General features: G+C 46.1%; 1 protein-coding gene, 1 long non-coding RNA gene and 4 other non-coding genes across 6 annotated transcripts; 4 read left to right on the forward strand and 2 right to left on the reverse strand.

The window, feature by feature from the left end:
- The first annotated feature begins 4,941 nt into the window (after window positions 1–4,941).
- Window positions 4,942–5,035, forward strand: trnai-uau (transfer RNA isoleucine (anticodon UAU)). Its single transcript has 2 exons — window positions 4,942–4,979; window positions 5,000–5,035. It is a non-coding gene; the product is annotated as a tRNA-Ile (tRNA).
- Window positions 5,036–7,252: 2,217 nt separating this feature from the next.
- trnav-uac (transfer RNA valine (anticodon UAC)) lies at window positions 7,253–7,325 on the forward strand. Its single transcript has one exon. It is a non-coding gene; the product is annotated as a tRNA-Val (tRNA).
- Window positions 7,326–12,121: 4,796 nt separating this feature from the next.
- On the forward strand, window positions 12,122–12,194 carry trnav-uac (transfer RNA valine (anticodon UAC)). The gene has a single exon. It is a non-coding gene; the product is annotated as a tRNA-Val (tRNA).
- A 5,117-nt stretch (window positions 12,195–17,311) lies between these two features.
- Window positions 17,312–17,393, reverse strand: trnas-gcu (transfer RNA serine (anticodon GCU)). Its single transcript has one exon. It is a non-coding gene; the product is annotated as a tRNA-Ser (tRNA).
- Window positions 17,394–34,147: 16,754 nt separating this feature from the next.
- Window positions 34,148–35,290, forward strand: LOC140722782 (uncharacterized). The gene is made up of 2 exons (XR_012097745.1): window positions 34,148–34,775; window positions 35,154–35,290. It is a non-coding gene; the product is annotated as an uncharacterized lncRNA (long non-coding RNA).
- Window positions 35,291–38,270: 2,980 nt separating this feature from the next.
- Window positions 38,271–59,203, reverse strand: LOC140722794 (NACHT, LRR and PYD domains-containing protein 3-like). Its single transcript, XM_073037460.1, has 4 exons — window positions 58,626–59,203; window positions 44,366–44,452; window positions 39,417–39,587; window positions 38,271–38,376 (listed from the first exon to the last, which is right to left on the reverse strand). The coding sequence occupies exons 1-4, from the start codon at window positions 59,201–59,203 to the stop codon at window positions 38,271–38,273; spliced, it is 942 nt and encodes a 313-aa protein (XP_072893561.1).
- Window positions 59,204–72,089: the final 12,886 nt, after the last annotated feature.

The raw sequence follows: 72,089 nt of genomic DNA on the forward strand, positions 1-72,089 counted from the left end.
GGTCATTTATAAATATCACAAATAGCGGGGTCCCAGGAGGGATCCCAGCGGCACTCCACTAGTCACCGACCTCCAGGCAGAATACTTTCCTTTCACAACTACCCTCTGCTTTCTGCCTTTAAGCCAATTTTTTATCCAAACAGCCAAGGTTCCACATATCCCAATGCCACATGACTTTCTGAATGAGTCTCTAATGAGGGACCTTGTCAAATACTTTGCTAAAGTCCATGGAGACCACATCCACTACTCTACCCTCATCAATTTCTTTTGTTACCTCTTCAAAAAACTCAATCATGCTCGTGAGGCACGATCTTCCCTTCACAAAGCCATGTTGACTATCCATCAGTAGAATGTACTTCTCCAAATGCTCGTTGATCCTATTCTTAAGTATCCTTTCCAGTAGTTTGCATACCACCGACGTAATACTCACCGGACTATAGTTCCCATGTTTCTCGCTATTAACTTTTTTAAACAAGGGAACTACATTTGCCATTCTCCAGTCCTCCGGCACTTCCCCTGCAGCCAAAGAGGATTCAAAGGTCATAGCTAATGCTCCTGCAATCTCTTCTCTCAATTCCCACAACACCCTGGGGTGTATCATATCCGGCCCTGGGGATTTATCAATCTTAATATTTTTAGGAAGATCCAGCACTTTTTCTTCCTTAACCTCCACATTGTCCAGCACACATGCCCGCTCTAATTCGACCTCATCCTGACCAAGATCCTGACCAAGATCCTTTTCTCTTCTAAATGGTGAAGCAAAGTATTAATTTGGACTCCCCAACATCCTCCGATTCCAGGCACATGTTGCCCTCTTTATCCTTTAGCGGCCCCACCTTCGTTCTCGTCATCCTCCTATTCTTCACATACGCATAGAACGCCTTGGGGTTCTCCTTAATCCAACATGCCAAGGCCTTCTCATGCTCCTTTCGAGCTCTCCTGTCTTTTCTTTAGCTCCTTCCTGGCTACACTATATTTCTCATAAGCCCCTCCTAATTCCTGCTTCTTCTATCTAATATATGCACCTTTTTCCTCTTGAGGTGTTGCCTCACATGCTTTGTCAGCCACGGCTCCCTCTTCCTTTCATTTTTTCCTTGCCTCAGTGGGACAAACCAATCCTGAACCCGGCTCAAGTGATCCATAAGCTTTTCCCACATTACTTCTGTGCTTTCCCCTTTGAACATTTGTTTCCAATTTACTGTTGCTAGTTCCTGCCTCATCCCTTCAAAGTTAGCCTTTCCCCAGTTAAGCACTTTACCATTTAGTCTGATTTTATCCCTTTCCATAGCTAGGCTGAAGCTAAGGGAGTTGTGGTCACTCTCACCAAAATGCTCCTCCACCAAGAGGTCTGTCACCTGACCAGGTTCATTCCCCAGAACTAGATCCAGTATAGACTCTCCTCCCGTCGGCTGGTTCACATACTGTGTCACGAATCCTTCTTTAACACACTTGACAAATTCAGCCCCATCTATCCCCCTTGCACTCAGGAGGTACCAGTCAATATGAGGGACGTTGAAGTCACCCATAACTACTACCCTGTATTTCCAGCATCATTCTAAAATAAGCCTGCTTATCTGCTCCTCGGTGTCTCGAGGGCTACTTGGGGGCCTATAGACTACTCCCAGCACAGTGATTGAACCCTTCCTCTTTCTGACATCCACTCACGCTGACTCAGTGGACACTCCCTCTGCAGCGTTCTCCCTTTCTATAGCCGTGATATTATCCCTGACCTGCAATGCCACTCACCCAACCCCACTTTTCTATCCCCATCCTATTCCTTTTAAAAAAAAAACTGAACCCCGGGACCTGCATCATCCAATCCTGCCCTTCCTTCAACCAAATTTCGGTAACAACCACAACATCGTAGATCCACATCCTAATCCATGCTCTAAGTTCATCCCCCTTGTTACTAATACTCCTAACATTGAAATAGACACATTTCAACCCCTTTAACTGGCTACAATTATGTTCTGTCCCCTTCCTCATCAACCCAGAACTCGTAGCATCATGCTCTTGTCCTTCTACCATAATCCCTGCACTCACATTCTGATTCCCACCCCTCCCCCTGCCAAACTAGTTTCAAGCCTCCCCAACAGCTCTATCAAACTTGCCCGTCAGGATATTGGTCTCCCTGGGATTCAAGTGCAACCCGCCCGTTTTGTACAGGTCACACCCGCCCCAAAAGAGGTCCCAATGATCCAGAAATCTGACTCCCTGCCTCCTGCTCCAATCCCTCAGCCACGCATTTATCCTCCACCTCATTCTACTCCTATTCTCACTTTCGCGTGGAGCAGGCGGTAATCCCGAGATTACTACCTTTGAGGTCCTGCTTTTCAACTTCCTTCCGAACTCCCTGTAGTTTGTTTTCAGCACCCTTTCCCTTTTCCTACCTGTGTTATTGGTACCAATATGTTCCACGACCTCTGGGTGTTCTCCCTCCCACTGCAGGATATCTTGGACGCGATCAGAAACATCCCGGATCCTGGCACCTGGGAGGCAAACTACCTTCCGAGTTTCTTTCCTGTGTCCACAGAATCGCCTGTCTGAACTCCTGACTATAGGTTCCCCTATTACTACTGCCTTCCTGCCTTCCTCTTTCTTTCCCTATCCTTCTGAGCCACAGGGCCGGTCGGCATAACTGTCTGTGTGCTTTTATCTATCTATCTATCTATCTATCTATCTATCTATCTATCTATCTATCTATCTATCTATCTATCTATCTATCTATCTATCTATCTATCTATCTATCTATCTATCTATCTATCTATCTCTCTATCTATCTATCTATCTATCTATCTATCTATCTATCTATCTACTCGTCTCTCTTGCTGCCTAACGTCTGCTGTATGTTTTTGTCTGGTTGTGCTGTATCAGATATTGCGAATTTGATGGAGCGGAATTGACAAGGCGATTATCAATGAGAAGCACTGTGGAGTTTGAGAAATTATTACTTTCTCAGTATTACTGGACAGATTTACAAAGGCTGACTGAATGTCACGATCCAATAGTTAGCGGTTCGGTAACTAGCTGTCTCTCACTTGGTGCCCCAGATTTAGCGGCATTGATGATATATTATTGGAGGGATCTCAAGTGCGAAATGTAAGTGAACGTTCACATGATCTGGCTGAGAAAATGTAGCACTGCGAGCGGACAATCAACTGAAATGAAAGTTCAAATTTTCAGCCGTAATGTGGCGTCTGGACACCCAGAGTAACAACATACAAGGAAAGATTCAGGAGAAGATGAAGATTAATATCAAGTAATCTGTTCCCAACCAGGGAAGAGTTCCAGTGTTATTATTCCAACATATCAAAGGATGCCTGTCATTGACCCCTCTGGCACCAGGCTCAGAAATTGTGCCTTAATCATCTCGTTTAGTTCCCAATCATTCCCAGGTTCCACTACCTACAAGCATCTGCTTTCCATCAGCAAAAGCAGTGTAAAAATCCTGTGACCACAACTAGGAGCTGCCAGTTTGTTAGTCGACTCGTGTATGAGTAACCTCGTTCCATGGTTCTTAGGACTATGAGTTCTAAGTCTAGCATCGTTTCTGAATTCTATACTAAAACCAAGACTGCGGGTAAAGCCTCCTTTGGCACCCATTCCACGGTCGCTACGACGGTAACGTCTCCCGACTCAGCCTCCGCGCCCGTGTTCAGCACCTGGGTTCGTTCCACCGCCACGTCCTTGCGACACTGCCATCCAAGTCTCGACACTACGTTTCGCCGGGGAATGGTTAGATGCCGCTGTTCCTTTAAGAATCAGACTGCAATTGTTGTCTGCCACCTTCGCTCATGGAAAGTTCACCGGCTGAGTGCTGAGTGCTCACTTGTTCTCCACCATCCATAGCTCTCTGTTTACATCCGCATGATCATATAGTTCTCCATCTCCCCATCCGGTAGAGTAGCAACACCTCCCCCACCCGCCCCTCCTCATACCAGACAGTGATGCAGCCTGTCAGAATCCTCTCCAGAAGTTGTTTGAGTTTATTCATTAATCTCCTAATGAAGTACTGGATAGCCGCTGTTTTGCCTTCCTCATAACTGCATCGATATGTCGGGACCAGGTTAAGTCCTCAGAGATCTTAACACCCAGGAACCTGAAACTGCTCCCTCTCTCCACTTCTGATCCCTCTATGAGGATTGGTATCTCTCTCCTTCCTGAAGTCCACAATGAGCTTTTTCGTCTTACTGACGTTCAGTGCAAGGTTGTTGCTGCGACACCACTCAACTAGTTGACATACCTCGCCCCTGTTCGCCCTCTCGTCTCCATCTGAGATTCGACCAAGAATGTTTGCATTTTCAGCAAATTTATAGGTGGTATTTGATCTGCTGACTCGATATGCACATGGATGTAAGGAAGATTGAGGGATATGGACATGGTAGGGAGGAGGGATTAGGGTTTGAGTGCCTTTGATTTGATTTTTAGCTGGTATGACAATACATTGTGGGCCGAATGGCCTTCTCACGGGCTGTATATTTTTAGGTTCTATGCTCTATGACATATATGTCAAACTGAAGGCCCGCGGTGGAATTATCTTTGGCCCGCGAGATAATATCTAATTACTATTAAAGCTGGCCCCAGTACTCGACGCGCCTATGGCGTATGATATGGCTAATGCTGAGTTTATTCAGGTACCAGGTTTTCAGGGTTTTTAGTGTTTATTCGGCAGTCTTGCTCGGCAGTCTTCTTCATAAGAAACGGAATTTGTAAAGTGAAACACTTTGTAGTTATAGCAGAGACTGAGACACATGAGAGCAGGCTGAAAAAACGGAGGCAACGAAAGCTGCGTTCGCACGCGTCCGACTGATCCGGCCCGCATGACGCTGCATTTTGCTCAATCCGGCCCGTGACCTGAAATGAGTTTGACACCCCTGCTTATGATATCTGTAAATTTCTACATTTTCTTTCCATATGTAAAACACGTGTTCGCAGCACTGGGCTCTAGTGGCGCAATCGGTTAGTGCGCGGTACTTATATGACAGTACACGGCGGAGAAATGCCGAGGCTGTGAGTTCGAGCCTCACCTAGAGCACTCGTGATTTTTAATGCTTGCAACGCCCGGGTGACTAGGCGTCTCTCAAGCTGAGCATTCCACTGGAATGTTACATTTGATTTTGTGCCTCTGAGACACCCCGCTTATTTTTTGTAATTAACTTCGAATCGATGCACCTTTGATTTTGATCTGAGCAGGAGAGCGTTGCTGGAGAGCCTCCCTTATCCACTAAAAGGAACGAGCCCGCAGGGCTACAAACAATCTCCCTGCTTGATTCTTTAGTTCAACACGCGTAGCCTCACTTCCCGTTGTTGAAAGTGGCTGAGCAGATGGTTTCTTTGCTGAATCAAGGCATCACGTGTCCCCCACATTCCTGTCTTCTTAGTGCAATTAACCAAATTGTAAAGCAACGAACTCTACCTTTCCTGAAGCCCTGCTTCAGAAATCCTCTAATTACACCTCACCTTATTTCGTTGAGCTGTCGATTAAACTCAATATTTACTAGCTTCGGCGAATAGTTTTAGCCACACGCGAAGAAAAGAGATGTGAATCGTAGCCTCAGTGGCCGGAAATGGTATCGAGATACTGACATCTCTCTCAACATGAATCTGCATTCCTTCTGGACGAATTATGAAATAATTCTCACATATCCGGAGTTCACCAAACCTCTGTTAAGGAAACGACAGCTCCCTCGATTCTACTGACGTCCTTCCGGCTGGAGAGTGATCACTCCACTGCGACCTCAGAGCTGATCGACGCCGCTCCGTTCCTGAAGGCTGTTGTTACCAATATAATTTTCCTTCACAATAGGTCGTTTAATTGTCCGTTAATGTTTTGGTCTAGTTGCGATCCGACGGAACAGATTGGACCGTGATCATTAATGAAATATCAGTGTGACAGTGCGTCTGGTGTCAGTGCGGGCTCGGTGGGATGATTGGCCGTGATTCGATACTATACTGCTGGCATCATCTCACAAGTAAACCTGGCTTGTAACGCGCCCTGTTGTATATAAGTGTATCGGCACGTGGTTCACTCACTTGCTTCAATTAACTTGTAATCTGAGGTGAAGAGAACGGACGAGAGAGAGACAGACAGGGTGAGAAAGCTTAAAGGCATTGTTAAATTTAGCATGTGAGCCCGAGCGCCACCCTGTGGAGACTACTGGAAACTAGAGTACAGAAGGTGTTTTAATTCCTTGCCTATTAATACAACACAGTTTAGTTAACTGTCACATGTCGCGCCTTAACTAACACCCGACAGGAAATTGTTAATGCATATCTCTGTATATGGCGCATAACCATAGAACCATCGAACATTGCAGCACAGAAACAGGCTTTTGGCCTTTCTTGGCTGTGCCGGACCATTTTTCTGCCTTGTCCCAGTGACCTGCATCTGGCCCATATCCATCCATGCACCTCGCATCCATGTACCTGTCCAAGGTTTAATTAAATGTTAAAAGTGAGCCCGAGGAGATTGAGAGGGGATCTGATTGCAACATATAAGATTATTAAGGGATTGGACAAGATAGAGGCAGGAAATATATTCCAGATGCTGGGAGAGTCCAGTACCAGAGGGCATGGTTTGAGAATAAGGTGTAGGTCATTTAGGACAGAGTTAAGGAAAAACTTCTTCTCTCAGAGAGTTGTGGGGGTCTGGAATGCGCTGCCTCAGAAGGCAGTGGAGACCAATTCTCTGGATGCTTTCAAGAAGGAGCTAGATAGGTATCTTATGGACATGGGAATCAAGGGATATGGGGACAAGCAGGAACCGGGTATTGATAATAGATGATCAGCCATGATCTCAAAATGGCGGTGCAGGCTCGAAGGGCCGAATGGTCTACTTCTGCACCTTTTGTCTATTGTTTATTGTATATTGTATGTACCACTTCATCTGGAAGCTCATTCCACACTCCCACCACTCTTTGTGTGAAGAACCCCCACTCCCATGATCCCTTTAAACTGTTCCCCATTCACCCTTAACCGATGTCCTCTTATTTTTGTTTCTCCCCGGCGTCAGTGGAAAAAGCCTGCTTGCTTTCACTCTAACTATATCCATCATAATTTTATATACATCTATCAAGTCTCCCCTCATTCTTCTACGCTCAATAAAATAAAGTCCTATCCTATTTAATACTTGTTACTGCAAACGGAAAGGAACAGTGGGGAATGTTTTGTACTTATTGCTGTATTTCAGAGCGAGGGGGGGGGGTGCCTCGGGTCATTGTTCAAGAGCGCAAAGCATTGAGCGCTTTACACGGTTTCTGTGGTGCACTGGTTATCACATTCGCTTTACACGCGAAAGGTCCCCAGTTCAATCCCGGGCAGAAACATTGTTTGGGCTCCAGTGCTTCAAATGAACTTGAGGCTCGACATTTCAGTTTGTGTTCAAGTTTACTGTCGTGGGCATTCAGGTGTAAATATTGTTACGTACCCGTGACACGTGACAGTGGTACCCTTGTCACGTGACTGGGGTTGAAGTTATACTGGACTTGAGGTAATGGTTTTGTGATGGTGGAGTGATGTCATTTTCCCGCCAGTAGAGGTCATGTGACAGGTTTTTTCTACAGGGTATAAAAGGAAGACCCACCCTGTTAGGTGGGGCAGTTCGTGGCTAGATTTGCCAAGATAACTTCATGTCACTGCGTGATTTAATGTGATGACGTAGTTTAGTTAAAAATGAAGTTTTATATAATGCCTAAAGTTTAAAAGGTCACTGCCAGCTGTTTCTTTGCTGATGGAGAGTGAAGAAAAGTTTGGAAGATGGAGATCGAGGAGAATCGATTTTCGACGGTGGATTGATTTCGACCTTGTTTGATCCTCATTCGGAAGGATTTCGTTGACTATTCTCGTGTTAGTCTCCGCTGGAAATAGCCTCACGTGTTTTGTCAGCGACAGTTCCCTTTTCCTACCATTTCTTCCTTGCCTCAGTGGGACGAATCTATCCTGAACCCAGCTCAAGTGGTTCATAAACTTCTCCCACATTACTTGTGTGCCTTCCCCTTTGAACATCTGTTTCCAATTTACTGTTGCTAGTTTCTGCCTCATCCCTTCAAAGTTAGCCTTTCCCCAGTTAAGCACTTTACCTTTTCGTCTAATTTTATCTCTTTCCGTAGCTATGCTGAAGTTAAGGGAGTTGTGGTCACTCTCCCCAAAATGCTCCCCCACCAAGAGGTCTGTCACCTGACCAGGTTCATTACCCAGAACTAGATCCAGTATAGCCTCTCCTCTCGTCGGCCGGTCCACATACTGTGTCAGGAATCCTTCTTGAACACACCTGACAAATTCAGCCCCATCCATCCCCTTGCACTCAGGAGGTGCCAGTCAATATGAGGGAAGTTGAAATCACCCATAACTATTACCATGTATTTACAGCACCATTGGGGGCCTATAGACTACTCCCAGCACATTGATTGATCTCCTCCTATTTCTGACTTCCACCCACACCGACTCAGTGGACACTCCCTCTGCAGCGCCCTCACTTTCTATGGGCGTGATACTATTCCTGACCAGCAATGCCACTCACCCACCCCCACCACTTTTCTACCTCCCATCCTATTCCTTTTAAAAAACCTGAACCCCGGGACCTGCATCATCCAATCCTGCCCTTCCTTCAACCAAATTTCGGTACCAACCTCAACATCGTAGATCCACATCCTAATCCATGCTGTAAGTTCATCCTCCTTGTTCCTAATACTCCCAGCCTTGAAATAGACACATTTCAACCCCTTTAACTGGCTACAATTATGTTCTGTCCCTTTCCTGTCCTTCCTCATCAACTCAGAACTCTTAGCATCATGCCCTTGTCCTTCTACCTTAATCCCTGCACTCACATTCTGATTCCCACCCCTCCCCCTCCCAAACTAGTTTCAAGCCTCCCCAACAGCTCTACCAAACTTGCCCGTCAGGATATTGGTCCCCCTGGGATTCATGTGCAACCCGTCCTTTTTGTACAGGTCACACATGCCCCAAAAGAGGTCCCAATGATCCAGGAATATGAATACCCGCCCCCTGCTCCAATCCCTCAGCCACGCATTTATCCTCGACCTCATTCTATTCCTATTCTCACTGTCGCGTGGAAAAGGCTGTAATCCCGAGATTACTACCTTTGAGGTCCTGCTTTTCAACTTCCTTCCTAACTCCCTGTAGTCTTCTTTCAGGACCTCTTCCCTTTTCCTGCCTATGGCATTGGTGTCAATATGTACCACTACCTCTGGGTGTTCTCCCTCCCACCGCAGGATATCTTGGATGCGATCAGAAACATCCCGGACCCTGGCACCTGGGAGGAAACTACCTTCCGAGTTTCTTTCCTGTGTCCACAGAATCGCCTGTCAGATCCCCTGACTATGGAGTCCCCTATCACAACTGCCTTCCTCTTCCTTTCCCTACCCTTCTGAGCCACAGGGCCACACACACACACACACACACACACACACACACACACACACACACACACGCACACACACACACACACACACACACACACACACACACGCACACACACACACACACACACACACACACACACACATATATATATTTCTAGTTTTTGCCTCGCGTCTCGTTCTTCTTTGCTGAGTTGTAGATTATAGGTCTTTCCGGTCTGCATAACTGTCTGTGTGCTTCTATCTATCTATCTATCTATCTATCTATCTATCTATCTATCTATCTATCTATCTATCTATCTATCTATCTATCTATCTATCTGTCTGTCTATCTATCTATCTATCTATCTATCTATCTATCTATCTATCTATCTATCTATCTATCTATCTATTCGTCTGTCTGGCTGCCTGTCCTCTGCTGTCTGTTTTTGTCTGTTTGTCCCTCTAACTATATGCTGCTGTGTCAATATTGCGAATTTGATGGAGCGGAATTCACAAGGAGACTATCAATGAAAAGTTCTTGTGGAATTTGGGAAATGAATATTTGCTCAGTCTTACTGGAGCGATTTCCCATGGCAGACTGAATGTCATGATCCATTAGCCAGCGGGTCGGTGACTAGCAATCTCTCACTTGATGCCCCAGATTTAACGGCATTGATGATATATTATTGGATGGACCTAGAGTGCAAAAGGTAAGTGAACTGGCTGAGAAAATGAAGCACTGCGAGCGGATAATCAACTAAAATGAAAATTCAAATTTTCAGCCATAATGTGGTGTCTGGACATACAGAGTAACAGCGTACAAAGAAAGATTCAAGAGCAGATGAAGATTAACTTGAAGTACCCATCAGTTCCCAACCAGGGAAGAGTTCCAGCGTCATTTTTCCAACATAACAAAGGCTGCTTGTCATGGTCCCCTCTGGCACCGGGCTCAGGAATTGTGCCTTAATCACCTCGTTTAGTTCCCAATCATTCCCAGGTTCCACTAACTACAAACACCTGCTTTCCATCAGCAAATGCAGTGTAAAAATCATGTGACCACAACTAGGAGCTGCCAGTACATTGTGAGACCCGTGTACGAGTAACCTCACCCCATGGTTCTTTGGACTATCGGTTCTAAGACTAGCATTGTTCCTGAATTCTGTACTGAAACCAAGACTCCGGGTAAAGACTCCCTTGGCACCCATTCCACGCTCGCTACGACGGTAACGCCTCCCGACTCGGCCTCCGCGCCCGTGTTCAGCACCTGGGTTTGTTCCACCGCCATGTCCTTGCGACACTGCCATCCAAGTCTCGACACTGATTTCCGCCGGAGAATGGTTAGATGCTACTGTTCCTTTAAGAATCAGACTGTAATTGTCGCCTGCTACCTTCGCTCATGGAAAGTTCACCTACTGAGTACAGAGTGCTCACTTGTTCTCCACCATCCATAGTTCTCATGCGCATGATCATAAGGCTCCCCATCGCCCCATCTCTCCTTCCGGTAGAGTAACAACACTCCCGCCCTCCCCACTCCCCCACCAGACAGTAATGCAGCCTGTCAGAATGCTCTCCGGATGTTGTTTCAGTCTATTCGTTAATCTCCTAATGAAGTACTGGATAGCCGCTGTCTTGCCTTCTTTATAACTGCATCGATATGTCGGGACCAGGTTAAGTCCTCAGAGATCTTAACACACAGGAACCTGAAACTGCTCACTCTCTCCACTTCTGATCCCTCTATGAGGATTGGTTTCTCTCTCCTTCCTGAAGTCCACAATAAGCTTCAGGCACACGCGGAAAAAAAAGAGATATTAATCGTAACCTCAATGGCCGGAAATGGTATCGAGATGCTGATATCACTCTCCCGCTCTCTCAACATGAGCCTGCATTCTTTCTGGGCCGAATTATAAAATAATTCTCACATGTCCCGAGATCACCAAGCCTCTGTTCAAGAAACGACCCCTCCCTCGATTCTGCTGACGTTCTTCCGGCTGGAAAGTGATCACTCCATTGTGACCTCAGAGCTGATCGACTTGCCGCTCCGTTCCTGAAGGCTGTTGTTACCGATATAATGTTCCTTCAATAAGTCGTTTAATTGGCCGTTGATGTCTTGGTCTGGTTGCGATCCGACGGAACAGATTGGACGGTGACCATTAATGAAATATCAGTGTGACGGTGTGTGCATAACCATAGAACCATCGAACATTACAGTACAGAATCAGGCCTTTCGGCCCTTCTTGGCTGTGCCGAACCATTTTTCTGCCTTGTCCCATGGACCTGCACCTGGACCATATCCCTCCATACACCTCTCATCCATGTACATGTCCAAGGTTTAATTAAATGTTAAAAGTGAGCCCGTATTTACCACTTCATCTGGCAGCTCATTCCACCCTCCCACCACTCTTTGTGTGAAGACCCCCCCCCCAATGTTCCCTTTAAACTGTTCCCCCTTCACCCTTAACCGATGTCCTCTGATTTTTTTTTTCTCCCCTGGCCTCAGTGGAAAAAGCCTGCTTGCATTCACTCTATCTATACCCATCATAATTTTATATACCTCTATCAAGTCTCCCCTCATTCTTCTACGCTCCATGGAATAAAGTCCTAAACTATTGAATCTTTCTCTCTAACCTATGTAATACGTGTTACTGAAAACGGAAAGGAACAGTGGGGAATGTTTTGTTCTTATTGCTGTACTTCAGATCAGGGCGGGGAGGTGGTGCCTCGGGTCATTGCTCAAGAGCGCAAAGCATTGAGCGCTTTGCACGGTTTCTGTGGTGTAGTGGTTATCACATTCGCTTTACACGCGGAAAGTCCCCAGTTCAATCCCGGGCAGAAACATTGTTTGGGCGTCAGCGCTTCAAATGAACTTGAGGCTCGACTTTTCAGTTTGTGTTCAAGTGTATTGTCATGGGCATCCAGGTGCAATAATAATGAACATTCGCTTTTCTAGCAGTAACGCATTGTATTTCAAACCTGGCAAAGGTAAATTAAAGAAAGAAGAGTTAATAGAAATTATATATAATTTACAGGAGAACATAAACGGATTTAAACCTAAGGAGGTTCGTGGATAACGTACACTGCGTAACGGGAGAATTAGCCTTCAAACCTATTGTCATGTATTGTCGCATGAGGATGCATTGTGGTTTCAACGGAGCTCACATCTGAAATGTTCCCATCCAGACAAACATTGGGAAGAATAACCGTGTGCTGCAAAATTTCAAACCTACTTTAAAATGTGAAGTCGCTTTATTTTGCTTCCCTCCTGTATTCCACTCCTTCCTAGTCCCACCATACAGACTCTCTGTTCAAATTCTCCACCACAGTATTCCAGGTTCCACCTTTTCAGTTTGTCTTTCCCCATCTCTCTCTCTCTCTCTATCTATCTCTCCCTCTCTCACACACACGCACACTCAAATACACACACACACTCAAACACAAACACACACACACACACACACACACACACACACACACACACGCACGCACGCACGCACGCACGCACGCACGCACGCACGCACGCACACACACACACACACACACACACACACACATTCAATCTCTCTGCTTCTCTTTGTTTTCTCTGTCGCGAGCAGCACCACAGCCACCCCACGTCAACCGATCAAATATTTGTGCTTCGTACAGTTTAAGCCGCGGTGGAAACAGTCGGAAACATCAGCACCTAAAATTTTCAGGACTCGAATTTGCGATCTTTCGATGATATTGCAGCGCAGACAGAAGCCAAATATCTTACCACTGGTATCGCACATTCCATTCCTGTTAAAGGACCAGCGAGGAAGGACTGATCACAACGCTGACATCGTGGTTTTGCGGGAATGTGGAAAAGTATGGTTAAAACCTTCCTGTATAATGACGGTAATGTAGAACAGGAAAACTGGGTACTGTTTAGTTTTGAGACGAGGTGGCGGTGGGTGATCGCATATCGGTGCAGAGTTGGGATCACTGTACTTTTCAATATATCGAATTTGTTGTGATTCCCTGTAAAATTAAAACATGGGCGAAATGTCCCACTCCTGCATAAGGGTCAGTAACTGGCCATGGAGCTTCTTCCGCAATGTGAACATCAAGAATAAATACTTATCTCGGAATACGCTCCGCCCCGACTCAACGCGCAGCCTGTGTAGAGTTACTCTGAAATAACTCCCGATCTTTCTCCGGTTACACTCTTAACTCTATCACCTTATTAAAACCTTACGGCTGGTCATTATAATCAAACCGACCACAATTATATTGTTTAAGATTTCGGCAACGTAATGACCAGTGATGCTTTACTCCAGGATCCCCACAGTGATGTGAAATGTTTGAAATGTATGCCACTGAAAAGTGATCAGTGAAAATGTATCCTGGGATATCAGTGGAGTCCAGTTGAAAAATAACACCTCGCCATTGGACGTTAATGAACAGATGGATGGTGTATTGACAGTGGTAATTTGTCCTGATCAGCAGTCACGAGTTTGCGTGTAAAATTCCATGGCAACATTTGAGGTTTTGTGATTCTCCGGTCCGGATCTTGTGCCGCTTTTCCACCGCCTCATGTCCAGTGGCACGCAAATGTTCGGGCAGCCCTGGACAAAGTTTCTGTTACTGTGAATAGTTCAGTGAGTGGAAGATGAACTGATCTCCAAAGTCATAAAGTTAAAGATGAAACATTCTTTTTCTGCATTTTAAGCAAGATTAATGTATTATTTTCGTTTTGTACAATTTTAGAGTGAAGGAGAATAAAAGGAACACCAATCAAAAGCTTGGGCACCCCAAGAGATTTGAGATCTCAGATAACCTTTACCAGTGTCTCAGACCTTTATGAGCTTGTGAGGGCTCTGGCGTGTTTACTGTCGTCGTTAGGAAAGGCCAGGGGATGGAAATTTCAAAGCTTCATAAATACCCTGACTCCTCAAACCTTGTCCCAACAATCAGCAGCCATGGGCTCCTCTAAGCAGCTGCCTAGCACTCTGAAAGTTAAAATAATTGATGCCCCAAAACAAGAGAAGGCTATAAGAAGATAGCAAAGCGTTGTCAGGTAACTGTTTCCTCAGTTCGTAATGTCATTAAGAAATGGCAGTTAACAGGAACGGTGGAGGTCAAGTTGAGGTCTGGAAGACCAAGAAAACTTTCGGAGAAAACTGCTGGTAGGATTGCAGGAAAGGCAAAACAAAACCCCGTTTGACTGCAAGAGACCTTCAGGAAGATTTAGCAGACTCTGGAGTGGTGGTTCTCTGTTCTACTGTGATCGCTGCACAAATATGACCTTCATGGAAGAGTCATCAGAAGAAAACATTTCCTGTGCCCTCACCACAAAATTCAGCATCAGAAGTTTGCAAAGGAACTTCTAAACAAGCCTGATGCATTTTTGAAACAAGTCCGGTGGACTGATGAAGTTAAAATAGAAATTTTATTTTTGGCTGCAATGAAGAAAGGTGTGTTTGGAGAAAAAAGAGTGCAGAATGTCATGAACAGAACACTTTTCCAACTGTTAAACTTGGAGGTGGATCGATCATGCTTTGGGCTTGTGTTGCAGTCCGTGTTACAGTGTTACAGTGTTTCACTACAAGAGGGAAAAATGAATTCAATTAAATACAGCAAATTCCGGAAGCAAACCGGAATTTTACCGTCTGTAAAAAAGCTGAAGATGAAAAGAGGATGGCTTGTACAACAGGATAATGATCCTTAGAAGATGAAGATGAATAGCTCCTGGTGGAGTCATCGTGGCGCCGACATGACAAGGTTCTTGCACCGATCTTTTTAGGTGATTGCTCATTTTCCAGGCATTTTTTATTTCGACGCTCAACCCAGCACGGATGGAAAGCGTGCAAGTATGGGACACGGGACCATTCGCCCCGTAGTCCACTACGACAGCGTATAATGATCTTAAAAACACTTCAAAATCCACAATGGACTACCTCAAGAGGCGCAAACTGAAGGTTGTGCCATGGCCCTCATAGTCCCCCGAACTAAACATCATCGAAAATCTGCGGATAGACCTCAAAAGAGCAGTGCATGCAAGAGGGCCTAAGAATCGCAGAGAACTAGAAACCTTTTGCAAGGAAGAATGGGCAGAAATCCCCCATACAAGAATTGAAGGACTGTTAGCTGGCTACAGAAAGTGTTTACAAGCTGTGATACTTGCTAAACGGGGTGTTACAGAGTACTGACCATGCAGGAAGCCCAAACTTTTGCTTCGGGCTCTTTTCCTTTTTTGTTATTTTGAAACTGTGAAAGATGGAAATAAAAAAGTAATCTTGCTTAAAATATTAAAGAGAAGTGTCATTTTTAACTTTATGCCTTTTCTAATTCAGGTCATCTTGTACTCGCTTAGCTATTCACGGTAACAGAAATTTTGACCAGGGTGCCCAAACATTTATATGCCACTGTATCTCATGACGAGAACATACTCGGCAACGAATTTTCAGATGTAAAATGGTGTCGGGAATTGAATGGATATACACTTTGTTGAAGGCGTAGACTAGGTTATAAATGGGCAGTAAATTCAAATATCGAAGGTGCAAAGACAACTGGGAGACCCTGTGCAGGATTGTCGAAAGGGTAAATACAGGCTGAGTTGGTAGTACGGACGACAAATGCAATGCCAACATTCATTTGGAGAGAACCAGAGTACAACAGTGAGGCTGTAATGTTGAGTCTGTATAATGCATTGGTCAGACCGCGCCTGGAACAAGATGAACAGTCTGTGTCCCTTATCTAAGAACTGATGCCCTGGCATTGGAAAGAGTCCAGAGGACGGTGACGAGAATGATCCCGGAATGAAAGCTTTAATGTATGAGGATCGTTTTATGACTCTGCCCCTGTACTCGTTGGAGATTAGAAGAAGGAGTCAGGGTTTTCTTTGAAAACTATCAAATACTGAAAGGCCCAGGTAGACTGGACATGGAAAGGATGATTCCAATTGTCGGTGAGTTCAGAGTCAACAGAGCACAACCTCAGAATATTGGGACGCCCTTTAGAACAGGGATAAGGAGGAAGTTGTGTCACCAGAAGGTTATGGATATGTGGAGTTCATTGCGGGGATATCTGTGGAGCCAACACAATGGGTAATTTTTTAGAAACTTAGAAAACCTACAGCACAAAACAGGCCCTTTGGCTCACACACCTGTGCCGAACATGTGTATAATTTAGAAATTACCTAGAGCTATATATAGTCCTCTATTTTTCTAAGCTTCATGTACCTGTCCAGGAGGCTGTTAAAAGACCCTTTTATATCCACTTCCACCACAGTCGCCGGCAACCCATTCCACGCATTCACCACTCACTGCGAAAAAAAATCCCTAAACTTGACATCTCCTCTGTACCTACTCCCACGCACCTGGAAACTGTGCCCTCTCGTGCTAGCCATTTCAGCCCTGGAAAAGAGCCTCTGACAATCCACACGATCAATGCCTCTCATCCTCTTATACATCTCTATCAGGTCACCTGTCATGCTCCGTCGCTCTAAGGAGAAAATGCCGAGTTCACTCAACCAATTCTCATAAGGCATACACTCCCATTCAGGCAAATCCTTGTAAATCTCCTCTGCACCCTTTCAATAGTTTCAGCATCTTTCGTGTAGTGAGGTGACCAGAACTGTGTACAGTACTCCAAGTGTGATCAGACCAGGCTCTTATAAAGCTTTAACACTACCTCCCGAATCCTATTCTTAAGCGGAGATAGACAAGTATTTGATTATGAAGCGTGTCAAAGGTGACGGCGAGAAGGAAGGGGAATGGCATTGAGAGAGCTACTATATCACCCATGATGGAATGGACGGAATGGCTGAATTCTGCATTTATATCTTCTGGTATTATGGCCAAATTTATTAACAAACGTTAATAGAAAAACGTTCATTTTCATGATTTCCAGCCAAGCACTTTGTGTGACAAAAGGTGAAGGCTCGGAAATCTAATAAGTGATAACTTCAATATTTCATCCCCCAGATAAACCTGCCACGACGAGGATGGGATTCGAACCCACGCGTGCAGAGCACAATGGATTAGCAGTCCATCACCTTAACCTCTCGGCCACCTCGTCAGCCCTTCAACCGTCTGAGTTTTATAGTTATGAGTTTCTTTCTGATCTCTTGCAATCCCTGCTTATGTTTCACACGTTTGTTTTCATATTGCAGTTCTATTTTCCTTGGCTGCTATGGTTACCAGAATTCCTGGGCATGGACAAGGAAAACTTCGAGCGATGTGCCCCAAGCACAGGAGAATGGACCTATCTTTTGTAGGGACCTCGGGCGCTCCGATCGTGCTGAGTTAAAATTATCAATCTCGTGCAGTTTAAACCCGAGAACTTGTGAGTATTTTCAGTTGTGCAATGAGCAGTGGGCAAGAGTGCAAATGTCTGGGTCCATTTGTAACTGGTCTATATTAAAACACAACTACATTGTAAAATATGCCAAATTTTCCATGAATCAAGCATTTTACAATGGAGGTATAAAAAGGGATATTTAAAAATTCTTTATTAGATTGACTTAACTCTATTAGTTACACTCTTCACATACACAAGGAGCAAAAATCCTTAAATTATATCTCAGTCTAAATGTACAATGCGCAAATTTATAGTAATTTATAATAAATATATGTACAACGCTATAGTCAATATAACATAGACATACAGTTGTGCCAGCATGAATTATCCAGTCAGATATCCTGGTGGAAAAAGCTGACATGGAGCCCGTTAGTCCTGGCTTTAATGCTGCGGTACCGTTTCCCGGATAGTAGAAGCTTAAACAGTTTGTGATTGGGGTGACTCGGGTCTCGAATGATCTTTTGGACGCTTTATACACAGTTGTCTCTGTAAATGTTCTGAAAATGGAGAAATACACATCTGCTGATGTAATGGACTTTGATGTGAAATTCCCGAGAGGACCAAACCGCAAAGAAATTTGTTTTAACTCAACAGCCTATTTTACAAGGCCTTTGCGAATCGCACCCCACGCCTCTCTCTGCCGTGGGGCCTCTGAGCTTCCGGTAGCATAGCAGAATATAGTCCCCAGGAAAAGCGGGCATGGCAAAAGGCGCACTGACACTATAAAGATGGTTTTTGGTTCCACCCCGACGGGAGGGTGGTGTGTCCTCGAAGCTTGTTTCTGCCCCTCTGCCACCTGCCGCATGCACAGGCCCACATGGGTAAAGGAGGGATGCAGCATGCAATCTATCAGCAATGGTACGCACCCGGGATAACATCAACAATACAGGAAATTGCCCGTGCGTGAATAACTTGCCAGAGCCATGATTAGGGCAAATCTCCGGCGAAACTCGAACTTCTCCTGATGCCTAAAATGCCGATTGAAAATTTGCAAATTGATTTCGTGTATGTGCCGCCGTCGTCGGGGTATAAATACATGTTAGTGATAGTTGACATGTTCACTCGAGGGGTGGAGGCCGATCCCACACGAAAGGATGATGTTCGAACAGTGGTAAAGATATTATGGAGGGAAATAATATCCCCGGTACTGAATACCCATGGGAATAAACAGTGATAGGGGAACACACTTCACGGGTCGAATCGGGAATGACTTAGTGCGGGCCATGGAGTTCCAATGAAAATTACATATCTCTTGTCAGCCCCAATCCTCAGGGATAGTAGAAAGGACGAATGGGAAACTGAAAGTAACCCTGTTTAAAGTGTGCCAGGACAATCAGCTATCCCGGCCGGGGACTCTCTCTATAGTGTTATACTCTGTGTGGAATAGGAAAAATAGGGCCACTGGTCTGACCCCTCATGAAATCCTTATGGGGCGCCCCGTGACTACTGTCATTCGACCCCCTGTCACCACTGAGAGACTGGCCCTGATCTGGAACGATGAACAGACTCCAGCGCATGCGCAAGCATCGTGCAAAACGGCCGCGGAGCCGCATGAGACAGTGAGACAGGGGCAGACCCCTGTGGGAAGCAGGAACATGCATCCTTTCCAACCCGGTGATGGGGTATATGTAAAGGGACAACAAAAAGCTCTCTCTGTCTCCTAGGTGGAAGCGCCCTTACACAGTGCTGATAATAACCCGAACCGCGGTGAAGTTTGAAGGAAAAGGAGAATGGATTCACGCTACGAGATGCAAACGGCACCAGTAGTTGGAAGACAAGAAAGCATGGAGCTGACAAGCCAGATGCTTTTATGGGGACTGATACTGCGGGGAGTTAGTGTGGCCTTGTCCAGAAATAACTCTTTCTCTTTATGTCACACTCATGCCAGTCATTAAGATGAAGAGTTGGACTCTTGTTGGGTGTGTGTAAAGATACCTCAACATGCCGCCCATCCCTGGTAGGGGTCCCCATGAACGGAAGCGAAAAGCTTTCTGTGCAACTTATGAAGCTATTTGACACATCCTATTCCAGCTTCAGAACGAGAGATTGGCAGAAGGACTGTGATGTCAGCGAAGGGGATTTTGGATGTACCTGTTTCAATGTATGGTACCTCCCTACCGCGGCGGGGGGGAAAAGGATGCCCTCTTTCCAGTCAGTAAATACACAGAAAACTGTAAAGGGAATTTGTTATTGCAATACGGCAGGGGAAGATGGGACATTATTGGGTCATAGTTCTTGTAGTGAACGGAGTGTGGGTCCTCCTCCGCATACCCCTAATAGGCCTTACTGGGTATGTGGGGAAATAACTTACCCTTGGCTCCCAGGGCGGCCAGGCTAAAGTGGGAATGTGTCCACAGGAAATAGCACGGCTGCTGTAATCTGGCCTATAGATTGCCCTCCATGCATTATAAAAGATATATCGCAACATCCTTTTTGAAAGCGAAGTAAGCGAGGGACAAGTGAAAGTGAAATGTTTTGGATGATAGCATTTCCCTCATATGGTGTGGCCTGAAATTCGCGAGAAATTATGAATATGGCAACCTCTTAAGAAAAATTGGCCAATGACACTGCCGATGCCCTAACTGACGTGCAAGTGACGCAAATGAAAGACCTAACAACAGAGGCAGTTGCACTTAGTGTGGCAGCCTTCCAAAATAGAATGACCCTGGACATGCTCTGAGCCGAAAAAGGAGGGACAAGCGCCGTGGTAGGGCAGGAATGTTGTACTTACATTCTGATGCCTCAGAAAACATACTTGACCTTAGTCAACACATAAGGGGAAAGATGAAGGAGTTTACGAAGATAGGGAAACAGTTTAAGAATTTTGGTTCAGGGAAATGGTGGGAAATAGTAGAGGGATGGTTTTCAGGCTGGGGAAGCTGGATTATCCATGGGATAATTATAGTGGTAATAATATATGTTTTAGGGTGCTGTGTATGTGGAGCATTACGATTGTATTGTTACCAGTTAATGAAAAGAGCCTTACTTGGACCTGAAAATGACCCTATGTTACCCCACATGGTGAGAGAAATGCGCGGCAAGCGAAACTGGTAGGCAGAGGAGGTACATCATGGCAAAGAAATACCCTTTCCGGAGGAAAGGATCAACAACGAGGGAATTGTGGAAGTATTGTGGAAGTCTCTTTGGATATGTAGGGGTTAACCTAATCCTTTGTGAATGCTCTTAAAATTTAACTAATGACTTTGCAGGTCTTTGAAATCAGCTAAAGTCCTTACAAGAAAGATGCTGTGGCCCCGTATTTACGTTTGTTGCAATCTAGTTCTAAGATCAAACTCACGTTGTTTGTTGAAATTTAGTCCTAAGTTCAAAGTCAAGCAATGCTGTTGTTAAGTACTTTTAGTCACGTACTCTGTGTCTATATAATAAAGCGGGTCTGCAAGACAAACAGAACCCCCAAGCACCGCTCTTAGGTAAAGAGGTTCTCCGTGATATCACGTATAAATAAAGTCCTTTAGTCTGAAACAATTCTCTGAGTCGGCCTGATTTCTTCTGTCTGCTGCTCCTGAGATTTATCTGTAGTAAACTACATGTCGTATGTGCACTTTATGTCAGCTTGAATTTCTACAGCATATTCTACCTGTTAATATTATTGTATTGCTTCAATATTACATTATGTGCTGTATTATGTGATATATGTTCTGTGCTTTGCACCTTGGTCCCTGTTTCGTTTAGCTCCATATATGTGTACAGATCTATAAAAATATATCTGAACTTCAGCTTTTAATTGAACTTGAGTGTCGAGTAATTTCAATATTTCTCTCTGACGCGATCTTTAGACCATAAGACCATCAGCATAATTAGGCCCTTCAACCTATCGTGTCTGCTTCGCAATTTCATCATGGCTGAACCCCGATCCCACACAGCTCTATAAATCTTCCTTCTCGCCACATCCTTCGATGCCCTGGTCTATCAGGAAACGATCAGCTTCTGTCTTAAATATACACACGGACCTGGCCTCCACCTCAGTCTGTGGCAGGACATTCTAGCTGAAGAAAATCCTCTTTGCCTCTGTTCCAAAGTTGGTCCATCAATTTTGAGGATGTGCCCTCGTCTGGGTGCCCCCACTATAGGAAACATCCCCTCCACATCCACCCTATCTAGTCAATTCAAAATTAGTTAGTTTTCAGTGAGATTCCCGTGTATACTTCTAAATTCCAGTGAATACAGACCCAAAGCTGCCGAATGCTCTCCATATGCCAGCCCAGTCCTTCCCGGAATCCTTCACGTGAATGTCCTCTTAACTCTCTCCAATAACAATAGATTCTTTCTGAGATCTGGGGCTCTTAGTTGATGACGTCACTCCAAGTGCGACCTGCCTACTGACTCATAAAGGCTCAGCATTATCTCCTTGCTTTTATATCCTTTTCCACTTGAAGTAAATGCTGGCATTGAATTTCCCTTCTTTACCACAAACTCAGCCCGTAGCTTCACCTTCTTCACGTCTTGCACGACGACGCCTAAGTTCATCTGCATCCTGATGTTTGAATTTCTCCCCATTTTGATAACAGTCCGCATTATTGTTCCTTTTACCAAAATGATGATCATTCTTTTCTCCACACTGTATTCCAGCAGCCACATTTTTGCCCATTCTTGCAATTTGTTTAAGTTCTGCTATAATCTTAGCACTACCTACCCCTCCTGCTATCTTTGTATCATCTGAAAACCTTACCAAAAGCCATCAATTCCATTATCCTTATCATTGACAGAAATTTGAAAAGTAACGTTTCCAATACTGACCTCTGAGGAACACCACTAATCATTGGCTGTCAACCACTGCTGCCTCCTTCCTGTCAGCCAGTCCACAATGCATGCTAGTACCTTTCCTTTTACGCCGAAATATCCTGAACATTGAAATATTCGCAATTCTAACATAATTTGAATCTATTGGAACGATGAAGAACATTGAGAGTGGCTGATGCTCAAATTGGCGAACGTGCTGATTTACAAAACTAACTGATGTGTTTGTAGAGAATTGCTTAATGTAAATAACCCCGGCTCTGAGATGCACTTGACATTTGATTTACCTCAGCCCCGAAGGCAAACAGAATATCATACATCATCGACTTAATTCCGATGTACTCCGACATACGCATGTGTACATTGATGAACTGTAGACATTATCTCACGAACAGTGGCCGATCTGCATGTTTATTGGCGTACTCTCATTTCGTAGCACATACCTGCCAGCGCACATACACACTGTAGTTCATTACCACACTGCGCGAATTTATCTAATTTACAAAATGTACTTCTCAGGAGTGGGGATCACTGATAGTGTTCAGTATGCATCACCACTCAACCTTGTAGTCTGACACCTTCTGAGGCGCCGACGTCGCTCCGCTGAAGCACATTAATCCCCGGTCCCAGCACTTGAGCCGGTAACTTTGTATATAACATGTTAAGAGATCAGAACAAAAAAAAACATTCTGTGTCTCCCTACCTCCAACAATGCGTGATGTAGGAAGTTCCTTATCACCCATATACTTTATAGTTGAAAGGTGTAAGACAATCTTCCACATGGCTCTTTAAACCCTGAATATCGTAGCGAATACTCGGGTCATACTAATCTCTGCTCACGGAAAGAAAGCCTCAGTGACATCCTCTTCTATTTCATTGGTAATATCGATTGCCCAGTAAAGGTGCAACTCTGTAATCTCTCCGACGAAGTCTGAGAAGTTTCATCGGAACAAGCGGCTTCGGTCCCCAAACCGAAGTAATGTGGAGGCACAGGCGGCTCTAAACGCTTAAATATCAGCGTTTTCACTGCTGCTGGAGGTGATTTATATCTGCTTGTTTGGAGTAACCATATCATATATAACAGTGACACTCCACCAGCTATAACAGAATATATCATCAGTGACGTTAGAGTCCAGTCACTACCCCATTGCCGGGACGCTGCATCAATAGTTTGGTTTCAATGACGTCACATTCAGGAAGGAATCACAGCCTATAAGGTTAGACAAAGACTAACGGGTTGACATTAGACTGGACGCATAATGAGAAAGGTTATTGAAGAATTATTATGTGAAAAGTAAAGGCAAGCGCAGCATCAGTAATGTGATAGTCAGTGGGAATCAGCAGAACGCTGTGTAACAAATGCAGTTACGGAATGGAGCGGGACCTCTCCACTGAGTTACTGTGGGACAACGAAAGGACCCTCCTGGAGCGATGCTCTCCGCGGGCGAGGGGAGCGCTGACGTCACTCCCTCGGGGGTGGGGGTGTTCTGTTTTGGAATGTGAATTAAGGAGCTTCATGATCCAGCTGCTCAGTCCATCAGCTGGGGAACAGGTGGCACCGGAGCGGAACATCAACCCTTGTTTGTTCTTTGGCTGTAAGTAACGTCATTCATTGCACAACCCGCCTACCCGTGACGGAGAATTCGTGTTCCCTATAAATTAGCAGGGTATCGTGGTCCGAGTCACACGCTGATGTGAACTGCACAACGGGAGATAATTCAAGCAATCGAACATGAGTCGACCGGCGATCCTACAGGTGAAAAACGTTTGTTACCCTGTTCTAGCGGTGTTTGGTTTACCCGGTAAGTCGTATTAATACATAGTCTAACAGTTATTGGCCTTCTGCAGGAAATTGTTATTTTTAATGAAGTATGATCCGAAGATGCGCCGCAATGTGTCCATTATACAAGCTACTCAATTGGCGCTGTATCATCCCCTGTCCACACGGCCGGTGAGGAGACCTTCTTCTGGACACAGGAGGGCGTCTCCTCATGTCCGATGCAAAGTGAACGGAGGGATGCCATCGCTGAAATAGCAGTAGTGTTTCGCTCAGGAGGTGCCCGTCAGAGAGTAAAACAGTACAACACAAAAAGCGGCCATTAGGCCCGCCATGGCGACCTGAACCTCTGTTGTCCTATCTACCGGCACCTGAGTAATATTCCTCTACCTCCCTCCCACCTTGGCCCTTTACAAGCTTATCTTACGTGGTACAATAGATCCCGCACCGTCCGCTTCGCAGGGAGCTGTTTCCACTCTCGCAGCAACCTCTGAGTGAATAACCTCTCTCAGATTACCCCCGAAGCATTTCAACTTTCACGCGAATCCTATGATCGTTCAAAATACTTACACACAATCTGAGAGGAAATGGCTGAAATGCATTTACAAGAATTATACCCCTAATGTATACAAAAGTTTATCATTCCCGACAGTATCCTTGTAAATATTTTGAACTCTGCCACGAATTTTGATATAATTCCCGTACTAAGCTGAATAGAATTGTAAACAATACTACGAATTCGGCTTCAATTACGTATTGTACAACTCCAACTCAATAACTCCACCCCAGTGTTCAGAGTCCTGATTTGTGATGGCCGATGTGCAAAATGATCTCTGTGCCACCCGGTGTACCCGTTGTTCTACTTTAAATGAATGATGAATCTGTATTTACAGCTCCGTTTCTTTTGTGCGGAGCACATCACAACCTACCATTCACCATGCAATGGTAACCTGGTTTACCCTCCTGCAGGGCAGCACATTACCCAGGCTCCCAGTAAATTACACGTGCTGTTTCTCAGCCCGTTTTCAGCTGGTGAAGGTCACAGTGCGAAGTGCCTTTCCGTCCTGCCTATGCTCACTCTCAGACCATCGGACTAAACAGAAATACATCCGAACATATTTCATAAATAAGTTGTAAGATTCACCTGGCTTCCTCCCTTAGTGATGTCTTTATCTGTTGTGTTTTTTTTTCTGTTGCAGCTAATTTGTTAACAATTATGACTCTGTCCCGGGGAAAATGCGGTCTTTCCAAATGCATCTCTGCCTACATGACGATGATGGCTGTGTCAGATCTATCGGTCATTCTCATCAATGTCCTTGTCTATGAGATTTTAATATTCCACCTGTCAAATTCTTTTCTGCATTATACGGAAGTCCTTAAAGCCACGATCTACGTGCTGGCGGTCACTCTGGAACTATCACGGTGGTACACGGTGGCCTTCACCTGTGATCGATATGTTGCCATATGTTGTCAGAAGTTTAAAACAAAATACTGCAGAGTGAAGACAGCCAGAATCCTGGCAGCAGTAATACTGGCGGGGCTTTGTTTGGAGAATATACCCTTCTTGTTTGTATTTCAGCCTCAACGAATAATTGGAAATATTTCGTGGGGTATTCGCCCGAAGTTGGACATCTTCAACTCTCCAAACCTTGTTGCGCTCAGCAGATTCAATTCCTTTCAAAACCTGTGCGCATCTGGTTTAATACTTCTATGTAATGGGATGACAGCCAGGCATATCTTAGTGGCCAGCAAATCCCGGAGGGGCTTCCGAACCCATAAGAGTAAGATTGAACGGGACACGGAAATGGAGAACAGGAAAAAGGGCATCATATTACTGTTCTGTGTATCGGGCAGCTTCATGCTATTTTGGCTGCCGTCGGACGTGACCAATTCTATCGCCAGCCTAACCATGTATTTTGATAGCGACTATTACTCCGCTCGATATATCGCTGCTCAAACCGGGGCTCTGCTCACGAACATGAGTTCCTGTACAAACACGTGTATTTATGCAGCGACCCAAACTAAATTCAGGGCAGAGTTGAAAACGTTGATACTGTCTCCTTGGACGCTTATCCGGGCATTGATCAGGACAAATGTAAGATCATCCAAGGCTTTATCCCCTGAGTAGAACTCAGTTCGAGCTCGCACACGTCTTACAACAGGCAACATTTTGTAAAAGATCCGCGCTTTTAGTTTGATAATCAAATAAAAATTCTCATTTAAAACATCCCGATGCTTGTAACTGAAAGTGTCTCATTCGTATCTGATAAGAATTAGGTCAAGGTGGAAATACAATGTATGAATGCGTGGAATGGGCCGGATGGAACACAGTATTGAATTAGGACAAGCGTCATTTCAATGTTAAAGAAACCAGACTATTTGCACCCAGCATTGGATCTCTGTAAAGCAGCAGAGAGCTACGGTCAATAACATCCTTTTTCCATATTTCCCGATCTCCCAAACTGTATCATGTGAAGCAGCGAAAAAGAGGGGCAAAAACTTTTCGAATACTGCACAGCCGCGTCCAAAATCCTCAGCAGGAATTGAGGATAGAAAATATTCTTCCTCGATAATTAGTAGAAGAATACAAATTTGGAAACAAGTTACATCCCCTTTCAAAAGATCCTGTGTTAGTTTAGCTTACGTTGTGTCGTTCCATTTATTTCGTGATCGGCAGTGCCACACAGCTGCACCAGAACCTCCTCAGTTGACCAGCCACCCCTCAGCAATAGAAGGCGATCTTCTATTCCCGATCCTGTAGACATTATATTCGATGTTACCCCGCGGTATGCCTGGTTACGGAAATCAGCCCTTACAGAAGTCAGATATCAATGCCAAATTTGGGAACAGCTTCTTTCCAACTGTGATAAGACTGCTGAACAGATCCTGACCGGGATCTGGGCCGTACCTTCCAAATATCTGGACCTGACTTGCACTACCTTACTTTCCCTTTTCTGTTTTCTAATTATGATTTATAATTTATTTTAAAATTATATTTATTTCGATTTGTACTTCAGGGAGCGCGAAGCAAATATCACTGTGATGATTGTACGCACTAGTATCAATTGTCTGGAGACAATAAAGTAATAAAGTCAATAAACTACTTTCTGTGAAAAATAATAAATAAGCACAGGATGTATTGCTTTTCAAATTGATTTTATTAAATCATGTACAGATGACTCACATTCACTTTCTAATTAAATCTGAATATGGTTCATATTTTAGGGAGGCAATACTCTCACCAACGCTACACAGCACGCCCAGCAAACCCATCCCCAAAATGCCGGGATTCCGTGAAAACAGATTTATTCAGGTTATTAACAAGGAATACGAGAAGCTGATTCTCACCTGGTCTAAAGCCGACTGAGCCAAAGCAATCTTGCATTCCCCTTCCACAAGCTTCAACGTCACTCAAACCTGTCGAACTGTCTGCCTGATTTATTCACAGCTCATTGTCATGGAGGATTGAACGTGCCGAAGCGGGCGCCTTCTTGACCGACTCCCATTTGCCTGTGTTTAGACATCAATCCTTCCCAAGCTTTCATAACATGATCTTGTCCGAATGCCAAAGACACATTCCAATTATATCTACCTCAAATATTTTTACTGTCATCTCGGTCCGTGCCCACCACAATGAAAATTATGTTACTCAGGAGCCCCTTCAAAACTTCCCTTCTCGCATACAAATATAGCCACTAGTTCTAGAATCCACTCGGTTGGAGAAATGCTTACTATCCGTGCCATGTCGTTTATATAAATCTTTATATATTCGCCCTTCAGCTTCTACCCCAGAACAAAAAAAGTTCCAGACTATCCATACATCCCGCTTACCTCAAAGTCCAAGTTCCAATTATATCATTGTGAATCCTTTCCGCGTCCTTCAACAACACGTGAGCACTTCCCACTAAACTTCACTCTTTTGCGCATGTCAACGGATCGCGCTCTTTGTTTCCATACGCCACAGGGGCAGGTGTAAACGTACGAACTATTTTTCAGTATCTGTTCGGTTGATGTTATTGATAAAACGAGCTTGTTGCTGCGGATCTGAGTATTGAGAGAGAGCCGCAGAATGTCCTTCCGGGTCACGCTGCATCTTCAGATTAACCATATCGCTGCTCTTCCTGATATCTACACTTAAAAGGGGATTATCAGCAGGTGGGGTCCGGCCAGCTCATCGTCCAGTGACATCACTTATGATCCCAACAACAATCCCTGACGTTTGTATTAATAATGTTAATAAATGGCTTCACGGCACTGACGCTCTGTCTCTCGAATCTCACTTTCCTACGGGGTCACACAGTCCTAAACGTCCATTGATATTATGGAGTTGTTCCGGGACAGTAGGCAAGGCGAGGGGAATGGTATCTTTGCCGGGGACTGGACTATTTTAAATTAATCTGTGTTAATTAGTTTTGGTAGTGCCCGTGTTCTTCGTTGTTTTAATGTCATCATCATGGCTTGATTTTGCGAACGCAGATTTAGGAAGGGGGCTGCCCCAATCTGCTGCAGGTTCGCTGGTGGCTGACGAGGCCAACACGGGACAGGCAGGCCCGGCCACAGCGGCTGCAATAAGGGAAATTCTGTCCCGGGTTTGGTGCTGCTGTGTCACGGTTCCTCCTCCTTCTCCTTTCATCCTCAAGGCCGGCCCTGCGTGCGTTCCCGGTGGGGGAGACAGACTGGTGAATGGCTTGTCGCCAGGCCTCGCCATCGGAGGCTAGAGTAGACCACTGGCGATGGTCAATGTGACAGGCACCAAGGGGCTTCTTCAGAGAGTCCTTGTGCCTCTTCTTCGGTGCCCCCTGTCACGGTGGCCAGTGCAGAGTTCGCCATACAGCACAATCTTGGACAGGCGATGATCCTCCATCCGGGAGACGTGCCCGGCCCAGCGCAGCCGCGTCTTCATCAGCCGGGCCTCGATGCTGGTGACCTCCGCCTGTTCGAGGACTTCGATGTTAGTGTCAAAGTCACTCCAGTGGATGTCGCGGATGGTGCGGAGGCAGCGCTGGTGGAAACGCTCAAGGAGTCGCGAGTGGTGACGGTAGGTGACCCACGACTCGGAGCCGCGCAGGAGGGTGGTCAGTACAACGGCTCTGTACTCGCTGATCTTTGTTCCTTTCTTCAGATGCTTGTTGTTCCAGACTCTTTCTCACAGCCTGCCAAATGCGCTGTTGGCCTTTGCCAGTCTGTTGTCAATCTCTTTGTCGGTCCTGGCATCTGACGAGACGGTGCACCCCAGGTAGCTGAACTGGTGGACTGTCTTCAGCTCTTCCTCGCCGATGGTGATGCGGGGTGGGTGGTAATCTTCCTGAGGTGCTGGCGGATGGAGAACTTCTGTCTTCTTCAAGCTGGCTTCCAGTCCGAAGGGCTCGGCAGCCTCTGCGAAGCCGGATGCAGGGGTGTCTCTGTGTGGGCAACAAGGGCAGCATCGTCGGCGAAGAGGAGCTCTCGGATGAGTTGTTCCAATGTCTTGGTGTGGGACTGCGGTCGCCTCAGGTTGAACAGGCTGCCATCGGGGCGGTACCGGATGTAGACAGCGTCCTCGTCATCACGGTCTTCTGTGGCCCTTTCGAGCACGATGCTGAAGAAGATGGTGAAGAGAGTCGGCGGGAGGACGCAGCCTTGCTTTACACCGTTGCCTATTGGAAAAGGCTCTGAGAGGTCGTTGTTGTGTCTGACCTGGCCACGCTGATCTTCGTGTGGCTGGATGACAATGCCGAGGAACACTGGTGGGCATCCCAGTCGTTCCATGATTTGCCACAGACCTTCCCTGCTCACAGTGTCGAACGCTTTGGTAATGTCGACAAACGTCACCAGCAATCCCTTGTTCTGTTCCCTACATTTCTCCTGGAACCGCCTGAGGACAAATCCCATGTCCTTGGTGCTCCTATTGACTCTGAAACCACACTGACTCTCTGGCAGATACATGAAGTTAACAGTAAAAACCAACATTTAAACATAATGTATGTACAATTGTACAAGAAAGAACACAATTAGAACAGAAAAAAAAACTCCATGCAACACACACAAAATGCTAAAGGAACTCAGCGGACCAGCCAGCATCTATGGCAAAGAATACAGTCAACATTTCTGGCCGAGTCTGTCTTGGTGAAAGGTCTTGGCCCCTGACTCCGACTTTCCATAGATGTTGCCTGGTCTGCAGCGGTATGTGTGTGTCGCTTGGATTTCCGGCATCTGCAGATTCTCTCTCGTGTGAAGAATGCTCATGATTGTGAAAACCTGCCAAAGTAGTTATAATGTTGCTGAGCTGCAGTAATCAGGATGATTGGTTCCAAATATGATTGGTTGAAGAGAAGCTGACGTCGTTGAATTTGGAGGTGCCGAAGGTGTGTGTGTGTGTGTGTGTGTGTGTGTGTGTGTGTGTGTGTGTGTGTGTGTGTGTGTGTGTGTGTGTGTGTGTGTGTGTGTGTGTGTGTGTGTGTGTGTGTGCACTGAGGTTTCTTGAGTCAGGGCGTCAACTGTGTAATTGTAATTGTGGGGAGGTTTGTGCCTGCAATGAAATGCCGATCATTTCAGATTGTTGAAGCAGAAATGCACCACCTGTTTATTGAGAGTCTGCAGCTGACACAGATAGTTTAAAATTGCGTTTCACATGACACTTTTATAGAGAGAGGCATTAAATCCGGGGCTGGAAAGTCGGGACGCCCCTGTAACAGTGTCGATATTGTATCTCTTCTCATCGTTGTCTTCTGAGTGTATCCAGTTGTGATATAACAGAAGCTAATTTATCGTTCTCGGGAATGTTAAACCGAGACTTTGGAAAAATGGTAATTCGCCTGATAAATGGAACTTACTTTCACAATTCGACTTCCTGTAACCCCAAGGATCATTCTGCTGTTGATTGTGTTGAAGGATGTGTAGTCTTTTACCCAGTACCGTGAGACACTTCTTCTTTCCGGTTGGAGCAGTGAGCTGATTCCAGTTCAAGTTGTGACGAGATCTGATGGATTATTCTAAAGTGGACTGTTCCTTTAAACAGAGAGCGAGGGAGCGAACAGCGTGTGTGCTATTTCAGCAACGGAGAGAGAGAAAGTCTGTGAGTTGCCTTGGAAACTGAAAGTGGAGCTATATGATGGACAGCTCGTGTTCAGCGCTTGTGAGATATATACAAGGTCGACTGGATTAATACAATACAACGTAATACAGACAATACATTTCATAATATAAAGAATCCAAACACAAAACTTGTTGAGAGTACAATAGGGAAAATTCAAGAGAGTTTTGAACATATTATCGAGAACTGTGCTGTCAACCCCGGGCCTCCAATGAGTCCCATAAAGGCACTTTCTTGAATTCTTTGGAATGACCCAAGCTCACATATTTACAAAATGAATGTTTATCACAACCAGTAACTACCAAAGAACTGAACGTGGCCATCACTAGATTAAAGGCTGGAAAGTCTCCAGGCTCTGATGGGTTTACCTCAGAGTGGTACAAATTGCTGAAGTCACAGTTAGCTCCTTTATTACTTAACACCTTTAATTGGATCTTACAGAGAGGAGAAAGCCCACCTTCCTGGAGAGAGGCGATTATCTCAGTTATTCCTAAAGACGGTAAAGATAAACTAGAATGTGGTAATTACCGGCCAGTCAGTGTCCTTAATTTCGATTATAAATTATTTGCATCTATATTAGCTTGTTAACTGGAAAAGCTTCTATCTGGCCACTTCCACTTAGACTAGACTGGATTCATCTAGCAAAGACAAACTCAGGACAATATAAGGAGAACTTTACACATACTAGAACAGGTTACTAAGAAACGGACAGATACAATGGTAGTGGGATTAGACGCCGAGAAAGCTTTAGATTCATTTAGATGTGTATACCTATATAAAGCGTTCGGAAGATTCGGCTTTCAAGAAAAGTTTACTAAAGTAATACAGACTTTATATGACAGAATTAAGATAAACGGGGACCTCGCTGACTCTTTTATTTTAGAGAGAGGTACTAGACAGTATGTCCAATTTCCCCTCTCCTCTTTGCAATATACCTTGAACCTCTTGCCCAACTAATAAGACAGTGCAAAATTTAAAAAGATATCAAGGTGGCAGGGATTGAACAGAGATGCTCGCAAAGCTATTCGCAGATAATGTCTTAGTTTATTTGAGTGAACCAGAAAAATCATTCATAGGATTGTTTACACTGTTGGATGAGTTCGAGAAAATATCAGGTTATAGAATTAATGTAAAGAAAACGCAGGTTATGTCCTTAGATTACATAGCATCCAAAAAAAAGACAACTGCAGAATGCATATGATTTTAAGTGGGAAACTAAATTATTTAGACATTCTGGAATAAACCTGCCAAAAGATCTGTCAATGTTGTCACAGGTAAATCATGGGCCATTAGTTTCAGAGATAAAAGCAGATATACGTAGATGGAATCTTATTCATATTTTAAGTTTAAATTCAAGGATAAGTTTTGTAAAAATGAATATTCCCCCCCTCCGTTACGTTACCTTTTCCGGACATTACCTGTAGAGGTAGACGATAATTAATTTAGGGAATGGGACAAATGGATTTCCCGCGTTATCTGATAAGGAAAGAAGCCGAAAATCCGATTTAGCACCTTACAGTTAGGAAAGGAAAGAGGAGGTGTAGCACTTCCTGCTTGAGAAATTATTATTATTTTTTTTGCTTCACAGTTAACCCCTCTGTTATATTGGTGTAGTGGGGGGATACAAGGCCAGATGGAAGGAAATGGAATTTGGATTGATTGACAGTCTTCCTCTACAGGCCTCAATTGCGGACAAAGGATTGATGGCCCGTTTGGGAAAGATGGAAAACAGCTCAATAAATCTCACATTAATAGTATGGCAGAAGGTAATTAATTTATGTGGAATTTACAACGTTGAAATTTTTTAGACGGTGTGCTTATGATACCGAATTCTTGCCCAGCAGAGGAGGTAAATGATTTGAACTATGGATAAAGAAACGTCTTACAACCTAACTCTCATTCACAAATAAAAGTGTATTACAAAGTTTTCAATCCCTGCAGGACAAACATGGCATAAGAACATAAAAACGTTTTAGGTACCTTCAAGCACGACACTACTTTAACCAGAATTGTAGATATACAGACTTATCAACAGCAGAATTAGAATTGTCCAGAATTTTGAATTCGGCTTACTGCTCAATACCAAGTAAATCAATTTCTCGATATATAATGCCCTCTCTCACGCCAAAAATGGAAACACATTGTATATTAAAGAGAAGTGGGAGAAAGAAGCGGGATTGGTACTTTCAAAGGAGGTTTGGCGGAAAATATGCAGTTTTCAGTGGTTTTCAACTAACGCTTTGGTTTGGAGAGAACATTGCTGGAAAAATATTATAAGATATTTCAAGACCCCATACCAAGAAAAATATAAAGACACAAACGTGGCGTGTTGGAGAAGTTGTGGTTTCAAGGAGGCAAATCATTTTAATATTTTTTTGGGATTGTCCTAAATTAAGTTTATATTGGAAAGGTATTCACAGAACATTATTTAAGGTATTTAAGATACAGATACCTCTGGATTTTGTGACTGTCAATTTGGGGCAGAAGAAAGATATAAAATTGCTGCAGGCCTTGTAAGCGCAAATGGAAAAGATGACTTATTCGTGAAAATTCAAAAAGAAAAAAAAATACCAAATTTGGAATAGATGGATTGAATGTATTACCCCAATGCGAGCAGACTTTAGATGACTCTCTTAATGGTTCATGTTGCATTCTTCATCAACATAGTAATAGTGTTAACGTAAGCACCCTTGGTTCGAATGCTCACTGTTTTATTTCTGGAAAACGTGGAATCAACACAAATAAAGAAAAAAAAATTCGAGGAAAATGTTAAAATGAAGTAAATAAGTACACAGGAATTGGAAGTATGTTTATGGGTAGGAGCAAACATGAATGCGTTAAGATACAAATACCTACTGTTGGGGTTAATTCGGGACTGCCATTACAGGTCAGGAGTGGCTCACGTAACACACATAGTTAGGAGGCTGGAATGCGAGGGAGGGGGAGCGAAACTGGGGACCCCGCTACATCGAAACTACTAGTGTCACGCGATTCAGTAAACAAAAGAAACAGGTAACTCGTGAGCATATGGCTGCGGGCCAATAAGATGGACACAAGTGCCCGATATTACCTAATATGTAGCGGGGTTGTGCTGGGGGGAAAAGAGGTATAAATAAGAGCAGATTGTAAGGGGAAAACAGAACGCCTTCTCCAGCGACTCCGTGGATTCGCTGTGCCAGTTACGAATTCTGCAATAAAGCCACGTTTTGCTATATTCCGGTGTTAGTTGTCTCTCTTCCTAAAAGAACACAGGGCAGAATTTCAAGCCCAACATTTGGTGACCCCGACGTGGGGAGGGAGAGACAACACAGGCTGGCGGGTCCGACAGCAGACAACTTGCGGCCGCAAGCTCGACTAAGGTCAGGAAGTGCCTGTTATATCTAAGACTTCCACTAGATAGTCAAATCACTGAGTTAGATCTTGTCTGCTGACGGACCCTCACCAACCCCAAATTACCCTGGGAGAGATCATTCCCGGTGCAGAATCGTGACTGGTAAGTACTAACTCTTATCTGTTTTTAGGAAGATCCTCCGCCCGTGGAAAAGTCTTCTGAGTGAGGGTACCCGCCGCCCACGATGGGCATAAAAGTCTCAGGAGTGAGGAGAATTAAGTCGCGGGACACCGTAGTACACAGGGATACTGACGGCGCCTACCTTAGACTGGTTGTTAAGAGGAGAAATCTCCCACGCGAAGGTCAGGTTTTGAAAGGCGACCGTCCCACATTTGATCCTCTCTGTGTACTAGGGAGCCATGGAGCACTTCAATTTCGAGTTACCAAAACTCAGACATTGGTGTGTTGAGTAACAGAGTATATGAGAGTTTTTAGAAATATGGTAAAATTGATAACTGTGCGAGTTCAATAATCTAACAGTGAGCAGCCGCAGGGGTCGGACACCATCAAGGTAGGAGTGGAAGTGTTCCTCCGAGGCCCAGGGAAGCTCACCTGGAACGGAAAACGGTGGCATGGTCCATACCCTGTCGCCGAGGTCTCCAACAGGGCATTAAAAGGTAAGAAGGGAGGGGGACAATAACTGGCATCATTTTCTACTGGCTAAATAAGACCTCTGGCAAGTGGGGAGCGTTTCTGGGACAGTCGGCTCTAGGACTGTCTATTTAAATTGCTATCTTTATCACGTGTGGTTGTTGTTGCATACCCTGTATTAGGACCCTAGTCATCCGGACTATAGATCGAGCCTTGACTGGAAAGAATGGACCTCCACCGGCGTACCAGGCACCCTTGTTCCCCGGTGGAAGGGGAGGACACGGCCCTCCCGGAAAGCGGACGCGCTATGGGAGGACACGGACTGAAATGGACCATGGCAAGGGGGGGATTGTGAATTTGTTATTGAATAAGTTTTCTGAAATGTTGCATGCTACTTGTAAAAATTGCGGATGTTTAGGGAACCCCTACCCATATTTTGTGACCCTAGGTCGGACAAATCAGGATAAGCAAATAGGGAGGACACGCCAAAGAGTGCCGGGGGACGCTCACCTCTCTGCCTGATCCCGGCAGCCGCGGAAAAGATTGTAAGGGATGTGGGGATGTGGCCTCTGGGAGGCCAAGGGAGGGAGTGTTGGGGTTAATTCGGGACTGCCATTACAGGTCAGGAGTGGCTCACGTAACACACATAGTTAGGAGGCTGGAATGCGAGGGAGGGGGAGCGAAACTGGGGACCCCGCTACATCGAAACTACTAGTGTCACGCGATTCAGTAAACAAAAGAAACAGGTAACTCGTGAGCATATGGCTGCGGGCCAATAAGATGGACACAAGTGCCCGATATTACCTAATATGTAGCGGGGTTGTGCTGGGGGGAAAAGAGGTATAAATAAGAGCAGATTGTAAGGGGAAAACAGAACGCCTTCTCCAGCGACTCCGTGGATTCGCTGTGCCAGTTACGAATTCTGCAATAAAGCCACGTTTTGCTATATTCCGGTGTTAGTTGTCTCTCTTCCTAAAAGAACACAGGGCAGAATTTCAAGCCCAACACTACGATGGAAGTTACACAGGGCTATCCACATTATTTTGGACAAAAAAAAAATTGGACGAGAAGAGATATATGGAAATTATTATTCAACCACTATTATTACTATTTTTCAACAACTATTAATATTATTTAGTTTAATAATGAGGAATTACAATTGTACATAAAGATCTATTTAATTGCCTAATTAATTTTCTTTAAATATCATCTCAGTCTGTACTTGCGAATGTGTATATAAATGGAAAATGGAAAAGACTTTATATGTAAAAAAAGTTTGTGTAATACTTCTGAATAACTTATCCACTTAAAAATAAAATTAAAAAAAAGGAAATGAACTGGAAGCGGTCCCATTGGGAGAAAGATGGTGGGAGTGAATTAGAAGAGTTGGATCCCATTGGGAGTAAATGGGCCGGGATGTGATTTATTGGGAAGTCAGACGATGAGATTGAAACGGAAGGGGTGGGGTCTATTGCGAGTGCGGACAGTGGGTGTGTATCGTAAGGGGTGGGTCCCCATTGGCAAGAAAACAGTGGCAGTGAATGGGAAAGGGTGGGGTTCACTGGGAGTGCAGATGGGTGGAGTGAATGGCAAGGGGTGGGGTGTATTGGGAGTGCGGAGAGTGGGTGTGAATCGTAAGAGATGGCTCCCACTGGCAGGCAAACAGTGTGAATGAATGGGAAGGGGTGGGGTCCCGATGGAATGTTCGGACGTTGGGAGCAAATGGGTAGTGATGCGTCCCGTTAGGAATGCGGATGGGTGGAGTGACTCGGAAGGGGTGGCGTCTATTGGGAGAGCGGATGGCCGGTACGAATGGGAAAAGGTGGCCTTTGATTGAGAGCAATGTCTGTGTGAGTGGACGGGAAGGGTCAGTGTCCCGTTAGGAGTGCCGACGGTGAGAGAGGACGGCAAGGTGTGGGGTCTCGTTTTTGCAAAATTATCTGCATCTTCGATTTCATCCTGGGCTACTTCTCCACCGTAGAAGTTACATGCAATTGTCAACTGCAAGAGTTCTAATATCCACGTGAATTCCCTTGCCCGTTTGAGCCCCTTCCCGCCCTCCCCAGATCCGTTCACCCTGTATCACTCCACGTCTCTCTAACCTCCATGACATAGATTCAATTCTTGTGTGGGATGGTGGATGTCTCTGTGCTACAGTTCCAAACTGAACGTAGCTGATACATCTCACACCACAGAGAAAGTTTCTCCGTGGCTAGGCACGAGAGGGCGAGATTGGACAGTGTGGAGGGAGCTTCACTCTGTGTCTGATCCCGGGAGTGTGTAATTGGACGTGTGGAGTGAGATTCATTCTGTGTGTGACTCCCAGTCAGTGTCATGGGACAGTGTGGAGGGAGATTCACTTTCTATGTCTGACACCAAGAGTGTGTGTTGGGACGGTGTTGAGGGAGCTTAACTTTGTGTCTGAACTGGGATTGTGTGATGGGACAATGTGGAGATAGTTTATCTCAGTGTCTGAGACCAGGCGTGCGTGTTGGGACCGTGCGGAGCGAGTTTCTCTCTGTGTGTCTGAACCCGGGAGTGTGTGATGGGACCGTGTGAAGGGAGATTCACTCTGTGTCTAAAGTTACAGCGGTTTATTGATTTCATTATGACAAATGTAAATCAAACAATGTGTGAGCTGCTGACGTGCCGGAATAAGTAAGCTGCTCCCGACTCACTCACAGTCACACACAATTAACTGACCGGAGACTACGAGTGACGGGTTGAATAAACAGTCCCGTTTCTCACCGTCACTCTGCAGCGGGGAACTGATGATTACAAAATCACACTTCAGGGCTGTGTCCGGGATCGCTGCAGATCCAGGGTCACTGCCGAGGGATTTGTCAATTTAACATCATTATATCGGCCAGGCTGCCGAATGCACCGTCCTCAGGAAAGGGAGCAAAAGGATTCTCTCCCGGGATCATCCCCCCCACCCCGAGACACTGGTGTCCCAGACTGAGCCCGGGCCCCGGGCTCTTCCTGTCTGGGTAATTCTCCGGGGTGTCACGCGGGAGTCTCAGTCACGCACATCCGGCGGAAGCTGCCCCGCCGGACAACAGGCGGAAACACGTCACTGCGGGACCGCTCCGAGCAACGCACAGCGCGAGACCTGAGCCGGTTCCGTTAAACCGTTGGGAATCACCCCCGGCGCGCGGCCATTAAAGGTAAGGGCGGGAGTTAAAGGGGAGGACGGGGAGTCGGCCAAATGTCCCCATCCCGCGGGCGGGGATGTTCACACATTCAGATGTTCAGGTCCACACTGTCAGTCCGGGTCTGTGTTTCTGCAGAGATCTCAGTTCCTTCCTCCCGGTCCGACTGAACCGATTGTCCCACAGCCTGAAACAGATGGGAGAATAAAGATGAAATAAACAGATTGCACAACAGTGTCAGTAACAGGGGACCGGGGTTAATGTTTCAACAACACTCACAGACAAATATCACCAGAAAACCCGCGGATCCGCTGATATTTTATCACATTGAACATTAACACAAACACTCACTCGATCCGCCCCAGACTCCGGAGGGTCAATATGAGGCGGCGGAGAGCGGGGACAGATCGGTCTGTCAGCGAGTTTGATGTCAGGTCAAGCCTCGTCAGTGATGGGTTTGTACTGAGAGCGGAGACCAGATCCTCGACACCAGAATCTGTGAGACCGACACACCTCAGCCTGGAGATGAGAGAGAGTGAGGGTGAAGGACACAGAGAGACAGGAGATGGTAAAAATACCCAGTGTTTATCAGTAACACAATTACTGATCACATTAATGTTCAGTGTCAGCCACCCAGTGACTGTAAACACAATCTCTCACAGTCTGGTATTTACCACAGTTTCTGTATTTTACACTCCGGGTTCCTCAGAGCCGCAGACACCAGTTTCACTCCTGAATCTCCCAGTTTATTATTACTCAGGTCCAGCTCCGTCGGTGATGGGTTTGTACTGAGAGCGGAGGCGAGATCCTCGGCACCAGAATCTGTGAGACCGACTTTCCACAGCCTGGAGATGACAGAGAGTGAGGGTGAAGGACACAGAGAGACAGGAGATGGTAAAAATCCCCAGTGTTTATCAGTAACACAATTACTGATCACATTAATGTTCAGTGTCAGACACCCAGTGACTGTAAACACAATCTCCCACAGTCTGGTACTTACCACAGTTTCTGTATTTTACACTCCGGGTTCCTCAGAGCCGCAGACACCAGTTTCAGTCCTGAATCTCCCAGTTTATTATAACCCAGGTTCAGCTCCGTCAGTGATGCGTTTGTACTGAGAGCGGAGGCGAGATCCTCAGCACTAGAATCTGTGAGACCGACACGGAACAGCCTGGAGATGAGAGAGAGTGAGGGTGAAGGATACAGAGAGACAGGAGACGGTACAAATCCCCAGTGTTTATCAGTAACACAATTACTGATTTTTTTTTCTTCAGTACGACTGCGCAAGTCGACCAGTGAGAACAGCGAGAAGAGTTTAAAATGAAGACAGATTTACAGATCGAGCGTCAGAGGAGCGGGAGACAGAGTAGGAAGGCTTTGGCTCAATGGGGCTTCGGCGATAAAGGGTCGAGGCGAGATAGGTTATCTGTTTACAATACATACAGAGAGTATGTGTGTGAGGCTGGTTTTCTGTGCTTGGTGTCAGATGTGGGAGATCCTGGAGACTCCCAGCCTCCTGGTCGGCAACATCTGCACCCGGTGTGTCGAGCTGCAGCTCCTTAGGGACCGAGTTAGGGAACTGGAGATGCAGCTCGATTACCTTCGTCTGGTCCGGGAGAGCGAGGAAGTGATAGAGAGGAGTTACAGGCAGGTTGTCACACCCGGGCCACAGGAGACTGAAGAAGTGGGTCACAGTCAGGAGAATACCCCGGTGGCTGTACCCCTTGATTATAAGTTCTCTTGTTCGAGTACTGCTGGAGAGGGAGCAACAACAGCTACACCTCTGGCACAGAGTCTGGCCCTGTGGTTCAGAAGGGTGGGGAAAGGAAGAGGATGGCAGCAGAGATAGGGGATTCTATCGTTATGGGGTCAGAGAGGTGATTCTGTGGACGCAGGAAAGAAACTCGGATGGTAGTTTGCCTCCCAGGTGCCAGGGTATGGGATGTTTCTGATCACGTCCAAGATATCGTGCAGTGGGAAGGAGAACAGCCAGAGGTCGTGGTACATATTGGTACCAGTGACATAGGTAGGAAAAGGGAAGAGGTCCTGAAAGCAGACTACAGGGAGTTAGGAAGGAAGTTGAGAAACAGGACCTCAAAGGTAGTGAACTCGGAATTACTGCCTGTGCCACGTGACAGTGAGAATAAGATTAGGATGAGGTGGAGGATAAATGCATTGACTGATGGATTGGAGCAGGAGGCAGGGATTCAGATTTCTGGATCATTGGTACCTCTTTTGGAGCAGCTGTGACCTGTACAAAAATGACAGATTGCACTTGAATCCCAGGGGGACCAATATCCTGACAGGAAGGTTTGCTAAGACTACTGGGGAGAGTTTAAACTAGAATTGCTGGGGGGAGGGAACCAAATTGATGTGATGGAGGAGAGGAAGGTTGGCTCACAAATAGAGAGAATTTGGAGACAGTGTGAAAGGGAGGATACGCAGGTGATAGAGAAGGGAGGCACTCAGTCCGATGGTTTGAGATGTGTCTATTTTAATGCAAGGAGTATGATGAATAAAACGGATGAGCTTATAGCGTGGATCAGCTCTAGGAGCAATGATGTGGTGGCCATTACAGAGACTTGGATGGTGCAGGGGCAGGAACGGCTACTTCAAAGTAGCAGGCCCAGCAGCGGATGTATTTCCTGCGGCTCTTGAGGAAATACGGTCTGCCTCAGGAATTGCTGCTGCAGTTCTACACTGCAGTCATTGAGTCTGTCCTGTGCACCTCCATCATTGTGTGGTTTGGAGCCGCCACCAAGCAGGATAGAACCAGACTACAGCGCAGAGTGAGGACTGCCGAGCGGATCATTGGAGCCTCCCTGCCCTCTATTGTGGACCTGTACTCTTCCTGGTTGAAGAAGAGGGCGGGAAACATCATAAAGGACTCCTCCCATCCTGCGCACGGACTGTTTGATCTGCTTCCGTCTGGTAGGCGCTTCAGATCCCTCCAGACTAAGACTAATAGGCACTGGAGAAGTTTTTTTTCCCTATTGTGGTCACTTTGCTGAACAGTTAACTGCCGGTTAACTGTCGGCTAACTATTGCTTGGATTGCACTACCTGTATGTATAATCTATATTTTCATTTATATTTATCATTATTATTGTTATGAGCCGAGAGACAACATCTGCCGGAAGTAAATTCCTCGTATGTGCATAGGTACTTGGCGATTAAAGTCTGATTCTGATTCTGATTCTGAAATGCCAGGCTTTAATTGTTTCAGAAAGGACAGGGAGGGAGGCAGAAGAGGTGGGGACGTGGCACTGTTGATCAGAGATAGTGTCACGGCTGCAGAAAAGGAGGAAGTCATGGAGGGGTTGTCCATGGAGTCTCTGTGGGTGGAAGTCAGGAACAGGAAGGGGTCACTAACTCTACTGGGTGTTTTGTATAGACCACCCAACAGTAACAGGGACATCGAGGAGCAGATAGGGAGACAGATTCTGGAAAGGAGTAACAATAACAGGGTTGTTGAGGTGTGAGATTTTAACTTCCCAAATATTGATTGACAGCTCTCTAGAGTGAGGGGTTTAGATGGGGTGGAGTTTGTTAGGTGTGTTCAGGAAGGTTTATTGACACAATATGTAGATAAGCCTACAAGAGGGGAGGCTGTACTTGATCTGCTATTGGGAAATGAACCTGGCCTGGTGTCAGGTCTCTCAGTGGGAGAGCATTTTGGAGATAGTGATCATAATTCTAACTCTTTTACCATAGCCTTAGAGAGGGATAGGAACAGACAAGTTAGGGAAACCTTTAATTAGAGTAAGGGGAACTATGAGGCTATCAGGCTGGAACTTGTAAGCATAAATTGGAAACAGATGTCCTCAGGGAAACATACCTAACGAATGTAGAAAATGTTCAGGGGATATTTGCGTGGGGTTCTAAGTAGGTACGTTCCAATGAGACATGGAAAGGATGGTAGGGTACAAGATCCGTGGTGTACAAAGGCTGTTGTAAATCTAGTCAAGAAGAAAAAAAGAGCTTATGAAAGGTTCAAAAAACGAGGTAATGATATGAATCTGGAAGATTATAAGGCTAGCAGGAAGGAGCTTAAGAATGAAATCAGGAGAGCTGAAAGGGGCCATGAGAAGGCCTTGGCGGACAGGACTAAGGAAAACCCAAAATGTGTATGGAACCGGAGGAAATAGCGGAGGTATTTAATAAACCATTTGCTTCAGTATTCATAACGGAAAAGAATCTTGGCAATTGTAGGGATGAATTGCAGTGGACTGAAAAGCTTGAGAATGTAAATATTAAGAAAGAGGATGTGGTGGAGCTTTTGGAAAGCATCAAGTTGGATAAGTCACCGGGACCGGAAGGTAGAGCAGTAGATGTAGTGTATATGGATTTCAGCAAGGCATTTGATAAGGTACCCCATGCAAGGCTTATTGAGAAAGTAAGGAGGCATGGGATCCAAGGGGACATTGCTTTGTGGATCCAGAACTGGCTTGCCCACAGAAGACAAAGAGTGGTTGTAGACGGGTCATATTCTGCATGGAGGCCAATGACCAGTGGTGTGCCTCAGGGATCTGTTCTGGGACGGTCAGTCTGAGATTTTTATAAATGACCTGGATGAGGAAGTGGAGAGAAGTGTTAGTAAATTTGCTGATGACACAATGGTTGAGGGTTTTGTGGATAGTGTGGAGGGCTGTCAGAGGTCACAGCGGGACACCAAAAGGATGCAAAACTGGGCTGAGAAGTTGCAAATGGAGTTCAATCCAGATAAGTGTGAAGTGGTGCATTTTGGTAGGTCAAATATGCTGGTAGAATACAGTATTAATTGTAAGACTTGGCAGTGTGGAGGATCAGAGGGATCTTGGGGTCCGAGTACATAGGACACTCAAAGCTGCTATGCAAGTTGACTCTATAGTTAAGAAGGTGTACGGTGTATTGGCCTTCATCAGTCGTGGGATTGAGTTGTCCAGAGGTAACGTTTAAGAGTTGAGAGGTTATGAGGGGGATAGATCAAGTTGACGTGGATACGCTTTTTCCATTGAGAGTAGGGGAGATTCAAACAAGAGGACATGATTTGAGAGTTAGGGGACAAAGGTTCAAGGGTAACACGAGGGGGATTTCCTTACTCAGAGAGTGGTGGCTGTGTGGAATGAGCTTCCAGTAGAAGTGGTAGAGGCAGGTTCGGTATTGTCATTTAAAGTAAAATTGCATTGGAATATGGACAGGAAAGGAATGGGGGGTTATGGGCTGAGTCCAGGTCGGTGGGACTAGGTGAGAGTACGCGTTCGGCACGGACTGGAAGGGCCGAGATGGTCTGTTTCCGTGTTGTTATGGTTTATATGGTTATGTGTTGCAGCTATATAGGACCCTGGTCAGACCCCACTTGGAGTACTGTGTTCAATTCCGGTCGCCTCACTACAGGAAGGACATGGAAACCATAGAAAGGGTGCAGAGGAGATTTAGAAGGATGTTGCCTGGTTTGGGGAGCATGCCTTATGAGAATAAGTTGAGTGAACTCGGCGTTTTCTCCTTGGAGTGACGGAGGATGAGAGGTGACCTGATAGAGGTGTACAAGATAATGAGATGCATTGATCGTGTGGATAATCAGAGGCTTTTCCCCAGGGCTGAAATGGCTACCATGAGAGGGCATAGTTTTAAGGTGCTTGGAAGTAAGTACAGAGGAGATGTCAGGGGTAAGTTTTTTTACACAGAGAGTGGTGAGTGCGTGGAATGGGCTGCTGGCGGCGGTGGTGGGGACGGAAACGATAAGATCTTTTATCTCCAGGAAGGCTACATGGAGCTTAGAAGTTTAGAGGGCTATGGGTAAAACCGAGGTAATTCTATGGTAGTCACATGTTCGGCACAGCGTTGTGGGCCGAAGGGCCTGTATTGTCCTGTATGTTATCTATGTTTCTTTGTTTCTACTGATCACATTAATGTTCAGTTTCAAACACCCAGTGACTGTAAAGACAATCTTCCACAGACTGGTACTTACCACAGTTTCTGTATTTTACACTCCGGGTTCCTCAGAGCCGCAGACACCAGTTTCACTCCTGAATCTCCCAGGTCATTCTCCTCAAGTCTAAACACAAACAGACAGATTGATGAAGAAAGTGATTCAAACCGTGGGTCTGAGGGAATTTCTCTCACTTGGATATTTCAGGAAACATTAAACCCTTCAGTATATCACTGATCGGAATTCCCATCACTATCAATGTCCCTCACTGACCAGCTCCAGTGTATTCACCGAATGTCGGTAATTTAGTCTGTCGGTGTGACCCTGTAAACTCCACATACTCTCTCTCATTTCCAGATGACTAAACAAAATGTTCCTGACAGAAATGCAGAAATGTCAATGGGACACAGTGAAATAGACCCAACCGAGCTAAAGGGATGGGGAAGAGAGATCCCACAAGAAGAGTGGGGGATGGGAACAGAGGCCCCACACGAGAAAGGGTGATGGTGAATAGAGATCCCACAGGAGGATGGGGATGGGGATGAGAAATGCCACAGGAGGAAGGGGATGGGGATGAGAGATCCTACACCAGGAAGGGGATGGGGATGAGAGATCCCACAGCAGGAAGCGGATGGGGATGAGAGATCCCACAGGGGGAAGGGGGATGGGGAAGAGAGATCCGACAGGAGGATGTGGGATGGGGAAGAGAGATCCCACAGGAGGAAGGGGGATGGGGATGAGAGATGCCACAGGAGGAAGGGGATGGGGATGAGAGATCCTACACCAGGAAGGGGATGAGAGATCCCACAGCAGGAAGCGGATGGGGATGAGAGATCCCACAGGGGGAAGGGGGATGGGGAAGAGAGATCCGACAGGAGGATGTGGGATGGGGAAGAGAGATCCCACAGGAGGAAGGGGGATGGGGAAGAGAGAACGCACGTGAGGAGCGGAGCGGGGATGGGGAAGAGAGATCCCACAGGAGGAAGGGAGATGAGAAAGACAGATGCCACAGGAAGAGGGGAATGGGAACAGAAGCCAACAGCAAGAAGGGGGATGTGGAACAGAGCTCCAACAGGTGGAAGCGGTATGAGGAAGAGCGATCCCATTGGACGATGAATGGATGGGGAAGAGAGATCCCACAGGAGGAAGGGGGATGGGGAAGAGAGATCCCACAGGAGAAAGCCGGATAGGGAAGGGACATCCCGCAGGAGGAAGGGGCATGGGGAAGAGAGATCCCACAGGAGAAAGCCGGATAGGGAAGGGACATCCCGCAGGAGGAAGGGGCATGGGGACGGGAGATCCCACCGGTGGAATGCTACCCATGCCACGTGCTAGTGAGGCTAGAAATAGGAAGATAATGCAGCTAAATACGTGGCTGAGGGGATGGTGCATGAGGGAGGGGTTCATGTTTCTGGACAATTGGGCTTTCTTCCAGGGGAGGTGGGACCAGTTCCGATTGTACAATTTGCACCTGAACTGGGGGTGTCTAACATCCTTGCCGGCAGGTTAGGCAAGTTCTGCTCAGGGGGTTTTAAACCAGATTGTAGGCGGAGGGGGCAGAGTGTTAGAGCAGGTTGTGAGGTGGAGGAGGATACGGGTCATGCGAGGACTGCTTGTATAGACAGATATCAAAGGTTTGTACGTGATAGAAATGTTCTTAGGTGCATCTATTTCAATGCAAGGAGTATTGTAGGTAAGGCAGATGAGTTTAGGTCGTGGATTGGCACATGATGATATCGACATTCTTGCTATTTGTAATACTTGGTTTCAGGAGGGGCAGGACTAATAACTATATAAACATATAACAATTACAGCACGGAAACAGGCCATTTCGGCCCTTCTAGTCCGTACCGAACGCTTACACTCACCTAGTCCCACCGACCCGCACTCAGCCCATAACCCTCCATTCCTTTCCTGTCCATATACCTATCCAATTTTACTTTAAATGACAATACCAAGCCTGCCTCTGCCACTTCTACTGGAAGCTCGTTCCATACAGCTACCACTCTCTGAGTAAAGAAATTACCCGTCATATTACCCTTAAAAGTTTGCCCCCTAACTCTCAACTGATGTCCTCTTGTTTGAATCTCCCCTATTCTCAATGGAAAAAGCCGACACACGTCAACTCTATCTGTCCCCCTCATCAGTTTAAATACCTCTATCGTCCCCCCTCAACCTTCTATGCTCCAAAGAATAAAGACCTAACTTGTTCAATCTATCTGTGTAACTTAGGTGCTGAAACCCAGGTAACATTCTAGTAAATCTTCTCTGTACTCTCTCTATTTTATTGACATCTTTCCTATAATTCGGTGACCAGAACTTTACAGAATACTCCAAATTCGGTCTTACCAATGCCTTGTACAATTTTAACATTACATCCCAACTCCTATCCTCAATGCTCTGATTTATAAAGGCCAACATACCAAAAGCTTTCTTCACCACCCTATCCTCATGAGATTCCACCTTCAGGGAACTATGCACCATTATTCCAAGATCTCCCTGTTCTACTGCATTCTTCAATGCCCTACAATTTACCATGTATGTCCTATTTGGATTATTCCTACTAAAATGTAGTACCTCACACTTATCAGCATTAAACTCCATCTGCCATCGTTCAGCCTACTCCTCTAACTGTTCTAAATTTCTGGGCAAACTTTTGAAACCTACTTCATTATCCACAACGCCACCTACCTTAGTATCATCTGCATGCTTAATAATCCAATTTACCACCCCATCATCCAGATTATTAATGTATATGACAAACAACATTGGACCCAGTACAGATCCCTGAGGCCCACCACTAGTCACCGGCCTCCAACCTGACAGTTATCCACCACTACTCTCTGACATCTCCCTCCAGACACAGTTGAATCCATTTTACTTCTTCAGTATTAATACCTAACGATCGAATCTTCCTAATTAACCTTCTGTGCGGAACCTTGTCAAGGGCCTTAATGAAGTCCATATAGACAACATCCACTGCTTTACCCTTTTCAACTTTACTCGTAACCTCTCCAAAACATTCAATAAGATTTGTCAAACATGACCTTCCACGCACAAATCCATGATGACTGTTCCTAATCAGACCCTGTCTATCCAGATAATTATATATACCATCTCTAAGAATACCTTCCATTAATTTACCTACAACTGACGTCAAACTGACAGGCCTATAATTGCTAGGTTTACTCTTAGAACCCTTTTTAATCAATGGAACCACACGAGCAGTACGCCAATCCTTCAGCACCATCTCCGTTTCTAATAACATTTGAAATATTTCTGTCAGAGCCCCTGCTATTTCTACACTAACCTCCCTCATGGTCCGAGGGAATATCCTGTCAGGATCTGGAGATTTATCCACTTTTATATTCCTTAAAAGCGCCAGCTTCCTGTTCTGGTGTTCCGTTGTTTCAGACGTGATAGGGGTGAAGGATGAAAGGAGAAGGAGTGGCATTACCAGTCAGGGAGAATCTCACAGCTGTGCGTAGACGGGACTGCCCGGAGGGCTCGTCTACAGAGGCCATATGGTTGGAGCTGAGGAACGGGGAAAGTGTGAACACACTAATAGGGTTGTATTATAGACCACCCAATAGTCAGAGAGAATTGGAGGAGCAAATCTGTAGAGAGTTAGCAGACCGATGTAAGAAACAGAAAGTTGTAATCGTAGAGGATTTTAAATTTCCACATATTGATGGCGGTACCCACTCTGAGAAAGGGTTAGATGGTGTGGAGTTTGGCAAATGTGTTCCGGAAAGTTTTCTAAATCAATATATTGAGGTACCAATGAGAGAGGGTGTAGTACCTGATCCCCTATTAGGGAACCAGACAGGTCAGGTGACAGAAGTATGTGTAAGCAAAACTTTTGCGTCCAGTGACCATAATGTCATTTGTTTCAAGATAATTATGGATAAGGATAGGACTGGTCCACCAGTTAAGGTTCTGAATTGGAGAAGGGTCAATTTTGTGGAAATGAGAAAGGATTTGGGAAGAGTGGATTAGGATAAGTCTGGCAAGGATGTGTTCAGTAAGTGGAAGGACTTCAAGGGTGAAATTTTGAGGGTGCAGAGTTTGCATGTTCCTGCCAGGATTAAAGGCAAAGTTAACAGGCATAGGGAACCTTGGTTTTCAAGGGATATTGGCGATCTGGTTAAGTAGGTGTTTAGCAGGTATAGGCAACAGGGAACAAATGAGGTACTTGAAGAGTATAGAAAATGTAAGGGATTACAAAAGAAGGAAATCAGGAAGACAAAACGAAGACATGAGGTTGCTTTTGCAGATAATGTGAAGGTAAACCCGATGGGTTCCTACAAGTATATTGAGAGTAAAAGGATAGTAAAGGACAAAATTGGTCCCCTTGAAGATCAGGGTGGTCGTCTATGTGTGGAGCCTCACGAGATGGGGGAGATCTTAAACCGTTTTTTTGCATCAGTGTTTACACAGGAAACTGGCATAGTGGATATGGAATTAAGGCAAACAAACAGTAGTGTCATGGAACATATAGAAATTAAAGAGGAGAATCTGCTACCTGCCTTACAGTGAATACAGGTAGATAAATCCCCCGGGCCTGACATGATATTTTCTCGGACCTTGAGAGAGACTAGTGTATAAATTGCAGGGGCCCTGGCAGTAATATTTAAAATGTCCTCAGCCACGGGTGTGGTGCCGGAGGATTGGAGGGTAGCTCATGTAGTTCCGTTGTTTGAAAAAGGCTCCAAAAGTACACCTGGTAATTACAGGCCAATAAGCCTGACATCAGTAGTAGGTAAATTATCAAAAGGTGTTCTGAGAGATCGGATATACAAGGATTTGGACAGCCAAGGGCTGATGAAAGACAGTCAACGTGGCTTTGTATGTGGTAGATCATGTTTAATGAATCTTGTAGTGTTTTTCGAGGAGGTTACCAAGAATGCATGTGAAGGAAAGGCTGTGGATGTTGTCTACATGCTTTAGTAAGGCCTTTGACAAGGTCTCACATAAAAGGTTAGTTCAGAAGGTTCAGACACTAGGTATCCATGGAGAGGTTGTTAACTGGATTCATAATTGGCTGAGTCGGAGAAGGCAGAGAATGGTAGTGGATGATTTCTTCTCAGACTGGAGGCCTGTGACTAGTGGTGTGTCTCAGGGATCTGTGCTGGGACCATTGTTGTTTGTTGTCTGTATCAATGATCTAGATGATAATGTGATTAATTGGATCAGCAGGTTTGCTGATGACACTAAGATTAGAGGCGTTGTGGACAGCGAGGAAAGCTTTCAAAGCTTGCAGAGGGATCTGGACCAATTGGAAAAACTGGCCAGAAAATGGCAGATGGAATTTATAACATATGACATATAACCATATAACAATTACAGCATGGAAACAGGCCATCTCGGCCTTTCTAGTCTGTGCCGAATGCTTACTCTCACCGAGTCCCACCTACCTGCACAGCCCATAACCCCCCATTCCATTCCTTTCCTGTCCATATACCTATCCATTTTTTTTTTAAATGACAAAATCGGACCCACCACTATCACTTCTACTGGAAGCTCGTTCCACACAGCTACCACTCTCTGAGTAAAGAAGTTCCCCCTTGTGTTACCCCTAAACTTTTGCCCTTTCACTCTCAACTCATTCCCTCTTGTTCGAATCTCCCCTACTCTGAATAGAAAAAGACTATCCACGTCATCTCCATCTATCCCCATCATAATTGTAAATCATGATTTATCAATTGTGATCATTAATGGAGAATGTGTGGAGCAGGTTAAGACCTACAAGTATCTGGGAGTACAGTTAGACGAGAAGCTAGACTGGACTGCCAACACAGATGCCTTGTGCAGGAAGGCACAGAGTCGACTGTACTTCCTTAGAAGGTTGGCGTCATTCAATGTCTGTAGTGAGATGCTGAAGATGTTCTATAGGTCAGTTGTGGAGAGCGCCCTCTTCTTTGTGGTGGCGTGTTGGGGAGGCAGCATTAAGAAGAGGGACGCCTCACGTCTTAATAAGCTGGTAAGGAAGGCGGGCTCTGTCGTGGGCAACGTACTGGAGAGTATAACATCGGTAGCTGAACGAAGGGCGCTGAGTAGGCTACGGTCAATTATGGAAAACCCTGAACATCCTCTACATAGCACCATACAGAGACAGAGAAGCAGTTTCAGCGACAGGTTGCCATCGGTGCAATGCTCCTCAGACAGGATGAAGAGGTCAATACTCCCCAATGCCATTCGGCTTTACAATTCAACCGCCAGGAGTAAGATATGTTAAAGTGCCGGGGTTGATTGTATTTAATGTATTTAAGTAAACTCCTTAAGAAACTTTTCAAAAGCTATTATTAATGCTTTTTGAGAGAGTGATTTAGATGCATGTCATATTTTTACTGAGTTAAGTATTGTATGTAATTAGTCTTGCTACAACAAGTGTATGGGACATTGGAAAAAAAATGTTGAATTTCCCCATGGGGATGAATAAAGTATCTATCTATCTATCTATCTATCTATCTATCTATCTATCTATCTATCTATCTATCTATCTATCTATCTATCTACCTCTATCAAGTCTCCCCTCAACCTTCTACGCTCCAAAGAAAAAAGACCTAACTTGTTCATTAGGTGCTGAAACCCAGGTAACATTCTAGTAAATTTACTTTGTACTCTCTCTATTTTGTTGAAATCTTTCCTATAATTTGGTGACCAGAACTGTACAGAATACTCCAAATTTGGCCTTAACAATCCCTTGTACAATTTTAACATTACATCCCAACTCCTATACTCAATTTCTGATTTATAAAGGCCGGTATACCAAAAGCTTTCTTCACCACCCTATCCACATGAGATTCCACCTTCAGGGAACTATGCACCATTATTCTTAGATCACTCTGTTTGGCTGCATTCCTCAGTACCCTACCATTTACCATGTATGTCATTTTTGCATTATTCCTACCAAAATGTATCACCTCACACATATCAACATTAAACTCCATCTGCCATCTTCCAGGCCACTCTTCTAACTGGCCTAAATCATTGAACAACAAGCTTTGAAAATCTTCATTATCCGCAACGTCACCTGTCTTAGTATTATCTGCATACTTACTAATCCAATTTACCATTCCATCATCCAGATCATTAATGTATATGACAAACAACATTGGACCCAGTACAGATCCCTGAGGCACTCCACTTGTCAGCACTATAATGCAGATAAGTGTGAGGTGTTGCATTTTGGAAGGACAGATCAAGGTAGGACATACACAGTAAATGGTAGGGCACTGAGGAGTGTGGAGGAACAAAGGGATCTGGGAGTTCAGATACTTAATTCCTTGAAGGTGGCGTCACAGGTAGACAGGGTTGTAAAGAAGGCTTTTGGCATCCTGGCATTCATAACTCAAAGTACTGAGTATAGGAGTTGGGATGTTATGGTGAGGTTGTATATGACATTGGTAAGGCCAAATATGGAGCATTGTGTGCAGTTCTGGTCACTGAACTATAGGAAGGATATCAGTAAGTTTGAAAAAGTGCAGAGAAGATTTACTAGGATGTTGCCGGGTCTTCAGGAGTTGAGTTACAGGGAAAGATTGAACAGGTTAGGACTTTATTCCTTGGAGCGCAGAAGAATGCGGGGAGATTTCAAAGCGGTTTACAAAGCTCTGAGGGATATAGACAGGGTAAATGCGAATAGGCTCTACCCACATAGATTAGGAGAGATAATTTACAGGAGGACTTGGCTTCAGGGTGAAAGGAGAAATGTTTAGAGGGAATTTCTTCACTCAGAGAATGGTGAAAGTTTGGAACGAGCTGCCATCTGATGTAGAAAACGCGGAATAACTTTTAAGTTTTAAGAATAAATTAGATAGATGCATGGATGGGAGAGGTCAGGAGGGTTATGGACTGGGTACAGGTCAATGGGACAAGCGGAATAAAGTTTTGGCACAGAGCAGAAGGGCCGAATGGCTTGTTTTCTGTGCGCTGGTGTTTTATGATTTTATGATTCTATGAAGGGGTGTAGGGAGGAGAGTTCACTCAGGCGAAAGGACGGATGGGAAGAGAGCTCCCACAGGAGGAAGGGAGATGGGGAAGGGATATCCCACAGGAGGATGTGGGAAGGGGAAGAGAGATCCCACAGGAGGAAAGAGGAAGGGGAAAAGCGATCCCACTGGAGGAACGGGGATGGGTAAGAGGGAACACGCAGGGTGAAGGGGGATTTGATAGAGAAATACCACAGGAGGAAGGGGGATGGGAAGGGGTACCACTGGAGGAAAGGGGATGGGGAGGGGATCCCGCAGGAAGAAGGGGATGTGGAAGAGAGATCCCACAGCAGGATGAGGGATGGGGAAGAGAGATCCCATGGGAGGAAGAGGGATGGGGAAGAGAGATCCCATGGGAGGAAGGGGAAAGGAAGAGAGGGATTAAACAGGATGAAGTGGGAAGGGGTTGAGAGATCGGCCAGGAGGAAGAGGGATTTGGAAAAGAGATCCCACAGGAGGAAGAGGGATGGGAAAGAGAGATCTCACAGGAGGAACGGGGATAGAGAAGAGAGATCCCACAGCAGGATGCGGTATGCTGAAGAGAGATCCGACAGGAAGTGGCGGGTATTCGAACCGAGGCCCTACAGGAGTAAGGGGATGGGGAAAAGAGATCCCACAGGAGGAAGGGCATGGGAAAGTGAGATCCCACAGGAGGAAGTGGGATGGGGGTAAAGAGATGCCAGAGCAGGAAAGTGGATGAGAAGAGATATCCAATAGCAGGACTGTAATGGGCAAGACAGATCCCACCGGAGGAAGTAGGATGGGGAAGAGCAATCCCTCGGGAGGAAAGGGGGTGGTGACGACAGATCCCACAGGAGGAAGGGGGATGGTGATGAGAGATCCCACAGGATGAAAGTGGATGGGGGAGAGAAATCTCACAGAATGAAGGGGAATGGGCAATAGAGATCCCATAGGGTGATCGGGCATGGGGACGAGAGACGAGACAGGAGGAAGTGGGTGGGGAAGCGAGATCATACAGGAGGTTGGGGGATGAGTAGGAAAGATCCATAGGAGGAAGAGGGATGGGGAAAATAAATGTCCCGGGAGGAAATGGGATGGGGAAGTGTGATCCCACACGACGTAGAGGATTGGGAAGAGAGATCCCACAGGAGGAAGGGGGATGGGGAAGAGAGATCCCATAGGAAGGGGGATGGGGAAGAGAGATCCCAGAAGAGGATGGGGAATGGAGAAGAGAGATGTACAGGAGGAAGGGAAATGGGGAAGCAAGATCCCATAGGAAGTGGAGGGATGGAAACAGAGCCCCCACGGGGGTCAGGTGGATGGGGAAGAGATTTCCCACAGTAGGAAATGGGATAGGGAAGAGAGATCCCACAGGAAGAAAGGGGTGGGGTGATTAAATCCCACAGGAGGAAGGGAGTTGGGGAAGAGAGATCCAACAGATGGAAGTGGGATGGGAACAGAGGCCCCAGAGGGTGAAAGGGGATGCGGAACAGAGAGACCACAGGAGGAAGGGGTATGGAGAAGAGAGATCCCACAGCAGGAAGGGGGATGGGGATGAGAGATCCCACAGCAGGAAGGAATGGGGAAGTGAGATCCCACAGGAGGAAGGGGGATGGGGATGAGTGATCCCACAGAAGGAAGGTGGATGCTGAGGAAAGATCCAACAGTTGGAAGGAAGGTGGAGTGGGAACAAAGAGGCCAGAGGATGAAAGGGGGATGGGAAAGCGAGATCTCACATGTGGATTGCTACCCATGCCACGTGCTAGTGAGGCTAGAAAGAGGAAGATAATACAGCTAAATACGTGGCTGAGGGGATGGTGCATGAGGGAGGGGTTCATGATTCTGGACAATTGGGCTTTCTTCTAGGGGAGGTGGGACCAGTTCGAATTGGACAGTTTGCACCTGAACTGGAGGGGGACTAATATCCTTGCTGGTAGGTTAACAAGTTCTGCTCCGGGGGGTTTAAACTAGATTGCAGGGGAAGGGGGCAGAGTTTTAGAGCAGAAAGTGAGGTGGAGGAGGATAAGGGTCATGCGAGGACTGCTTGTATAGACAGATATCAAAGGTTTGTACGTGATAGAAATGTTCCCAGTTACATCTATTTCAATGCAAGGAGTATTGTAGGTAAGGCAGATGAGTTTAGGGCGTGGATTGGCACGATGATATCGACTTTATTGCTATTAGTAAGACTTGGTTGCAGGAGGGGCAGGACTGGCAGCTTCAAGTTCCGAGGTTACGTTGTTTCAGACATGATAGAGGGGGAGGGATGAAAGGGGGAGGAGTGGCATTACCAGTCAGGGAGAATCTCACAGCTGTGCGTAGACGGGACAGCCCGTCTAGAGGCCATATGGGTGGAGCTGAGGAACGGGGAAGGTGTGACCACACGAATAGGGTTGTATTATATACGGCCCAATAGTCAGAGAGAATTGGAGGAGCAAATCTGTAGAGAGGTGGCACACCAAAATGTAAGAAACAGAAAGTTGTAAGCGTAGGGGATTTTAACTTTCCACATATTGACGGGGACGCCCACTCTGAGAAAGGGTTAGATGGCGTGAAGTTTGTCAAATGTGTTCAGGAAAGTTTTCTAAATCAATATATTGAGGTACCAACGAGAGAGGGTGCAGTACCTGATCTCCTATTAGGGAACCAGACAGGTCAGGTGACAGAAGTATGTGTAAGCAAACATTTTGGGTCCAGTGACCATAATGCCATTAGTTTCAAGATAATTATGGATATGGATAGGACTGGTCCACCAGTTAACGTTCTGAATTGGAGAAGGGCCAATTTTGTGGAAATGAGACAGGATCTGGGAAGAGTGGATTGGGATAAGTTGTTTTCTGGCAAGGATGTGTTCAGTAAGTGGAACGCATCAAGGGTGAAATTTTGAGAGTGCAGAGTTTGCATGTTCCTGCCAGGATTAAAGGCAAAGTTAACAGGCATAGGGAACCTTGGTTTTCCAGGGATATTGGCGATCTGGTTAATTAGTTGTCTAGCAAGTGTAGGCAACAAGGAAGAAATTAGATACTTGAAGAGTATAGAAAATGTAAGGGAATACTAAAGACGGAAATCAGGAAGGCAAAAAGAAGACATGAGGTTGCTTTGGCAGATAATGTGAAGGTAAACCCGAAGGGTTTCTACAAGTATATTGAGAGTAACAGGATAGTAAAGGACAAAATTGGTCCCTGAGAAGATAAGAATGGTCGCCTATGTGTGGAGCCTCACGAGATAGGGAAGATCTTAAACAGTTTTTTTGCGTCAGTGTTTACTCAGGAAACTGGCATAGCGTGTATGGAATTAAGGCAAACAAGCAGTAGTGTCATGGAACATATAGAGATTAAAGAGGAGGAGCTGCTTGCTGCCTTACAGTGAATAAAGGTAGATAAATCCCCCGGGCCTGACATGATATTTTCTCTGACCTCGAGAGAGACTAGTGTAGAAATTGCAGGGGCCCTGGCAGAAATATTTAAAATGTCCTCAGCCACGGGTGCGGTGCCGGAGGATTGGAGGGTAGCTCATGTAGTTCCGTTGTTTGAAAAAGGCTCCAAAAGTACACCAGGTAATTACAGGCCAGTAAGCCTGACATCAGTAGTAGGTAAATTATCAGAAGGTGTTCTGTGAAATCAGATATACAAGGATTTGAACAGCCAAGGGCTGATTAAAGATAGTCAGCATGGCTTTGTATGTGGTGGATCATGTTTAATGAATCTTGTAGTGTTTTTCGAGGAGGTTCCCAAGAATGCATATGAAGGAAAGGCTGTGGATGTTGTCTGCATTTACTTTAGTAAGGCCTTTGACAAGGTCCCACACATAAAAGGTTAGTTCTAAAAGTCCATACACTAGGTATCCATGGAGAGGTTGTAAACTGAATTCGAATTGGCTGTGTGAGAGAAGACAGAGAGTGGTAGTGGATGATTGCGTCTCAGACTGGAGGCCTGTGACTAGTGGTGTGTCTCAGGGACCTGTGTTGGGACCATTGTTGTTTGTTGTCTGTATCAATCATCTAGATGATAATGTGATAAATTGGATCAGCAGGTTTGTGGATGACACTAAGATAGCGGCGTTGTGGACAGCGAGGAAGGCTTTCAAAGCTTGCAGAGGGATCTGGACCAACTGGAAAAATGGGCCAGAAAATGGCAGATGGAATTTAATGCAGACAAGTGTGAGGTGTTGCATTTTGGAAGGACAAATCAAGGTAGGACGTACACAGTAAACGGTAGGGCACTGAAGAGTGCGGAGAAACAAAGGGATCTGGGGGTTCACATACATAATTCCCTGAAAGTGGCGTCACAGGTAGACAGGGTTGTAAAGAAGGCTTTTGGCACCCTGGCATTAATAAATCAAAGTTGAGTTTAGTAGTTGGAATATTATGGTGAGGTTGTATAAGACATTGGTGAGGTCAAATATGGAGTATTGTGTGCAGTTCTGATCACCTAACTATAGGAAGGATATCAGTAAGTTTGAAAAAGTGCAGAGAAGATTCACTAGGATGTTGCCGGCTCTTCAGGAGTTGAGTTACAAGGAAAGATTGAACAGGTTAGGACTTTATTCCTTGGAGCCTAGAAGAATGAGGGGAGATTTGATAGAGGTTTACAAAATTATGAGGGTATAGACAGGGTAAATGCGAATAGGCTCTTGCCACATAGATTAGGAGAGATAAATATGAGACGAAATGGCTTCAGAATGAAAGGGGAAAGGTTTCGGGGGAGCATTAGGAGGAACTTCTTCACTCAGAGGGTGGTGAGAGTGTGGAACGAGCTGCCATCTGATGTGGAAAATGCGGGCTCACCCTTAAGCTTTAAGAATAAATTGGATAGATACATGGATGGGAGAGGACTGGAGGGTTATGGACTGGTTGCACGTCAATGGGACTAGCGGAATAAGGTTTTGGTACAGACTAGAAGGACCGAATGGCTTGTTTACTGTGCTGTAGTGTTCTATAATTTTATGATTCTATGGGGAGGAGAGTTCCCACAGGCGAAAGGGGGATGGAGATCGGGAAGAGAGAGCCCACAGGAGGAAGGGGATGGGGAAGAGATAACCCACAGGAGGAAGGGATCCCACAGGAAGAAGGGGATGGGGAAGGGAGATCCCACAGGCGGCATGGGAGTGTGGAAGTGAGATCCCACAGGAGGAAGGAGGCTGGGGAAGGGAGATCCCACAGGAGGAAGGGGATGGGGAAGAGAGATCCCACAGCAGGATGAGGGATGGGGAAGAGAGATCCCATGGGAGGAAGGGGTAAGGAGAGAGAGGGATTAAACAGGATGAAGGGGGAAGGGGTTAAGAGTTCGGCCAGGAGGAGGAGAGATGTGCAAGAGAGATCCCACAGGAGGATGTGGGATTGGGAAGAGAAATCTCACAGGAGGAAGGGGGCTGGGGAAGAGAAATTGCACAGGACAATGGAGCATGCCAAAGAGAAATCCAACAGGACGAAGTCAATGGGGGAGAGAGATCCCACAGGAGGAAAGGATATGGGGCAGAAAGATCTCACAGGAGGAAGAGGGATGGGGAGGAGAGATCTCACAGGAGGAAGAGGGATGGGGAAGAGAGATCTCACAGGAGGAAGTGGGATGGGGAAGAGAGATCTCACAGGAGGAAGAGGGATGGGGAGGAGAGATCTCACATGTGGGGGGGGGGGGGTTGTGTGGAAAAGACATCCCACAGGAGGATGAGGAAAGAGTAATAGAGAGCCCATAGGAGGAATGGGTTTTGAGGCGAGATTCCAAAGAATGGAAGGGGGATTGGGATGAGAGGTCCCACAGGAGGATTCCAAGGGTAAACGATAATCTTACAAGACGAGAGGATGCAGAAATCTTTTGTACGTGTGCGTTGGGTCTGAACAGAGACCCAGAGGAGATGCGCCCGCGCTCTTTGCGTATCTGGAAGTGAGCAAAGTCACACACGGGGAAGGGCAGTGGGAGGACAATCTCACAATGGTATTTCTTTCCTTCTCACTGGGACAGTCTGCTGACGGTCTCGTGTCCCTCACCGGGAAGGGGTGTGAATCTCTGACCCACCTGCTGCAGTCAGTGTCGGTCTGGGTGTCAGTAACAGTGAGAAGGAATATTGTCAATGGACATATCACAGGCAGCGAGAAACACGGCCTTTCCTGTGATTTACTGCCATTAAACCAATGGCCGTTGTTCACTGATCTGATGAAGTCTCCAACATCCCTACACAAGGACCCACAGAACCCTCCCGTCCTTGGGGAATTACTGACTGACCCCGTGGGCATTTGTCACAATTCTTCACAATCTGATTTACTACAAATTTACCGAAATTCCTTTACATTGAAACAAAACAATGAGACAGTTTCACAGTTCAGAGTGAGAGATAAGTCAAGTTACCTCAACTCCTGGCACTTGTGCAGCCCGGGTCCCAGCCGCTGGATTCCTTCACACTGAATGTGGCAGTCCTCCAGGTCGAGGTGTTTTATTGTATCACAGAGTCCGATGACATGAGACAGGACCGCGCAGTCAATTGGGGACAGTGTCATTCTAGGGAATGAAAGTGTTTTCACAGATCCCAGTGCGGACTGAGCCAGTCCACTGTTCTGAGACTCAAACAGGTAGTGCAATGTGTTCAGGAGGCTCCTTTTACCAGCTTCACTCCATGTGCTTCCACTCTGACGTTGAACCTCGTTCTTCACCCAGTCAATCACCCGGCAGGTTGTTTGATGAGGAAATGGACCCAGAAACTCCTCCAGGCCCCGAACAGTCATTGGATTGGCGAGCCCAGCAACAAAACGGAGAAATACATCAAATCGCCCATCTGTCGTGCTGTGGGCTTCAGTGAGGAATTTCAGGATATCCGTGGGATGTGGATTCAGGAATTGTGCGACTGCAGCTACAAACTCTTGGATGGTGAGGTGTGGGAATGTGTACACCACGCTCCGGGCAGAATCCTCTCTCTCCAAAAGCTCCATCAGGAACCCGGAGAGGAACTGGGAAGGCTGCAGATTGTACTTGATCAAATCTCCATCTGAAAACACAATCTTCCTCTCGGACACTCCTCTGAAGGCCATCTGACCAACCCTGAGTAACACATCACGGGGGTTCTCAATCTCACGGCCGTGGTTTTTCAGGATGTTGTAAATATAGTAGGAGTACAGTTGGGTGATGGTCTTGGGGACTCGCTGAGGGTCCCTGACTCTTTGTGTGAAGAAGGGGCCCAGTGTCAGAGCGAGGATCCAGCAGTAGGAGGGGTTGTAGCTCATGGTGTACAGGATCTCGTTCTCCTCCACGTGTTTGAAAACAGCTGCCGCCACCGTCTGATCTTCAAAATGTCTGATGAAATATTCCTTCCGTTCATCACCAACAAATCCCAGGATTTCAGCCCAGACACTGATTTCTGCCTTTTCCAATAAATGTAACGCAGTGGGGCGGGTGGTCACCAGCACTGAACACCCTGGGAGCAGCTTGCCCTGGATTAAACTGTACACAATGTCAGACACTTCACACCACCACTCGGGATCTGGGCACTGGTGCTTGGGTTCTGTATCTCTCCGCCTGTCAGCAAAATCGATTCTGTGCTTAAATTCATCCAAACCATCGAATATAAACAGCAATCCCTCTGGGTTCTTCAAGACCTCTCTCAGGATATTCCCAAAGTAAGGATACTGATCCAGAATCAGTTCCCTCAGGTTTATTCTGCCGTTAATGGAGTTTAAATCCCGGAACCTAAAACTGAAAACGAACTGGAATTGTTGGTATATTTTCCCTGTGGTCCAGTCGTAAACAGTTTTTTGTACCATTGTTGTTTTCCCGATCCCCGGGACTCCGGCCATTGCTGCCTTAAATCCGGGAATCTTTTGGCCCCGTCTGCTATGTGAGTAATTTCTCTGAAATAGATGTCTGGTGCTGATTTTCTCCAGCTCTCTCCGCAGATGTTTCTCTCTCCACTCCTCGTGGTGTCTGCCTCTTGCCAGCAGCTCCTGTTCCACCAGTCTCCGATCTCGAACAGTAGAAATGACGGTGAGCTCAGCGTATCGATCCACCAGCTGGAAAACCTTCACCTTCTCCCTCATCAGGATCGTGTTCACTCTCAGTATTTCAGTTTGTGCCCGCAGAGTCTCCTTGTGTTTCTCTTGAACATCTTCCATGGGTACAGACAGTGGACAATCTGTTTAATGCCTCATCTCAGAACTCAGTATTTAAGCACATAAAAATTAGCTCAAAGCTCTTGCATTGATGGATTCATCAATGGATGTTCATACAGTAAAGTAAATTCAATTAACAGACCGCTGACTGGTCAGAGAGGCCTGTTCCAGATAAACACCAGGCCATCACATTTCCTCATTAACTGTGCTGCAAAGGTGAGTATTTCCCTGGTAGTTTACTGACCCCCAACTGTCCCGTACCGGACAATCTCCCACTACTGTCACAGCTGTCATTTTTTTCTGTGGAAGAAAATTTTAATCCCCAGTGTTGATGTGGCATATGGAGATGGAGAAGAGGGTGGTGGGCATTCTGTCAAAGGAACAGGTCGGGGAATCACAGCTCCCCCTCCCCTCCCACCGTCACTGATTCAAAATACAAAAAAGCAGCTTTGCTGATCAGCACGTGCACTGTGGGTGGCTGGTTGGGGTGCGTGGGATCTCAAAGTGCGTTCAAATCCTGTCATGGGTGTGCGGGGTTTTGCACTGTGTTTGGCCTCTGCCAGGGATGAATGGAGATCACACAATATGTAAGGACCCTGTCAGGTGTGTGTGGGGTCTCACAGTGCGTCAGGACGCTGTGTGGGATGTGTGGGGTCTCAAAGTGAGTCAGGACCCTGTCAGGGTGTGTGGGGTCTCACAGTGTGTCATGACGCTGTGTGGGATGTGTGGGGTCTCACTGTGTGTCAGAACCCTGTCAGGGGTGTGTGGGATCTCACAGTTTGTCGGGACCATGTCAGGGTGTGTGGGGTCTCACAGTGTGTCAGGACGCTGTGTGGGATGTGTGGGCTCTCACAGCTTTTCAAGACCCGGCCAGAGTTGTGTGGGGGTCTCACAGTATGACGGGACCCTAACAGGGGATTGTGGGGTCTGACAATGTGTAAAGACCCTGTTAGTGGTGTGTGGGTTCTCGCAGTGTGTCAGGACCCTGTCAGGGGAGTGCGGGGTCTCACAATGTGTAAGAACCCTAACAGGGTTGTCTGAGGTCCCACAGTATGTCAGGAACCTGTCGGGGTCGTGTTTGTATAATCACAGTGTGTTAGGAAACACCAGGCGTGTGTGGTCTCTCACAGTGTGTCAGGAACTGTGAGGTGTTTGTGGAGTCGTACAGTGTGTCAGGACCCTGTCAGGGGTGTGTGGGGTCTCACAGTGTGTCAGGACACGGTCAGGTTTGTTTGGGGTCTCAATGTGTGTCAGCGCCCTGACAGGGGTGTGTGGGGTCCCACAGTGTGTCAGGATGCTGTGTGGGGTGTGTGGGGTCTCACAGTTTTTCAAGACCCTCTCAGGGGTGTGTGCGGTCTCACAGAGTGTCAGGACACGGTCAGGATTTTGTGGGGTCTCAAAGTGTGTCAGCGCCCTGACAGGGGTATGTGGAGTGTCACAGTGTGTCAGGATCCTGTCATGAGTGTGTGGGGTCTCTCAATGTTTCGGTACCATGTCAGGAGTGTGTGGCGTTTCACAGTGTGTCAAGACCATGTCAGGGGTGTGTGGGGTCTCACAGTGTGTCAGGATCCTGCCAGAGTTGTGTGGGGTCTCACAGTGTGACGGGACCCTAACAGGGGAGTGCGGGGTTTCACGTGTGTAAGAACCCAAGCATGGTTATGTGAGGTCTCACAGTGTGTCAGGAACCTGTCTGGGTTGTGTTTGTGTAATCACAGTGTGTTACAAAACACCAGGGGTGTGTGGTGTCTCACAGTGTGTCAGGACTCTGGCAGGGCTGTGGGGTCTCACAGTGTTTCGCGACTCTGTCAGGTGTGTGTGGGGTGTGACAGTGTGTCAGGACCCTGTCAGGGTTGTATGGGGTCTCACAGCGTGTCGGGACCCTCTCAGGGGTGTGTGGGGTCTCACAGAGTGTCAGGACACGGTCAGGTTTTTGTGGGGTCTCACAGTGTGTCAGGACCCTGCCAGGGGTGTGTGGTGTCCCACAGTGTGTCAGGACCCTGCCAGGGGTATGTGGAGTCCCACAGTGTGTCAGGACCCTGCCAGGGGTGTGTGGTGTCCCACAGTGTGTCAGGACCCTGTCAGGGGTGTGTGGGGTCTTACAGTGTGTCAGGACCCTGCCAGGGGTATGTGGTGTCTCACAGTGTGTCAGGACCCTGTCAGGGGTGTGTGGTGTCTCACAGTGTATCAGGAACTGTGAGGTGTTTGTAGGTTATCACAGTGTATCACAATCCTGTCAGGGATGTGTGGGGTCTCAGAGTGTGCCAGGACCCTGCCAGGGGTGTGTGGGTTCTCACAGTGTGTCAGGACCCTGCCAGGGGTATGTGGAGTCTCACAGTGTGTCAGGAACCTGTCAGGCGTGTGTGGGGTCTTACAGTGTGTCAGGACCCTGCCAGGGGTGTGTGGTGTCTCACAGTGTGTCAGGACCCTGTCAGGGGTGTGTGGTGTCTCACAGTGTGTCAGGAACTGTGAGGTGTTTGTAGGGTATCTCAGTGTATCACGATCCTGTCAGGGATGTGTGGGGTCTCAGATTGTGTCAGGACCCTGCCAGGGGTATGTGGTGTCTCACAGTGTGTCAGGACCCTGTCAAGGGTGTGTGGGGTCTCACAGTGTGTCAGGACCCTGCCAGGGGTATGTGGAGTTTCACAGTGTGTCAGGACCCTGTCAGGGGTGTGTGGGGTCTCACAGTGTGTCAGGAACCTGTCCGGCGTGTGTGGGGTCTCACAGTGTGTCAGGACGCTGTCAGGGGTGTGTGGTGTCTCACAGTGTGTCAGGAACTGTGAGGTGTTTGTAGGGTATCACACTGTGTCAGGATTCTGTCGGGTGTGTGGTGTCTCACAGTGTGTCCATATCTATGAGGTGTTTGTGGAGTCGTACAGTGCGTGAAGTCCCTGTCAGGAGTGTGTGGGGTGTCACAGTGTGTCAGGACACGGTCAGGTTTGTGTGGGCTCTCAAAGTGTTTCAGCACCCTGTCAGGGGTGTGTGGGGTCTCACAGTGTGTCAGGAACCTGCCAGGATTGTGTGGGGTCTCACTGTATGACAGGACCCTGTCAGGATTGTGTTGGGTCTCTCAGGGTGTCTGGACCCTGTCAGCTGTTTGTGGGGTTTCTTCAGAAATTCAGAAATAGATGTGGGAATGTCACTACCGTGACTGTTCCCTTGGCAAACAGCATGAAGAACAGTGAAGAATAAGTTTGCAGGAAATTGTCGAGAATTACCAAATCCTTAGTGCAGGGAATCGGAAGGGTTTTATTGTCTGATTGTGGACTGGAAAAGCAGTAACACAGGTGACAGAAACGTGAGCAGTTTAAAAAATTCCTTTGGTACGTTTTGAAAATTAACATCTTTGGCCAAAGAGGAGTGATCCCTTTCAGCAAACTCACCAACTCTCTGCGTGGTTCCTCATACTGTCCTGTGAAAACTCTCCCTCCAGCAAACATTTTTCCCTGTGTCTCACTGTACTCTGTGTCACGGTGGAACATTTACCTGATCAAATCCCCGTGGCTCAACAACGACATGGCCCAACATAATATCAACCTTCCGTGGAAACAGCGGTTTCTGCACTTACCTTTCAGCTCACTGGCAATCTCCGGTATGGGTCGATGGACCGGAACACAACCTGTTCAGATTTTAAATAATTTCACTCGTTTCAATTCCTCAAATTATAAGTATGTAATTCTGAATCCAAAATTAAATTAATCTCTGATATTCTCTCACCATGTTCCTGTATTTCGTTCAGTATTTTGTCAAACTTTGGGACACAATTCTGCATTTTCACAAAGGTTTCCCACATCACCCTCCGGGCGCGGGAGCCTTTCTCCATCACCAGGCTCAGGAGGAGTTTAGAACTGTCCGCCCGCTCTCCCTTATCAGCGAGATCAGAGATTTTCTGTGAAGAGTAACAGTGAACATATTGGGGACTGACAGATTCACACAGAGAATGAGAAGTAAATGATGTGCTCTGTAACGGGATCACACTGAGCAGTCACCCGGACGGGTGCTGATCCTGTCTGGACATGGACTGTACATTCTGAGTGCAGAGCACACGGAGGGACATTCACCGTGAACCTGGTCCACCAGTCAATGAGATCCTGGCTGGTCTGTGACCGCTTCATTGACGTGGCTCCAAATCCATAAATAATTCCTCACCGGATTTGACGGTGTAAAACAGAAATCAGAAAATAACGATCACAGATGAGGAAAGAAGTCAGGAGGGTTTTTATAACAGAGTGAGCAGTCTCGGAGAAGTTGCAGAAAAGATGATGTGATTCATCTCCTCAGTCCGCCAGTGTCCAACATGACAGCGGATTACCGGCTGACACCTGATGCCTTTTCCAGTGGAGGTTTATTCAGTGATTACACATTACAACATGGCAGTATTCCCCGATCCACACTGTCTGCAGTTACAGATTGTAACACAATCATCTCCACCCAGAACAGAACACATTCGAGCTCCTGTGGCGAACACAGATAATACCCTAGTTCTCAGTGACATCCTGCTGTCACGCTGCACGGACTTCCGAAAGCGAAACATCCTGGCATACTTCCACTTAATCTCCTCTATTCTAAATCCATACAGCTGCTGCTCACTCTTAACATTCAGCAGCTACCCACCAGTCTGCCGCGTATTTTCACCTCTTTCTATCACTGGTTCAGATTCACATTTTGTTTTGTAATTGTATGTATAGTATTTATTTTCCAATTGTTCGCCGATCCGGCGCCGACCTGAGCGGCAGCCTTTTCCAGCTGCTCCCGAGAATTGATAATTTGATAATTATTTTTTAGTTTGTTTTTAGTCATAGTGTTCTGTTTAGTATTTGTTTAGTATTGAGATGGAGAGAAAGTTGTATTCGAGAAACCAGCTACTTGCGCTGAGAAAGGCGCCGGTCAGTGTTGCGCACCAGATCCCGAGCGAAATTAAACGGAAGTTCCGCGGCTCCAGGGCTGGAAAGCTGCGCAGGGATAAGTGGACGGAGATGAAGCAGCGTTATAAGCCCGCTGTTCCTTCGGTCATTATGGGGAATGTGAACTCGCTGCCAAATAAATTGGATGAGCTAGCCTCACTAGTAAGGAATGTTAAAGCATACAAGGAATGCAGTTTAACGTGCTTTTCCGAAACATGGCTGACGGCTAACATCCCGGATGTAAATGTAGAATTACCTGGTTTTACTACGGTAAGATTTGACAGAGATGCCAAGAAGTGTGGGAAGAAGAAAGGAGGGGGACTCGCTGTCTACATTAACGTAAGATGGTGTAACCCCGGGCATGTGAGTACAAAGATCTCCGTTTGTGAAAGAGATATTGAGCTGATCGCCGTGAGTATGAGGCCATATTATCTGCCGCGAGAATTCGCAAACGTCATTGTGGTGAATGTGCATGTCCCGCCGCGTGCCGACGCAACGGTAGCGTGTGACATCATCAGCTCCGCTGTTGCTAGGCTTCAGACACAGCACCCTGAGGCACTGGTGTTAATTACAGGGGACTTCAACCATGTGACTTTGGACAAGACACTACCTGCTTTCTCCCAGTACGTGGATTGTTACACCAGGGGTAATAGGACTATTGACCTACTGTATGCAAACGTAGAGGATGCATATAGTGCATCCCCGCTGCCTTCACTGGGGAAAGCTGATCACCACCTGGTTTTGTTACAGACCAGATATAAACCAATTGTGATGAGGCATCCCACTACCACACGCTCTTTTAGAAAGTGGACTCCTGAAGCTGAACAGGCCCTGAGAGACTGCTTCGGTACTACTAACTGGGATGTACTGCAAGGGGGGCTCTGTGGGGGCGTTGAGGAGGTCACTGAATGCACAACGCACTATATTAACTTTTGTGTGGATGCCGTTGTTCCTGTTAGAACTGTTCGCTGCTATCCCAATAATAAGCCCTGGATCACTAGTCACATCAAAGGCCTGCTAAACCAGAAGAAGAGGGCCTTTAAAGATGGTGATCGGTTGGAGTTTAAAAGAGTTCAGAAGGAACTCAGAGTACAGATAAGGGGGGCAAAGGAGCAGTATAGGAGGAAGCTAGAACAAATGCTGCAGAAAAAAAGCATGAAGGAGGTGTGGGATGGGATGAAGATCATCACCGGATGTGGTGCAAAGCGGGGTGCGAACATAAGTGGAGATGTGGAGAAAGCGAACCAGCTGAACAACATCTTCAACAGGTTCGACAGCTCAATCTCATCCTCACCGCAGAACTCCACACCAGGATTGTCTTTCTACTCGTCCTCCCTCTTACTTCCCTCACAGGAAAATAGCCACTCACAGGAGACCTTGCCCACGCCCAGGATTACGGCTGCACAGGTGGAAGGTCAACTGAGGAAGATCTGTACCAGCAAGGCGGCTGGACCGGATGGAGTTTCCCCATGATTACTGAGGGCCTGTGCGACTGAGCTGGGAGAACCACTACAGCGCATCTTCAACATGAGCCTGGAGCAGAGAAGATTACCCAGACAGCGGAAAACATCCTGTATTGTCCCGGTACCGAAGAAACCACAACCAAAGGAGTTCAATGACTTCAGACCTGTTGCCTTGACGTCGCACGTGATGAAGACCATGGAGCGGCTGATAATACAGAATCTGAGGCCACAAACCAGGCACGCCCGGGATCCTCTTCAGTTTGCGTATAAGGAGAAGGTGGGAGTGGAGGATGCTATCACGTATTTGCTGCACAAATCCCTCTCTCACCTAGATGGGGTCAGTGGTGCTGTGAGGATTACATTCCTGGAATTCTCTAGTGCCTTTAACACCATCCAGCCCAAGATCTTAAGGCACAAACTAACGGAGATGGGAGTAGACTCTCACATGGTGGATTGGATAGTGGACTACTTGACAGATAGACCTCAGTATGTGCGGTTGGGAGACTGTAGTTCTGACACGGTGGTCAGCAGCACAGGAGCGCCCCAGGGGACCGTGCTCTCTCCGGTCCTGTTCACCCTGTACACATCAGACTTCCAATATAACTCGGAGTCCTGCCATGTGCAGAAGTTCGCTGATAACACGGCCAAGGTGGGGTGTGTCAGGAATTGACAGGAGGAAGAGTATAGGAAACTGATACAGGACTTTGTGATATGGTGCAACTCAAACTACCTGCGTCTCAATATCACCAAGACCAAGGAGATGGTGGTGGACTTTAGGAGATCTAGGCCTCATATGGAGCCAGTGATCATTAATGGAGAATGTGTGGAGCAGGTTAAGACCTACAAGTATCTGGGAGTACAGTTAGACGAGAAGCTAGACTGGACTGCCAACACAGATGCCTTGTGCAGGAAGTCACAGAGTCGACTGTACTTCCTTAGAAGGTTGGCGTCATTCAATGTCTGTAGTGAGATGCTGAAGATGTTCTATAGGTCAGTTGTGGAGAGCGCCCTCTTCTTTGTGATGGCGTGTTGGGGAGGAAGCATTAAGAAGAGGGACGCCTCACGTCTTAATAAGCTGGTAAGGAAGGCGGGCTCTGTCGTGGGCAAAGTACTGGAGAGTTTAACATCGGTAGCTGAGCGAAGGGCGCTGAGTAGGCTACGGTCAATTATGGAAAACCCTGAACATCCTCTACATAGCACCATCCAGAGACAGAGAAGCAGTTTCAGCGACAGGTTGCTATCGATGCAATGCTCCTCAGACAGGATGAAGAGATCAATACTCCCCAATGCCATTCGGCTTTACAATTCAACCGCCAGGAGTAAGATATGTTAAAGTGCCGGGGTTAGGACTCAATGTACTTAAGTAAACTACTTAAGAACTTTTTAAAAGCTATTATTAATGCTTTTTGAGAGAGTGATTTAAATGCATGTCATATTTTTACTGAGTGAAGTATTGTATGTAATTAGTTTTGCTACAACAAGTGTATGGGACATTGGGAAAAAATGTTGAATTTCCCCATGGGGATGAATAAAGTATCTATCTATCTCTCTATCTATCTATCTATCTATCTATCTATCTATCTATCTATCTATCTATCTATCTATCTATCTATCTATCTATCTATCTATCTATCTATATATCGATCTATCTATCTATCTATCTATCTATCTATCTATCTATCTATCTATCTATCTATCTATCTATCTATCTATCTATATATCGATCTATCTATCTATCTATCTATCTATCTATCTATCTATCTATCTATCTATCTATCTATCTATCTATCTATCTATTTAATTTAATATCCGATGAGTCAGAAATCGGACACCCATCAGTCCTGTGAAGAGTGAAAATTTAAACCCATTCTCCCTCCCACTCACCCGATGTTCCTCTCCGCTGAACTGATTCTCGGCCGTTAACGCCAGGCTCACTCCGTGCACCCCTCCTTCCATCGCCTGCTCCAGCCTGTCCCGGTAGAAGTCCGTCAACTGCAGCAGCTGGAAATCATTCCAGCTTGCCAGGAGCTCGGTGATTGCTGAGCTCGGCCCTGTGGAGGAAAATGAGGAGCATTATTGGGCAGGAACTTTCTCTGGAACCTATTTCTTCCGGCCGGGGCTGAAGAGGCATAATTCCATCTATTGAAGGCTGCCTTTTGTGTCCTTGGGAATATACCTCTCTATTTGAAAAGGCTCTGCTTCTTCCTGAGAATACAGTAACCCATCACCATCACTCTCCTGGTACTGCCCATCACCACTGCTTTGCTCTGGGTTACTGTCTGCCTGCCTGGTCAACCCCTTCCTCAGCAAATCTCTGGGATTTCTCACAAAATGCTGAGGCTACTGAGCAGATCAGGCAGCATCTATGGAGAAGAATAATCAATCGACAATTCAGGCCAAGGCCCTTAATCGGGACTGGAAATGAAGGGGACAGAAATTCTAGATATTGCCACATTTCTACTCCTTGTTGTCTCGATCCGAAACGTCAGCTGATAATTTCTGTCTATGGATGCTGCCTGACCTGGTGAATTCCGACAATATTTTGTGTGCCTTTGTGTTGCTCAAAACTTCCAACATCTATAGAATGTCTTGTGTTCTGGAATACTCACTGTTTTAATATGCATCACAATCTGCGGGAGGAGCAGGAAGAAAACAGTAATTGTACCCTGTCCACGTGTGACTGTGCTTCCCCCAGAAATGTTAACTGTCTCTTCTCAGTCCCCTCACAAATAATTTGGGAATTGACGATATTGAATTAAACCCAGACACAGAGTCAAGACAATATATATAAAATAAAATAATTCGCCGACATACCCGTGACCTTTTCCGATGTTGACTGCACTGGAACTCTTCCTAGACCCGCTCCTTGAGCCATTTTGAAGCTCCGATTTTGATGCTCTGTTCAAACAAAATTAACAGGAGGTTCAGACATTAACTGTGGTGTAAAGGAGAACATTGGTTTGCTTTTATACTGAGTAAAACACTTCCAAATATCTGGACCTGTCCACTGAAGCCTTGACATGACCTGATCCACCTGTGCCCATCCACCCACAGTCAGACAATGTCCATTTCCGATCTCTCCATAGATTGTACACTGGACCAGGATTCTCTGGGGTGTCTACTCTGCCTGCTATATTGCAGACAATTCCCTTTTAGGAGCGAATCTGGTGTCTTGTACTGGGAATGATGTGTCAATGGAAATCGAGGCAGATTGAGCAGACAGCGCCCACTGTTTTGGTCCTCCTACCACTAGTGGCGCTATGGTGAGTAATGGACAACTGTTACACCAGGGTGGGTTGAAGCTTTTCTGCTGACCAATGGGACATCTTTTCCTCTCATCAATGGATTACACAGATTTCTCTGTCACACCTGTTCTCACCGTCTCTTTCAGTTTAACATCGCCTGGCAATAATGCTTCAGGCAATATGTGGTTTGATTCTATGTAGAAACACTGTGACATCCTGAACAATGCAATCCGCCCTCCTCCCCGTCCCCCCCCCCCACGCACCAAACACACACACACACAGCATCGCGACATCTTCTCCTGAGCCACTACATTTTCTCCTGTACGACTTTAAGAAAATCATTAGCATTTAAACTCTGCTCAAGCTTTCATGTCACCTGGCTATTATCAGATGGTTAAATGGCACCTTGCTAAACACAATGTCGACCCCCGTACATCCAAAACAATTTGGGATATTTTTAACCATAAAGAAAACTGGAATTATTCAACAAGACAGACGGTATATTAACATTTCAGGTGGAAGACGCTGTATTAGAGCTGATCCAGTGTGTAGGAACCATGCATCTGTTCTCTACCTGCATCGTATTCTATGTTGTTTTTTTATGATGCTTTTTATGGCAACTAGTCAAATCAGTCGGGGTGTGGTAAACACAACGGGAACCAGTTACATATTTGTGCTTTGCTCCGTGTGGTAGACAGCTGGGAACTGACCGATGTTATATATTTTATTATTATCCATTCAAATACGCTGAACTGACACTTGGGGACACTTCAGTTTCATCGCTTCAAGATTGTACGTTTGCTGATTGCTAATAAAGTATCGAATACTTATCAGCGACTTTGGTAACACTCATCATTGGAGCTGACGGGACGCCAGGAAAGTAGAACAAATCCGTGGGGGGTCGCCAGCAATGTCAACTTGGTTTGGTTAGAATTCACCGCTACGTTATCAACAGACATTTCTCAATCTGCCGATCATTTAAAATATTCTGAGGTACTTCAAGAATACTTTGCTTCAGTATTCACAGGTGAAAAGGACCTTCACAATTGTGGGGATGACTTGTAGCGGACGGAAATGCTTGAGTGCATAGACATTAAGAAAGAGGATGTGCTGGAGTTTTTAAAAGGCATTAATTAGATAAGCTGTCGGGCCCGGTTGAGATATGCTCCCCGGCTACTGTGGGAAGATTGCTGAGCCTCTGGCGATGATCTTTCCATTGTCAATCGTGTGTTGAGAAGGACCAGAGGTTTAGAAGGTTGCAAATATCGTTTCCTTGTTCAAGAAAGCGAGTAGAGATAGCCCACTAAATTATAGACCAGTCAGCAAGTTGAGTGAGTGTGTTGTTGTGGAAGATTCATAGAGACATGATTTATGAGTATTTGGAGAGACATAAACTGATTAGGGACAGTCAGCATGGCTTTGTCAAGGGCATGTCATGCCTTATGAACCTGAGTGAATTCCTTAGGGATGTAACAAAACATGTTGATGAAGGTGGAGCAGTGGATACAGTGTATATGGATTTCAGTAAGCCGTTTGATAAGGTTTCCATTGCAAGGCTCGTTCAGAAATTAATGAGGCATGGGATCAAAGGGGGCATTGCTTTGTGGATACAGAATTAGCTTTCCCACAGAAGTTGTAGATGCTGGAATACTGCATGGAAGATGGTAACCCTTGGTGTTATGCAAGGTTCTGTTGTGGGACCCCTCCTCCTTCTGATTTTTATAAATGACCTGGATGAGGAAGTAGAAGGGTAGGTTAGTACGTTTGCTGATGACACAAAATTTGGGGATGTTGTGGATAATCTGGAGGGTTGTCAGAGGTTACAGCAGGACAACGATAGGATGCAGAACTGGGTTAAAAAGTGGCATATGGAGTTCAAACCCAGATAAGTGTGAAGTGGTTCATTTCGGAAGGTCAAATTTGAAGACAGAAATTAATATTAATGGTAAGACCCTTGACAGTGTGCAGGGTCAGAGAGATCTTGGAGTTTGAGTCCATAAGACACTCAAAGCTTCTGTGCAGATTAACAGTGTTGTTAAGAAAACATATGGTGTGATAGCCTTGATCACCTGTGGGATTGAGTTCAAGACCAGTGAAACAAAGT

Source organism: Hemitrygon akajei, unplaced genomic scaffold (assembly GCF_048418815.1).
Source record: "Hemitrygon akajei unplaced genomic scaffold, sHemAka1.3 Scf000089, whole genome shotgun sequence".
In the NCBI taxonomy this organism is placed as follows: domain Eukaryota; kingdom Metazoa; phylum Chordata; class Chondrichthyes; order Myliobatiformes; family Dasyatidae; genus Hemitrygon; species Hemitrygon akajei.

Bases quoted from the DNA above. Each gene is read 5' to 3' on its own strand.
- LOC140722794 (XM_073037460.1), bottom strand. From the start codon at position 59,203: ATGGAGCTTTTGGAGAGAGAGGATTCTGCCCGGAGCGTGGTGTACACA. The intron at 44,453-58,625 runs GTAACTTGACTT...GTTTGTGTTTAG, and splicing joins CACAAGTGCCAGGAGTTGAG to ACTTGAGGAGAATGACCTGG. The intron at 38,377-39,416 runs GTAAGTACCAGA...GAACCGGCTCAG, and splicing joins TGTAAAATACAGAAACTGTG to GTCTCGCGCTGTGCGTTGCT.